Genomic DNA, 71016 nt, shown 5'->3' with positions numbered 1-71016 from the left:
CCAGTTCTGAGAGAACAGAGATGGGCATGGCCCAGTTCTGAGAGAACAGAGATGGGCATGGCCCAGTTCTGAGAGAACAGAGATGGGCATGGCCCAGTTCTGAGAGAACAGCAGATGGGCATGGCCCAGTTCTGAGAGAACAGAGATGGGCATGGCCCAGTTCTGAGAGAACAGCAGATGGGCATGGCCCAGTTCTGAGAGAACAGCAGATGGGCATGGCCCAGTTCTGAGAGAACAGAGATGGGCATGGCCCAGTTCTGAGAGAACAGAGATGGGCATGGCCCAGTTCTGAGAGAACAGCAGATGGGCATGGCCCAGTTCTGAGAGAACAGCAGATGGGCATGGCCCAGTTCTGAGAGAACAGCAGATGGGCATGGCCCAGTTCTGAGAGAACAGCAGATGGGCATGGCCCAGTTCTGAGAGAACAGAGATGGGCATGGCCCAGTTCTGAGAGAACAGAGATGGGCATGGCCCAGTTCTGAGAGAACAGAGATGGGCATGGCCCAGTTCTGAGAGAACAGAGATGGGCATGGCCCAGTTCTGAGAGAACAGAGATGGGCATGGCCCAGTTCTGAGAGAACAGCAGATGGGCATGGCCCAGTTCTGAGAGAACAGCAGATGGGCATGGCCCAGTTCTGAGAGAACCGAGATGGGCATGGCCCAGTTCTGAGAGAACAGCAGATGGGCATGGCCCAGTTCTGAGAGAACAGCAGATGGGCATGGCCCAGTTCTGAGAGAACAGCAGATGGGCATGGCCCAGTTCTGAGAGAACAGCAGATGGGCATGGCCCAGTTCTGAGAGAACAGCAGATGGGCATGGCCCAGTTCTGAGAGAACAGCAGATGGGCATGGCCCAGTTCTGAGAGAACAGAGATGGGCATGGCCCAGTTCTGAGAGAACAGAGATGGGCATGGCCCAGTTCTGAGAGAACAGCAGATGGGCATGGCCCAGTTCTGAGAGAACAGAGATGGGCATGGCCCAGTTCTGAGAGAACAGCAGATGGGCATGGCCCAGTTCTGAGAGAACAGAGATGGGCATGGCCCAGTTCTGAGAGAACAGCAGATGGGCATGGCCCAGTTCTGAGAGAACAGCAGATGCCACAGAAATGTCCCCAGCACCTCAGTGCCAGCCAGGCCACAGGCTCTACATCGCCCCTACTCTACCCCCACACACACAGGTCATCAAGCCTTCGTGGTTGGGTTATATAGTGGATACACGGTCAATGAGCTCAGTGACCAATCACATTTCAGCATATTGCAGCAGGCGTGCCAGTTCCCGAGTGTCTTTTTCTGAGGCTATAGACTGCTATACGGCATGCCAGGTCACATGGGAAGGGGTCTGAGTGGATGGACACAGGTGGTGATGTCACTCTTCATTATTTTTCTGACAAATCTATTTAGTCACTCAATGGATATGCTAGTGGTCTGCTGTGTTTCAATTGGTTTTGGTTGGACATTTTCATATTTGTTAGATTTCCACTATTTGCCAGAATATCTCGTTAACTAATATTAGCAGTCATTACCAAGACTTTAAGTCACATTAACCTTACAGGCATAGACATCCTGTATAAATATTATATTTTAAAATCAAGAAATTGTATCAACTACACAATATTATGACATTAGAAGGGGGTGTCCGTAGTGATGCATAATATTATGACATCAGAAGGGGGTGTCCGTAGTGATGCATAATATTATGACATTAGAAGGGGGTGTCCGTAGTGATGCATAATATTATGACATTAGAAGGGGGTGTCCGTAGTGATGCATAATATTATGACATTAGAAGGGGGTGTCCATAGCGATACATAATATTATGACATTAGAAGGGGGTGTCCATAGCGATACATAATATTATGACATTAGAAGGGGGTGTCCGTAGCGATACTGTCACGGCTGTCTGAAGAATGGGATCAAAGCGCAGTGTGTGTATCATTCACATTTTATTATAACTGTGAAACTACGCAAGACATACAAATAAACTCATAAACAAAACAACAAACCGTGACGAAGAGGTGCAACATACACTTACTCAAAATAATCTCCCACAAAACCTAGTGGGAAAAACAACAACTTAAATATGATCCCAAATTAGAGACAGCGATGACCAGCTGCCTCTAATTGGAGATCATCCCAAAAAACAACATAGAAATACAGAAACTAGAACCCCACATAACAAAACAAAAAAACAAGACAAATAATAACAAGACAAAAGAAACCTGTCACCCCCTGGCCTACTCTATCATAGAAAATAAAAGCTTTCTATGGTCAGGACGTGACAGTACCCCCCCCCCCCCCAAAGGTGCGGACTCCGAACGCACAACCTTAAACAGCAAAAAAGAAAACAGGGAGGGTTAGGGTGGGTGTCTAATGTCGGTGGCGGCTCTGGTGCAGGACGAAGAACCTTCACATCCCGCGGATCCTCCTGCATCAGAGGCGGTTCTGGTGTGGGACGAAGAACCCTCACATCCTGCTTATCCGCCAGCATAGGAGGCGGTTCCGGTTCGGGGTGTAGCCCCCGCTCCGCCAGCTGTCACCGGACCGTGGATCCTCCCCGGAGGCTCTGGACTGCGGACCGCCGCTGGAGGCTCCGGACTGCGGGCCGTCTCAGGAGGCTCCAGACTGCGGGCCGTCTCAGGAGGCTCCGGACTGCGGGCCGTCTCAGGAGGCTCCGGACTGGGAACTGTCGCCGGGAGCTCTGGACTGGGAACTGTTGCCGGAAGCTCTGGACTGGGAATGCGCACTGGAGGCCTGATGCGTGGGGCTGGCACAGGTGGCGCCAGACTGGTAACACGCACTTCAGGGCGAGTGCGAGGAGCAGGAACAGGACACACCAGACTGGGCAGGCGCACTGGAGGCCTGATGCGTGGGGCTGGCACAGGTGGCACCAGACTGGTAACACACACCTCAGGGCGAGTGCGGGGAGCAGGAACAGGGCGTACTGGGCTGTGGAGGCGCGCTGGAGGTCTGGAGCGTAGGGCTGGCACAATCCGTCCTGGCTAGATGCTCACTTTAGCCCGGCAAGTCCGGGGTGCGGGCACAGGACACACTGGGCTGTGAATGCGCACTGGATACACTGTGCGCATCACCACAAAACATGGTGCCTGACCGGTCACACGCTCCCCACAGTGAGTACGGAGAGTTGGCACAGGACGTACTGGGCTGTGAATGCGCACTGGAGACCTGGTGCGTATAGCCGACCTCATTTGTACCGGAACTTTAACACACCTCTCGGGATGAGTACGGGGAGCTGACTCAGGTGGCATCTGACGGCTAACACGCTCCTCAGGGAAAATGCCGTACATACTACGCCAACCCAACAGTTCTCTCTCATCAACCCCCTCAACTATCTCACAGTACTCCTCGCTCAGTCTCTCCCAATATTCCTCTTCGCTCTCAGACTCACCCCTCGGCTTCGCCGACCAACCCGTGTGCCCCCCCCCCCCTCCCAATTGTTTTTTATTGGGGCTGCATCTCGTGCTTCCGTCGTTGCCGTGCTAGTTCCTCGTATCGTCACCGCTCTGCTCTCGCTACTTTAATCTCCTCCTTCGAACGGCGATACTCCCCGGCCTGCCTCCAGGGTCCTTTCCTGTCCAGGATTTCCTCCCATGTCCATTTGTCCTGACCACGCTGCTTGGTCCTTTGGTGGTGGGAGATTCTGTCACGGCTGTCTGAAGAATGGGACCAAAGCGCAGCGTGTGTGTTGTTCCACATTTTATTATAACTGAAACTATGCAAGACATACAAATAAACTCATAAACAAAACAACAAACCGTGACGAAGAGGTGCAACATACACTAGAAGAGGGTGTCCGTAGTGATGCATAATATTATGACATTAGAAAGGGGTGTCCGTAGTGACGCATAATATTATGACATTAGAAGGGGGTGTCCGTAGTGATGCATAATATTATGACATTAGAAGGAGGTGTCCGTAGTGATACATAATATTATGACATTAGAAGGGGGTGTCCATAGTGATACATAATATTATGACATTAATAATGCTCTATTAGTAATGTTCTATTTAATTACAGTCAGGTCCGTAAATATTTTGACATTTACCAAGGTATTATTATTTTAGCTGTGTCACGTCTACTCCTGTTCCTTCTCTCTGGTGCTCGTTGTCGCCAGTTTACTCATCATTACGCACACCTGCCACCATCATTACGTGCACCTGCACTTCATGAGACTCACCTGGACTCCATCACCTTCCTGATTACCTCCCCTATATCTGTCACTCCCCTTGGTTCTTTCCTCAGGCGTTATTGTTTCTGTCTGTATGCTACTCGTGTTTCTTGTTTTGTTCCATTTATTATTAAATTCACTCCCTGTACTTGCTTCCCGACTCCCAGCGTACACGTTACAAGCTGTCTACCACAGCATATGCATTTCACTTGCTGAAGGCAAAACGCCCCAAGAACAAGCAGGAACTGAAGACAGCTGCAGTAAAGGCCTGGCAGAGCATCACCAGGGAAGAAACCCAGCATCTGGTGATGTCTATGGGTTCCAGACTTCAGGCAGTTGTTGACTGCAAAGGATTTGCAACCAAGTATTAAAACTCACACTTTAATTTATGATTGTTAGTTTGTCCAATTACTTTTGAGCCCCTACAATTGGGGGGCTATGTATAAAAATTGTTGTAATTCCTACACGGTTCACACAATAATGTTGACACAACCCTTATATTAAAGATGAAAGTCTACACTTAAAGCACATCTTGATTTTATCCTTTCAAATCCATTGTGGCGTACAGAGCCAAAATGATACAAATTGTGTCACTGTCCAAATACTTATGAACCTGACTGGAAATGGGGCAAAGGTTGCAAAATTACAGTAACTTTTCCAAAATCCCCAGGTATTCCAGAAATCCTGGTTGAAGGACTCCCGGTTTTCCTGCTTATTCATTCCTGTTCCTGGGAACCTTCCAACCGGGATTTCTGGAAAACCAGGGAATTCTGGGAAAGTTATTGGAATTTTGAAACCCTGAAGGGGGGGGGGGGGGGTCTGTGTCAGTCACATAATACAGATGCTAATCCCAACGCTGCCCTGAGCCCCATAGAAAAACATTACTCATACAATACTCTCCATGGCAGATGCTGTGCTCTTCTCTGTCACTTTGGGCTATGGAGACTGGGGTGTGGGGAGGCAATGTTGTATAGTGTTGTAGAGAGAGGGTTTGGTGCTGCTGAAGCTGCTTACCAAGCAAGCTCGTTATTTTGTAGAGTATCGCCCTCTGGTGGGGAGTAGGAGAATGGCATGGAGGTGTGGATTCTGTCATACGCAACAAGGACATTCTGTACATTTTATTTGCCACATACACGTGTTCAGCCAATGTTATTGCAGGTGTAGCGAAATGCTTGTGAAATAATTAACAGATTTTATTGACTGCTCAATAAACAGTCATATAACTGAGATGAATTAGTATATCCAGTGCCTTCAGAAAGTATTCAGACCCCTTGACTTTTTCCACTTTGTTACGTTACAGCCGTATTCTAAAATGGATTAAAAACAAATAAATCCTCAGCAATCTACCCGAAAACAGGTTTATATACATTTTTGCAAATGTATTAAAAATACAAAGTAGAAATACCTTATTTACATAAGTACTCAGACCCTTTGCTATCGTATTCAGACTCGAAATTGAGTCCATCCTGTTTCCATCGTCATCCTTGAGATGTTTCTACAACTTGGAGTCCACCTGTGGTAAATTCAATCGATTGGACATGATTTGGAAAGGCACACACCTGTCAATATAAGGTCCCACACTTGACAGTGCATGTCAGAGCAACAACCAAGCCACGAGGTCAAAGGAGTTCAATCAATAAAATGTATTTATGAAGCCCTTCTTACATCAGCTGATGTCACAAAGTGCTGTACAGAAACCCAGCCTAAAACCCTAAACAGCAAGCAATGCAGGTGTAGAAGCACGGTGGCTACAAAAAACACCCTTTGATAGGCAGGAACCTAGGAGGAAACCTAGAGAGGAACCAGGCTCTGAGGGGTGGCCAGTCCTCTTCTGGCTGTGCCGGGTGGAGATTATAACAGAACATGGCCAAGATGTTCAAATGTTCATAGATGACCAGCAGGGTCAGATAATAATAATCAGCACCTCAGAAGTAAATGTCAGTTAGCTTTTCATAGCCGATCATTCAGAGTATCTCTACCGCACCTGCTGTCTCTAGTGTTGAAAACAGCAGGTCTGGGACAAGATAGCACGTCCAGTGAACAGGTCAGGGTTCCATAGCCGCAACAAATAGTTGAAACTGGAACAGCAGCATGACCAGGTAGACTGGGGACAGCAAGGAGTCATCAGGCCAGGTAGTCCTGAGGCATGGTCCTAGGGATCAGGTCCTCTGAGAGAATGAGAGAGAGAGAGAGATCACACTTAAATTCACACCGGACACCTAGCCCGACAATACCCTCAGACAGGACCAAACAGGCAGGATATAACCTCACCCACTTGGCCAAAAGCACAGCCCTCACACCACTAGAGGGAAATCTTCAACCACCTACTTACTATCCTGAGACAAGGCGAGTATAGCCCACGAAGATCTCCCCCACGGCACGAATTGTCTGTAGACCTCCGGGTTGTGCCGAGGCACAGATCTAGGGAAGGGTACCTAAAAATGTCTGCAGAATTAAAAGGTCCCCAAGAACACAGTGGCCTCCATCATTCCTAAATGGAAGAAGTTTGGAACAACCAAGACTCTTCTTAGAGCTGGCCGCCCGTTCAAACTGAGCAAATGGGGGAGAAGGGCCTTGGTCAGGGAGGTGAACAAGAACCCGATGGTCATTCTGATAGAGCTCCAGACTTCCTCTGTGGAGAAGGGACAACCTTCCAGAAGGACAACCATCTCTGCAGCACTCCACCAATCAGGCCTTTATGGTAGAGTGGCCAGATGGAAGCCACTCCTCAGTAAAAGGCACACAACAGCCCGCTTGGAGTTTGCCAAAAGGCACCTAAAGACTTTCAGACGATGAGAAACAAGATTCTCTGGTCTGATGAAACCAAGATTGAACTCTTTGGACTGAATGCCTAGTGTCACGTCTGGAGGAAACCTGGCTCCATAGCTATGGTGAAGCATGGTGCTGGCAGCATCATGCTGTCGGGATGTTTTTCAGCAGCAGGGACTGGGAGACTACTCAGGATCAGGGGAAAGATGAACAGAGAAAAGTACAGAGATCCTTGATGAAAACCTGCTCCAGAGCGCGTCGGACCTCAAACTGGGGTGAAGGTTCACCTTCCAACAGGACAACGACCCTAAGCACATAGCCAAGACAACACAGGAGTGGATGTCTCTGAATGTCATTGAGTGTCCCAGCCAAAGCCCGGACTTAAATCCAATGGAACATCTCTGGAAAGACCTGAAAATAGATGTGCTGCGATGCTCCCCAGCCAACCTGACAGAGCTTGAGAGGACCTGCAGAGAAGAATAGGAGAAACTCCCCAAATACAGGTGCGCCAGGCTTGTAACATCATATCCAAGACTCAAGGCTGTAATCGCTGCCAAAGGTGCCTCAACAAAGTACTGAGCAAAGGGTCTTGCAAAAATGTCTAAAAACCTGTTTTTGCTTTGTCATTATGGGGTATTGGGTGTAGATTAATGAGGGGAAAAAAACATTTAATCAACTTTAGAATAAGGCTGTAACGTAACAAAATGTGGAAAAAGTCAAGGGGCCTGAATACTTTTCCGAATGCACTGTACGTCACCAGTTGCGCCTAGGCCTACTGTAGAAGCATGCTACAATGAAACATAATAGTCTTGCTATAACTTTAGCTGTATAACAGGGTGAAAAACATGTTCAGAAATGTAGTGTATTTACATAGTAATAAATAATGCACAATGAATACCACCAAACAGAACAAAACCTTTTTTTTATTCAAGTATTAAAATGTTTTCATTATTTTTGAATAAAATACGAATAAACACAAAACTTTAACTTTCGTTTTAACAATCAATTTGCAATGTGCAACTCTTTTCAGTATTTATTCATTCCCCCTTCACCACCCAGTTCACTGCATAGAAATATTTGCACGGTAGCTTGATTTAAACTACTATTCATGTCTCCCAAAGATATTTCAGTTGGTCCCTAAACGAAAAACGGTATACGTCCCAAATTGAACACCATTTCCTACGTAGTGCACTTTTGAGCACCCTATTCTCTATATAGTCCACTATATTTGACCACCCCATCTAGTTGACCAGAGCCCTGTAGTGCAATCTATAGGAAATAGGGTGCCATTTGATAGTTGAAGTCGGAAGTTTACATACACCTTAGCCAAATACATTTCAACTCAGTTTTTCACAATTCCTGACATTTAATCCTAGTAAAAAATTCCCTGTCTTAGGTCAGTTAGGATCACCACTTTATTTTAAGAATGTGAAATGTCAGAATAATAGAGAGAATTATTTATTTCAGCTTTTATTTCTTTCATCACATTCCCAGTGGGTAAGAAGTTTACACACACTCAACTAGTACTTGGTAGCATTGCCTTTAAACTGTTTAACTAGGGTCAAACATTTTGGGTAGCCTTCCACAAGCTTCCCACAATAAGTTGGGTGAATTTTGGCCCATTCCACCTGACAGAGCTGGGGTAACTGAGTCAGGTTTGTAGGCCTCCATGCTCGCACCCGCTTTTTCAGTTCTACCCACAAAGTTTCTGTAGGATTGAGGTCAGGGCTTTGTGATGGCCACTCCAATACCTTGACTTTGTTGTCCTTAAGCCATTTTGCCACAACTTTGGAAGTATGCTTGGGGGTCATTGTGCATTTGGAAGCCCATTTGCGACCAAGCTTTAACTTCCTGACTGATGTCTTGATCTTGCTTCAATATATCCATATAATTTTCCTCCCTCATGATGCCATTTATTTTGTGAAGTGCACCAGTCCCTCCTGCAGTAAAGTACCCCCACAACATGATGCTGCCACCCCCGTGCTTCACGGTTGGGATGGTGTTCTTTGCCTTGCAAGCGTCCCCCTTCTTCCTCCAAACATAACGAAGGTCATTATGGCCAAACAGTTCTATTTCTGTTTCATCAGACCAGAAGACATTTATCCAAAAAGTAGGATCATTGTGCCTATGTGTAGTTGCAAACCGTAGTCTGGCTTTTTAATGGCGGTTTTGGAGCAGTGGTTTCTTCCTTGCTGAGCGGCCTTTCAGGTTATGTCGTTATAGAACTCGTTTTACTGTGGATATAGATACTTTTGTACCCGTTTCCTCCAGCATCTTTACAAGGTCCTTTGCTGTTGTTCTGGGATTGAGTTGCACTTTCCGTACCAAAGTACGTTCATCTCTAGGAGACAGAACGCGTCTACTTCCTGAGCGGTATGACGGCTGCGTGGTCCCATGGTGTTTATACTTGTGTACCATTGTTTGTACATATGAACGTGGTACCTTCAGGCGAAGGATGAACCAGACTTGTGGAGGTCAACAACAAAAAAATCTGAGGTCTTGGCTGATTTCTTTTGATTGATGTCAAGCAAAGAGGCTATGAGTTTGAAGGTAGGCCTTGAAATACATCCACAGGTACACCTCCAATTGACTCAAATGTCAATTAGCTTATCAGAAGCTTCTAAAGCCATGACATAATTTTATAGAATTTTACAAGCTGATTAAAGGCACAGTTAACTAAGTGTATGTTAACTTCTGACCCACTGGAATTGTGAAATAATCTGTCTGTAAACAATTTTTTGAAAAATGACTTGTGTCATGCACAAAGTAGATGTCGGTTAGGACTTGCCAAAACTATATAGTTTGTTAACAACAAATTTGTGGAGTGGTTGAAAAACGAGTTTTAATGACTCCAACCTAAGTGTATGTAAACTTCCGACTTCAACTGTATGTAGCAAAGGAAAGGGATATTTAATGAACGTATGGGCCAGGTAAACTCAGCAAAAAAGATATGTCCCCTTTTCAGGACCTTGTCTTTCAACGATAATTCGTAAAAATCCAAATAATGTCACAGATCTTCATTGTAAAGGGTTTAAACACTGTTTTCCATGCTTGTTCAATGAACCATAAACAATTAATGAACATGCACCTGTGGAACGGTAGTTAAGACACTAACAGCTTATAGACGGTAGGCAATTACGGTCACAGTTATGAAAACTTAGGACACTAAAAAGGTCTTCCTACTGATTCTGAAAAACACCAAAAGAAAGATGCCCAGGGTCCCTGCTCATCTGCGTGAACATGCCATAGGCATGCTGCAAGGAGGCATGAGGACTGCAGATGTGGCCAGGGAAATAAACTGCAATGTCCGCACTGTGAGATGCCTAAGACATTGCTACAGGGAGACAGGACGGAGAGCTGATCATCCTCACAGTGGCAGACCACGTGTTACAACAACTGTACATCCGAACATCACACCTGCGGGACAGGTACAGGATGGCAGCAACAACTGCCCGAGTTACACCAGGAACGCACAATCCCTCCATCAGTGCTCAGACTGTCCACAATAGGCTGAGAGAGGCTGGACTGAGGGCTTGTAGACCTGGTGAAGGCAGGGCCTCACCAGACATCACCGGCAACAACATCGCCTATGGGCACAAACCCACCGTCGTTGGACCAGACAGAACCGGCAAAAAGTGCTCTTCACTGACGAGTCGCGGTTTTGTCTCACCAGGGGTGATGGTCGGATTCGCGTTTATCGTCAAAGGAATGAGCGTTGCACCGAGGCCTGTACTCTGGAGCAGGATCGATTTGGAGGTGAAGGGTCAATCATGATCTGTGGCGGTGTGTCACAGCATCATCAGACAGAGCTTGTCGTCATTGCAGGCAATCTCAACGCTGTATGTTACAGGGAAGACATCATCCTCCCTCATGTGGTACCCTTCCTGCAGGCTCATCCTGACATGACCCTCCAGCATGACAATGCCACCAGCCATAGTGCTCGTTTTGTGCGTGATTTCCTGCAAGACAGGAACTGTCATGGCTAGCGAAGAGCCCGGATCTCAATCCCATTGAGCACGTCTGGGACCTGTTGGATCGGAGGGTGAGGGCTAGGGCCATTCCCCCAAGAAATGTCCAGGAACTTGCAGGTGCCTTGGTGGAAAAATGGGGTAACATCTCACAGCAAGAACTGGCAAATTTGGTGCAGGTCATGATGAGGAGATGCACTGCAGTACTTAATGCAGCTGGTGGCCACACCAGATAGTGACTGTTACTTTTGATTTTGCCCCCCCCCCCCCCCCCCACTCCTTTGTTCAGGGACACATTATTCAATTTATGTTCGTCACGTCTGTGGAACTTGTTCAGTTTATGTCTCAGTGGTTGAATCTTATGTTCACACAAATATTTACAAATGTTAAGTTTGCTGAAAATAAACGCAGTTGACAGTGAGAGGATGTTTCTTTTTTTGCTGAGTTTATATTCTTTTACATCATCTGACTGCAGACAAATGAATAGGAGAAGGTAACGGACTAGAGTCACTAGACCAGGGCTCTCAAACCCTGTTTCTGGAGAGCTACCGTTCTGTACGTTCACTCCAACCCTAATCTAGCTACCGTTCTGTACGTTCACTCCAACCCTAATCTAGCTACCGTTCTGTACGTTCACTCCAACCCTAATCTAGCTACCGTTCTGTACGTTCACTCCAACCCTAATCTAGCACACCGGATTCAAAAAAAAATTGCTAGTTGATGAGCTGAATCAGGTTAGTTACAACTGGGGTTGGAGTGAAAACCTACAGGAGGGAAGCTCTCAGGAACATGGTTGGAGTGAAAACCTACAGGAGGGTAGCTCTCAGGAACATGGTTGGAGTGAAAACCTACAGGGGGGTAGCTCTCAGGAACATGGTTGGAGTGAAAACCTACAGGAGGGTAGCTCTCAGGAACATGGTAGGAGTGAAAACCTACAGGAGGGTAGCTCTCAGGAACATGGTAGGAGTGAAAACCTACAGGGGGTAGCTCTCAGGAACATGGTTGGAGTGAAAACCTACAGGGGGTAGCTCTCAGGAACATGGTTGGAGTGAAAACCTACAGGGGGTAGCTCTCAGGAACATGGTTGGAGTGAAAACCTACAGGAGGGTAGCTCTCCGGGAACAGGGTTGGAGAGCACTGCACTATCTATATGCATAATTTTCTCATGCAAAATGACTTTCACACAGAGCTTGATAATTTGTGAGTGAGGCTACATCGTTGGACTGCGTTCATCTGACATATCACAGAAAAACTCATGCAGATACACATCAGTATATATATATATATATATATATTCTCAAAAACGGTAGAAAGCCAGATAACACAACGCTGCTGAGTCTCACCCTCCAAATAACAATTAAGACAGTCTACTAAAAAGACATGCTTGTCATGAATTAATATCAACATGATCCACTGTCTTCAAACTTGACTAGAATATAGGCACGCTAACAGTTTGATAAATGTATCAAAACAAGGGAACTAAATACAAATCACTGACAATACCGCTGTAAGGGACTGCAGGATTTTCCTCAACATGTTCATATTACAGGTACCTATTTTGTTAATCCTAGATTATTCCTGTAGAAGACAAATGTGAATTACAGCACATAGATACCTCATTATTTATGAGACAATCATCAAACAAACATCTCCTGGTCAGATAGGGCTTGCATCCAAAATGGCACACTATTCCTTACACTACTTTGGACCAGAGTCCTATGTAGTGCCCTACATTTGACCAGAAGCCTATGGGCACTTTTACTCTATATAGGGAATAGGGTGCCATTTCAGCCAGGGTCAGAGGTAATAAATATACAGCCCTATTGTGCATTTGATTTGGTTTAAGTGGTTCGACATCACGCCCTTCTCATTTGACATCATCAAGTAAATCTGGTTATTAGAACATGAGGAGTGCTGACTGACTGGCTGGCTGGAAATCAAACTGAACTTCGTTCAAAACCTGATCTCCTATTCATTAAGCTTGTTAGAGTATGAGTGTTGATCTAGGATCAGGGTCCCTACTCATTCATTATGATTGAAAAGGCCACACTGATCCTACATCAGCCCTACTACTCTGAGACACTTTGTGAATACAGGGCCTGGTCCTGGGAGGGATAACATCTTAAGAGTAGAGAAATAACCGAGGGCCGAGAGGAGAGAGAGAGCAAGGGACGGTCAGGAATGACAATGAATCTCATACTTAGTAGTCAGTCTATCTGGACATTCCTGGTTCATCAGCTACAACCGAACGGTGCAGCAGAGAGAGACATCAAATAGAAAACATTCTTCCTATTTAAGTAAAAAGGAGAAGAAATCAAAGGAGAGGAAGATCAAAAGGGAAATGAAGGGCTCTAAGCAAATTGACATCAACTTATAGCTACCAGGCTATTAGCTTCACGGCTGCTAACGACTAACGTCTGCCTGGCTTTGCTCAGAGCATTCTTCCATCTACCAGTTCCCTGAAGTGGAAGCAGAGAACCACAGAATTAGAATGATCATTCTAATTCAAAAGGATAATTCTTATTCTATGCAGAGAACAACTCCCCCTCTAACAGTGACTGAACTACTGATGGACTCCCTCCCTCCTTGACAAAGTGCCTTCGAGTGCAACTCCTTTCAGAGAAATTGTATTATTTCTTTAGGAGCTTTCTATTGAAAACAGACAGTACTATTCTGCCTGCCACCAACTATCTCGAGTACTGTCTTAATTCAGTGTAAATAACAGGTTATTATTAACATAATTACATAAAGAAAAATATAATTATTCGACGAGCGTACTGGACAGAGCACAAATCATGTGTTTTTAACAGGTAAATAAAGAATGTGTCCCCCAGCGTGGAAATAAACATTAATATAACAGACAAAATAGGACTATTCTTTGAACTTAGGTTTCAAAATAATATTTAAGTAGAATGCACCTCCACATTATAAATCCCTATGTGATAAATACTTGGATGAGTGCAGCCAAAAACAGCTCACACAGAGATTGCACTGCACTCATTTGTATGTTTTCTTCCACACAAAGTGCTGCTGGGTTGAGCCGAACTCGGAAGATAGATAACGAGGATAGGAACATAAGGGTGAATCCTAAATTCCACTTTAGACAAATGTTCACTTCCACTTAAGTCGAATTGTCTCCAATTGACATCAATGCATGATTAGTGAAAATTCGACTGAAGTGGAAGGTAGGAGTCACCCCATCAAGTGGTCTTGTAGGGATAAGTGGGCCTCTACTGGGCTGTACTCCTGTGGCTACTGTGGGGCCCAGTCACATCTCGTATTCATCCGCTGCTCTGCAGGGTCTAGGTCCAGGAGCCTGCAGCCTAGCAACCACCAGCAGCAGCAGGGCAGGATAGCCAGAGGTTCCTAAAATTCCTAAAGTGTTCCTAGAATAATCATTCTAGAATCTGTACGGTCAGTCTGCAGTGATGCCTTTCTCTCTGAGTTCCTCGGTCACTCTCACCAGGTAGGTGGGGTCTGGGTATCCAAAGCTGTCAGGAGGAATGAACAGAAAACGCTCAGCAGGTCAGAGAGTTGTTGTAATCACAGGAACAGCTAGACTTTCTTCTAGGAGCAAATGCACCACAGTAATCACAATTGAACCCCCCACCACATGCTCAAAACATGGATAGGTTTCTATTGATATAAAGTGAAAAAAATATTTCTGTTACATCTCATAAGAACAAACTAAAGTCATATGATTCTATTTGACTTCCATTCAAGCAGTCATCAATAGCTTTCTTCACAAATATGTAAACATGACTTGTCACATCTCACAAACACTTAAATCTCCAATAGCCTTCAGTAAAGACATCTGTTTCCATACCAGTGTGGTCCGCCCCATAAGGAAGTCTTGTGGTGGATGTCGTTCCAGGTAATGACGTTATGCATTCCTGTGGTCATGGAGGTCCCTATGGTGAAGATGAGGCGCTGTTCGAAGGCCCGGCGGAGCAGGCCCAGGACCCGGTTCCCCTCTGGGCTGTCTGGGAGGTAAGCCACGCGGTCCGTCCCAGGGTACCTCACCCCTGGGTTAGGGTGCTCCGGCTGCAGGACCCAGGCATAATTCAGAGGAATGTTAGAAAAGAACATGAACAATTATATCCACAGAAATGAAGTAAAGTGGTATAGACCTTCAACAACATTACTTCAAGCATGGACTGTATTTTATTTAACTAGGCAAGTCAGTTAAGAACAAATCCTTATTTAAAATGACGGCCTACACCGGCCAAACCCGGACGACACTGGGACATTGTGCGCCGCCCTATGGGACTCCCCAATCACGGCCCGGTTGTTATACAGCCTTGATATGAACCATTAAAAGATCCAAGTATAAGAATGGAGAGCTGGGATTAGCAAACATTGCTGTATTCGCCACAAATAAAGATACTAAAGAGAGATGGTTTGCCATGTAAATGTGTCAGATATAGGAAAACCCTGAAAAGGTAATGGGCTAGCCCAAAAATCCTGAAAAGGTAATGGGCTAGCCCAAAAACCCTGAAAAGGTAATGGGCTAGCCCAAAAACCCTGAAAAGGTAATGGGCTAGCCCAAAAACCCTGAAAAGGTAATGGGCTAGCCCAAAAACCCTGAAAAGGTAATGGGCTAGCCCAAAAACCCTGAAAAGGTAATGGGCTAGCCCAAAAACCCTGAAAAGGTAATGGACTAGCCAAAACGTCTTACTAGTTCCCATTTCTATACCCTTCCATGTTTCTTTAGTATACATACATAATTACATTACATTACATACATACTCACTGCCTGTAAACCAGGTGGGAAGCTGTAGATGATGCAGATACACCCATACCCCTCGTGTCCTGGTAACTCCAGATCTGGGTCCCTCTCCACCATCATACACCCGGTAGTAGGCTGGTTCCCTATGAGCTGGCCGTACACCTGACGACACACAGGACACGCTCTCTTCACCTTGAAGGCCTGGTCCAGACACAGCCGGCAGAATGCGTGGCCGCACCTGGGGGAGGGGGTCAAAGAGAAAGACAGAGAGAACACTTTTACTTATAATTTTGAAAACATTACATAGCATCAATAGCAGTAAAGGCTGACACATTTCATCGTTTGGAAAAACCTTAAGAATTACTGAACACAAAAGTGAAATATGTAGCTATACCTCTCTAACGTGGTCCTCTCCACCATGTCTCCCATGCAGATGGAACATGAGGTGTGGTCGTCTGCTTCACTGTGGGAGTGGTTATGAGAAGAGGCCATCATACTGCAGCTGACCTCTATGTTGTCCTGCTTCCTCTGTCCGGATTCGTTGTGGGACGTGGAGTTGGAGAGGACCACACAGGCCTCTTCCTCCGCTGGCTTCTTATATCTCTGTTGCTGCCTCTGAGAGCGTCTGGGCTGGGGAGGCTGAGGTGGTAGCAGACTTCCCTCTCCATCCCCCTCCAGGACCCCCACCCCAACGCAGGGCAGCAGGGACCTCTTCCGTTTAGGACCCCCATCCTGTTTGCTCATCTCTTTGCGGGCGCAGCGGCATAAGTCTATGAAGGCCTTGCGGGTCTCGTTGGAGATGGGTCCTTCCTCCATCATCCCGGGTCCTCCCCCAGAATGGGATCCCTCTATGGGGCGTAGTCGCACTGCGCAGCAGCCTCCCCGCTCCCCTCGGCGGATGATGCCAGCACTCAAGCCCTGCTTGTCCTGAAAGTCTATGAGCCAGGGCTGGCCGGCAGCAGCCAGGTAGTCCCACACCGCCTGGGACACCAGCACCTCGTCACTACCCTGCCCCCCGCGCACACTCATCTCATCCGATGAAACTGCATAGGGAAATACGAGAGAAACCATTAAACACATATTCAAGCCTAACATAAAAGGAAAATATGTCATGCTAAACTTACTGCACCGGAGGAAAATGTACAGGAAACACACAAGACAGAGAGACTAACATATCAAATAATGCAGTGAACGCAATTGTTAACATTAGCATGATAAACATGTTAGAGAATCCCCTGCCGAGTGTGCTGTGGGACTAAGTTCCAGCAAGCAGTGTTGCCATGTTCACTGCAAATTGGCCTACTTTGAAAACTATGTCGCGGGTGAAAATGTATTGTTCACAGGTTGCGGGTTTTTGGGCTAAATTGCACCTCGGGCACCATGGCATTTCTCTTAAAAATAAATAAATATTATATTTGAGATTCTTCAAAGTAACCATCCTTTGCCTTGATGACAGCTTTTTGCACACTCTTGGCATTCTCTCAACCATCTTCACCTGGAATACTTTTCCAAAAGTGTTGAAGGACTTCCCACATATGCTGAGCACTTCTTGGCTGCTTTTCCTTCAATCTGCGGTCCAACTCATCCCAAACCATCTCAATTGGGTTGAGGTCAGTTGACTGTGTAGGCCAGGGCATCTGATGCAGCACTCTATCACTCTCCTGGAGGTATGTTGGGTAATTGTCCTGATGAAAAACAAATGACAGTCCCACTAAGCCCAAACCAGATGGGATGGCGTATCGCTGCAGAATGCTGTGTTAGTCATGCTGGTTAATTGTGCCTTGAATTCTAAATAAATCACTGACAGTGTCACCAGCAAAGCACCCCCACACCATCACACCTCCTCCTCCATGCTTCACGGTGGGAACCACACATGCAGAGATCATCTGTTCCCCTACTCTGCGTCTCACAAATAGACAACAGCTGGTACCAAAAATCTCACATTTGGACTTATCAGACCAAAGGACAGATTTCCACCTGTCTAATTTTATTTATTTTCACCTTTATTTAACCAGGTAGGCAAGTTGAGAACAAGTTCTCATTTACAATTGCGACCTGGCCAAGATAAAGCAAAGCAGTTCGACAACATACAAAAACAGAGTTACACATGGAGTAAAACAACATACAATCAATGATACAGTAGAAAAAAATAAGACTATATACACAATGTGAGCAAATGATGTGAGATAAGGGAGGTAAAGGCAAAAAAGGCCATGGTGGCAAAGTAAATAAAGTATAGCAAGTAAAACACAGGAATGGTAGATTTGTTAATTGAAGAAAGTTCAAAGTTAAAATATAAATAATATGGTGCAAAGGAGCAAAATAAATAAAATAAATAAATACAGTAGGGGAAGAGGTAGTAGTTTGGGCTAAATTATAGATGGGCTATGTACAGGTGCAGTGATCTGGGAGCTGCTCTGATAGCTGGTGTTATTCTTGGCCCAAGCATGGCTCTTCTTATTGCAGTTCTTCCAGGATTCTGTGATACTGCGATCGCATAATTCAAAGCAAAAATCAACCAATCAGTGCATATTATACAAGAGCTCACAATTTTGACCAATCCCCGCACTTTTAGCGCATAAAAGGGTCCAATCAAAAGTGGGTTAGTAATTTTGACCAATTACTGCACGGTTACCGTGGAAAATGGCCCAATCCAACCACACATCAACAAAGTTTTTTCCCCCTGGCCTGTCGGCGTGCAAAGATGATAGCTGATTGATTTCTATTCATTGTTGATGGCTGACAGGCAGTACAATCTCATTTGCCAACAAAAATAACAGTTAAAGACCAATTTCCAAATGTTTTACATGGAAGTGGGGGAAATTGTTTTGCATTCCGTGCAACGTTGTGCTGGAACACAAGAGAAAGTCGACAATCAACAGTCACTTGGAATCAGCAAAGCATATGGAAATGTCAGAACAGTTCCCACAGCAGCAACAGATCTCCATGACTGACATGGTAGCAGGGAAGACTGTGGCAAGCACTGAAAGAATCAAGGTGAGTGGCGTTTTACTCAAACTTCTACTCCGCTAACCTTGGCTTTAGTAGGGTGGTTGGCACTCTGCTCTCCCCAGTCTGTCTATGGAGAGCACGGCTCAAAGCACTGAGTGCAATTTGTCAGCTTTGCCATTTAAAACTCTGTAAAACTTCATACGGATCACAAAAACACAATATTTCTGGATCCCTGGATACCCCCACCTACAGGAAAAGTACTTGGGAGATGTTCTTCCTTCACCTTCAGGTAGACTCAAGCAACATCTCGCAGGGAAGCCAGTGACAGTCATCATTGATAAAACTCCAGATGTTGAAGGAAGATGTGTACTAAACATCCTCGTCGCACCACATGAAAAGGATACCTGGGGATAATGTCTACCTCGCAGAGACAGCGTTTCTGGAGCAGTTTCCATGGTGGTGGGGAAATGTCTACCAGACTACAATATCGCCAATGATGACGTCATTGTCTGACACAGACAACGCTGCGTACATGAAGAAAACCTACAAAGCTGCACTTCAGTCATTGTTCCCCTACTCCCTGCATATAACATGCTTGGCTCACAACATTAATCTGATAGGGAGTGCTTTCTGCAAACCTTTTGATCAGCTGAACGCATTCATGCTAAGTTTTTCACATATGTTTTACCAGTAAGGGGCATGCAAAATAAGATCTCGGCAGTGCAGTTTGGCCTCTACAAGGGGTTCATAGAGATGGTAATACAGGTATGATTTAAATCTACATGCCTTCTACATTTGCTTAAATCATTGTCATTATGTAGAAAAAGGTGGCCTACATTTTTGTAAGCCACGATGTCATTTCACAGTAAGTATAAGTAATATTTCTTATGTTCCTCTTTTATATTCCTTGTCATTCACAGGTGTGTGGCCAAAGTGCACCACAGTCTGTTGAGAAACTCCATGAGATGCTACAAGACAAAGAGCTGGTTCAGTCGCTGCAGATTCAGCTGAACATCATGACAGACAAGTATAAAGTCATCCTGCAGCTTATCAACATCTTCCAGAGCAGACACCCCGTGAAAACAAAGATCTTTCACTATTTAGAGGACTTGCAGATGAACATTGTGGCCAACAAAGAACTACAGTATGAGGCTTGTTCACACTACTTTGATGCAGTTGACGACTTGCCCTTTGCTGTCTGTGAGCACTGTTGAAGAGGCATACAGGAATGCAGAGGAAAAAAAAAAAACTTACATAACGTACATGTCAGATGGACAGCCTGACATGGAGTTCCTCCAAGAAGTTAGGGTGTTTGATCCACGTCACATTGTGTTTATGGATGACAGTGTCCAGCTACAAGGCTGCTTCAGTAAGGTACCACGAGACGAACTGGGTGCCTACTTGACCAATGTAGGACCAGCAGCACTGAGCGCCACAGTGAATGGAGTGGTGGATTTGGATATCTTCTGGGATGGTCTTCAAGAGAGACGTCCTGTGCTGAGCACCCTGGTCAAAGGCTACAAAGATGCAGTCACAAACTCAGCTGATGCTGAGCGAAGCAACAGTATCTACAAGCTTGAGTTGTCCAGCCGTAGGCGATCAACCTCTTAACAACCTACGAGCCTTGGTCTTCATGTACCACAACCAACGACTCCGCAGTGGAGCAGTTGATATGGAGGAGGATGAAATGGATGATTACATTGAGATATAGGCCTAGATGAGCTTGGGCCTTGGTCATCCCCCACCTCTCGTTATGTTCAGAAAAAGAAACAGCCCAAAAGAGCACATTGTCTCTAATTATTTTCATGGAAGATGAACTTGAGATATGACTTCATTTCAGATTGGACCCTAGGTGTTTCTTTTGTCCTAATTTATTATTTTTTTTAGTACCTCCAGATTATGGGGGCAATCCACAAATAAGACATTCAATCTCAAATTATGTTGGAACTCTAAGCTAGCTTCCACCCCTTTTTTTTGTCCAGAAAGAGCTGTTTTTCAGCCGCAGAAATCACAAAACAATGTTGCGAAATCCTGGAGGGACTGTTAGTGTCCTTTTGTAGTGGTTTCTTTGCAGTAATTCAATATGTGGGAACTCCAACACTGGAAAACCACTATATATTTCACTGTGACCTGCTGCTGACTAAGGCAGTGAGCAGGCTGTTACTGAGAGAGTGAGTGGTGGAGAGCCATGGGGATGTGTGTGCGGTGAGAGTGTGCTGCAGCAGGGGCAGCTGAGTCAAAGAGACAGAGCAGCATGCTCGCACATAATGACAACTTTTTACCAGTCGTAGGTAGTCTATGTAGATCAGTTATTATGGAGACACTAGTTTTCCATAAAACATTAACGCGATATAACTGATAAATGGTGACAAAGCATTGGAAAAGGACTTTAGGCACACTAGAGCTCTTTAGATTACTTTAAACCACCTCTGAGTGAAGTTAACTGCATTCTAATGTCCACTTTTCTTATGGATAACCGCATCAAGCGAAGGGTTTTACTCATGCTCAGTTTTAGGGTCTGGAGCGCTGTAAATTTGAAATGGAAGTTATGGAACTCCCTCGCGTGCTTGTGTTATTGGGGGGCGGTAAAAGTCCACAATGACATTCAAATGTGGAGAATGATGGGCTACATCTGCAGGCTATTCATATATTATATATATATATATATATATCATTGCAGGTTACTGTTGCCTACCATTTGATACAATAAATATGTTGAAATGACTCTAGTCATTGCAAATCAATTTGTGCCACTTGTGTAGCTGACAAACATATTTAATAAATAGCCTGTAACTCAGTTTGTTGTTATAGCCTTGTGTTATTATGCAATTATTCAAGGCCATGTTTAGTTAATTAAATTGGAAGTTATCAATTGTGGTCATGGTCAGAGGAAATGTATCATGGTCCACATTGTGGATTTCCCCCTGAAATTAGATGTTGGCCTATCAGGGGCTATAGGCCAGCTGCATCTAGCTCAGCAAACCATGGCAAGGTTGAATTGCAATTATAAACCCAGATTTTAGTCAGAAGCCTATGTCTATTGAAATAAGTCATTCTCACAAACATGCCATTTATAATGGTTTGTAGTCTCAACATCTGGCACAATTGCCAGAAAATAACCTAACATTCGTTTTTTGAAGTGCTTCTTGCACAGAGATAAAGATCCTCTGTCCAACTTGCATCACTCAAACTCGCTTGCGGTATTTATCTATAGTTATGCACATGCGCAAACAGGATTTATTTACAATTATAAACTGGGTGGTTTGAGGCCTAAATGCTGATTGGTTGAAAGCCATCGTATAGCAGACGTGCACCACGGAAATTACAGAAAGGTACTTTTTACATTGGATAACAGTTTATAATAGCAATAAGGGTTTGTGTTATATGGCCAATATACCACAGCTGAGGGCCATGTCACTTAGACATGGTATATTGGTCCTACTGTATACTACAGCTACTGTGGCGTTATTGCTTAGTCATAGCAGTCAAAACAAGTTAAATCGACATCCATTGATGGAATTTTTGGGATTTAACTAGGCATGTCAGTTAAGAACAAATTCTTATTTACAATGACGGCATACCCTGGCCAAACCCGGACGACGCTGGGCCAATGGGACTCCCAATCACGGCCGGTTGTGATACAGCCTGGAATCGAACCATGGTCTGTAGTGACACCTCTAGCACTGAGATGCAGTGCCTTGGACTGCTGCGCCACTCGGGAGAGTTTAATAAGGGTGATTTATCTTTACCCTTGCGACATTTTTAAACTCGCAAGAATTATTATTTGGATGGAAAACCAAATTTTACTTCTTAGCCTACGTCATTAAAAATTACGTCGACATTCCTTCTTAATTCACTCGATAACTTTATGGAAAAAAGGTTTACTGGATAAATGTGGGTTTTCAGAAGTCATCGGGCTAGAAATTTTAGCTAGACCTGTCAACCCTGCCAGCATGTTGTTTACACTGAGAGTACAAAACATTAGGAACACCTGCTCTTTCCATGACAGACTGACCAGGTTAAAACGATTGATGTCACCTGTTAAATCCATTTCAATCAGTGTAGATGAAGGGGAGTAGACCAGTTATAGAAAGATTTTTAAGCCTTTAGACAATTGAGACATGGATTGTGTATGTGTGCCATTCAGAGGGTGAACGGGCTGCTCGGCTTTTCACGGTCAACAGTTCGTATCAAAAGTGGTCCAGCACCTGTGGAACGCTTTCGACACCTTGTAGAGTCTATGCCCGGACAAATTGAGGCTGTTCTGAGGGCAAAAGTTGTTCCTAATGTCAGATGCTCATAGCTAGCCCTGTACTGCTGAGACAGGACCACTGCACGCTCCCCCAGAGGGTACACATACATGGCCCTGAGCCTGACAGTTTTATCATGGGTGGAGTTATGTGCATGGGATGCATGTACACCAAGTTGTAGTAGCTGTTTAACTTGGCTTTGTGTGAGTCATAATATAACAATGTTATGCATGCTGTCTCCTTTAAAAATGTACCTCTGCTTTGGGTTACTCACCTTCATATAAATACAGTACTTTCTTACACTACCATTGTTAATTCCTTGTTAGCAAAAATGTCATTAGCCTACAATGTACAATGTAATATACAGTTGAAGTCAGAAGTTTACATACACTTAGGTTGGAGTCATTAAAACTCGTTTTTCAACCACTCCACAAATATCTTGTTAACAAACTATAGTTTTGGCAAGTCGGTTAGGACATCTACTTTATACATGACACAATACATTTTTACAGATTATTTCACAATTCCAGTGGGTCAGAAGTCTATGTACACTAAGTTGACTGTGCCTTTAAACAGCTTGGAAAATTCCAGAAAATTATGTCATGGCTTTAGAAGCTTCCGATAGGCTAATTGACATAATTTGAGTCCATTGGAGCTGTACCTGTGGATGTATTTCAAGGCCTACCTTCAAACTCAGTGCCTCTTTGCATGACATCATGGGAAAATCAAAAGAAATCAGCCAAGACCTCAGAAAAGCAATTGTAGACCTCCACAAGTCTGGTTCATCCTTGGGAGCAATTTCCAAATACCCGAAGGTTCCACATTCATCTGTATAAACAATAGTACACAAGTATAAACACCATGGGACTACGCAGCCGTCATACCGCTCAGGAAGGAGATGCATTCTCTCCTAGAGATGAACGTACTGTGGTGCGAAAAGTGCAACTCAATCCCAGAACAGCAGCAAAGGACCTTGTGAAGATTCTGGAGGAAACGGGTACAAAAGTATCTATATTCACAGTAAAACGAGTCCTATATCGACATAACCTGAAAGGCCGCTCAGCAAGCAAGAAGCCACTGCTCCAAAACCGCCATAAAAAAGCCAGACTACGGTTTGCAACTGTACATGGGGACAAAGATCGTACTTTTTGGAGAAATGTCCTCTGGTCTGATGAAACAAAAATTGAACTGCTTGGCCATAATGACCATCATTATGTTTGGAGGAAAAAGGGGGAGGCTTGCAAGCCGAAGAACACCATCCCAACCGTGAAGCACAGGGGTGGCAGCATCATGTTGTGGGGGTGCACTTCACAAAATAGATGTCATCATGAGGCAGGGAAATTCTGTGGATATATTGAAGCAACATCTCAAGACATCAGTCAGGAAGTTAAAGCTTGGTCGCAAATGGGTCCTCCAAATGGACAATGACCCCAAGCATACTTCCAAAGTTGTGGCAAAATGGCTTAAGGACAACAAAGTCAAGGTATTGGAGTGTCCATGTTGTGGAAAATTGCAGGACTTATAATGCTTGTATTGCATTATAATGGTTGTTTTATTCGACAGAATAGAGTACGAGATTAGAACCTCGTCTTAGGGACCAAACTGAACGATAACATTTGCTATAAATTATCTGGCTAAGGGATACTCCTTTCTCAAGTAAAAGTCTTTCTTTGTGAACGGTTCCTAAGATCTGTGGTTCGTCATGAACGTTGAGAGGGGTGTATCTTGGCTATAAAATATCTTTGTACTTTTGTGTTGTCACTTCATGGTTTTCAATGGTTCCTTAGAGACAGCACATCATTGAAAGTCATTGCTAATACAAAGCTCTTAATTATTAAAGATGTAGTTTAAGTATAACTGACTGGTGTGTGAAGTTTGTAACTCTCCTCATTTGGTAATGCAGAAATTAACCACCACAGCCATCAAAGGCCTGACCTCAATCCTATAGAAAATTTGTGGGCAGAACTGAAAAAGTGTGTGCGAGCAAGGAGCCCTACAAACCTGACTCAGTTACACCAGCTCTGTCAGGAGGAATGGGCCAAAATTCACCCAACTTATTGTGGGAAGCTTGTGAAAGGCTACCCGAAACGTTTGACCCAAGTTAAACAATTTAAAGGCAATGCTACCAAATACTATTTGAGTGCATGTAAACAAGCTGAAATAAATCATTTTGTCTACTATTATTCTGACATTTCACACTCTTAAAATAAAGTGGTGATCCTAACTGACCTAAGACAGGGAATGTTTACTAGGATTACATGTCAGGAATTGTGAAAAACTGAGTTGAAATGTATTTGGCTAAGGTGTATGTGAACTTCCGACTTCAACTGTATGCATAGTAGATACAGTCCTTGTTATGAGGTATTTCTGTGTAACAACTTACGGTTTATTGCTGCAGTGTATTATCATATAGAGTCCTTCATATTGTGCTATTGGAGTTCTATGCCATGACATGGTTCTAGCTCATTGCGTCCTTTCACTACTCTGCTCTATCCATTGTAGCCTGTATGTGAATATACCTAATTCCTTTCTCTGCACCTTTCAGAACCATCCCCAAGTAAATATTCTGTGTGTGAACACAAATTCCCTGTGTGTCAACTCTTGGGCTGCTTTATTCCCCTCTAACCAGGGGCGGTGCCGGTGAGTCACAACCCAGTAAAATACGTAGAGCCGGGTTGCTCTCTTTCAAACAGTTTCTAATGCGTTTCATCTTCTCATTTCATCCAATCCCAATGTAATCTGTGACCTGTACTAATGTGTTGGAAAAACTGCACAGCAGACACGCAGAGAACAGAGAGACAGTTTCATACATCCCCCTCATAATCAACAGTGGCTTGTGTTCAAGGCAAGCCACTCATGAAAAGAAAACATGTCAAGTGAAATATTGAACTGAACAGCCAACATCAGAAACATAATTTAATGGGATCAGTGAGTTTGGCTACTCTCATATTCTAAATGACACCAACTTCAGTTCATTAAACTTTAAAATGGAAATCATGTAATTGACTCCTCCCTATTCTTTACCCAAATCGGAGCCATAACACTGCAACAATGCAACGCAGTGTGAGTTTACTCGCCTACCACAACAATCGTGACATGATGACAAAGTAATGAGATATGAGAACCCCACACATAGCCTATAGGCAGCTTCCAATCAGTGTGCATATATGGACTGTTAGAGCAAAAATTAAACATGCAGCCAGGTCAAAACATTGAATTGTGGATGTCCTCTGAACTGTTAACTGATGTAATCCTTTATTTCTGCTGGTACATTGCTGCTATTTGGCCTATGCTGCATGGAGAAGGGTGCACTTTGGGGGCGCAATTTGGGGAATTCCTACATCTGTAGGAATCCCTCTAAACTTCTATTGGTCAATTTTTAAGCTAGGACAGACGGGAGGTGGGGCGCTCCAATACAGTAGGTACCATAAAGTTGAATCACAACCGCCGATAAACCCCACAGAAGAAGGGCCGAGGGCGACAACGGTAGACGGTGTCCTTCACCCCCGCCTGTTGGTCACTAACTAGCAAGCATGCTAACTCACTGTGTAGCTACACACCTCTCGCCTAGTGTGTACCGGTCGGAGTAGCTAGCAGGGTCTGTCCGGCACTGTTTTCCCGCAGTTCTGTTAATGAAGGTGAGTGCAGGTGTTCGGCAGGCGGGTGCGAAGGTCACTGTCTACCAGTGTCGCCCCCGCCTCCCGCTAGCTAGTAAGAGGTCCGGTACATAGCAGCCAGGAGGTGGGGGCGAAAAACTCAGATAATACCACAGACAGAAGTGGAAATCCAGAAGGGGAAACCCAGACACTTCACAGGGGCTATAAAGCTGAAGCATCAGTTTAGAATGTGCTCATTACCAATACAGTGCACTAAGTTATATAGACTTGTTGCTTTGCCAAAGTGTTTTTTTTTTGTACGTTTTTTAAAAAAATTTAATGGCGTTGTTAGGAGTGCAAGGTCAAATTGAGTTTGGGAACATATGCACTTCAAAGGAGGCGTTCCCAAACTGAAATATGCAAATATATACTACAATGCACCAACAGGAACTCACAAACTCCTGCTTAGCTTTGCCCACCTCCTTGCTTGTTCTGCCCACTATGCTTCATTGCTCCCACTATAAAACCGATACACATGAACTATCTTGGGTTAATTATAAATATCTTTGATAATACTTTTCTTTCCCTTTAGACACACTATTGTTCGCATGAGAAAATGAGAGCTAGCGCCAAATGATTCGCCAAAGCAAAGTTCATGCACTGCTAGACAACAGACCTGTTAGAAGTAGCAATATCGCTTGTCGCAACCCGTTACAAAGTAACAACTGTGTAGCTAACATGTTTGTTTCCATGTGGAGCGCGTGTGTTCAGTGTCAAGTGGTCGCAGTACACCTCAGAGCTACAACAGGCTGGCAGACAGTAGCTATCGCGACACTGCTGAAAGGAACGGATCCGCTGTTCTGAAATGCAGACTGAGTAAACAAAGGAAACTGCGCCTACCTCAATCCGATCCTCTGTCCATCAACACGTTTGGCTGTTAGCTATGTTTTACCCTCTGACAGTCGTATGAAACAAGTGTGAATAAATATGATTTATTAGATGGTTACCTTGCGATCCCATATATTCCCTTCAATCGAGAAAATATCCCCCTGTTGAACACAGAGAAAAACTGAAGTCGTAAACATTGACACACATCAGATTACATTCGCTTACTTTAGAATTCAGCAGCGAGGAACCAAACGATTCTGCTCAAATTTCTAAGTGGCACGTCCATAATCATTTTACTCAATGAATGCGGCGTGGGGTAAATTGTCTCACCTTTTGCCGTAGCTGTCAGATGAGTTTTACAGATTATGGAACTAGCTACACCATCTTCCATTGGCCGATGCCTGAAAATCGTGTACTGCAGTGGATATGTTGATAAGTATTTTGTAGTCAAGACATACTTGATATCCACTCTAAGATATCCGTAACGTCAGCTAACAATTCACCCGAGTCCCCTTCTCGCTCGCTACTGGAGTTTGTCTTCCTATTTCCACGTCCTTGAGACAGACTACTACAACATCAACCCCTACTTACACACCAGGCTACGATTCCACGTTAGCTGTTTCATTCGGCTTGTGACAGCTGCATACTCAAGACAAATACTTACAGAAATTGTTTGCACTTTCAACCATGTCTTAGCCTTTAAAGTCCATGGCCGTGTTTGAGAGCATCACGTCCATGATGCATTGTGGGTAAATGGTGAACGATTGACTGATCTACAAATAATAATAAGTCGTTTTTATATGAAGCAAGGTGATTTGTAGACCAGTCAGTCGGTAGTCTTCTGCAATGTCGATCGAGCTCAATGTCTGACAGTTTAATGACGAGACAAACATAAGCAGGAAGTTCGTCATAAGAACCCTCTGTGATTGGTAAAAAAACATTTAGGCAAGGATGTGATGGGACTGAATCATCTTCTTGAGCAATTCAGGTGAATTCCACAGACACTTCTAAGCACACATAATGTATCTGTAGCACATGCATTACCTGAGTGAAACGCCCTATTTAACCATGTAAGATTGGGCAAGTCCATAGAGTAGAATTCTCTCTGTCTCTCTCTTACACACACACAACAGGTACACCATGGCATTAAGTTCCAGACCCCCAAGGTAGAGGTTGTGGCATGAACCAACTACTATATCTATAGGCCTTCAGAAAGGTCTCCCTCGCAATTCAATATTGTAAGTCCCTCAAGCAACTCTGGGGCACAGGCACCTATCCCACCAGGCTTTCACCTTAACTTCGGGATGAAACAACGTGAGCAAGGCCTGAAAGCCGAGGCTGATCCCACTAACAGTAATGTAGAATATGAAGGAGGGCAGCTAGTCCCAAAGTGGCGATGCTTTACATTGTGTATAGCATAGCCATTCACATATACACAGAAAAAAATAACACAATGACACTTGTCTGTCACGAATGTTGAATAAAATTATATTTGAACTTACTCTGCCGATTGTCCCTGGGGTTGGTCCTTCAGCTGTTCGAAATTTGAGACAGAATATCTACAGGAAAGTATTATTAAAACAACTTCAAAACCAGTGGTGTAAAGTACTTCTTAAGTCATTTTTGGGGGGGTTCTGTATTTTACTATTTATATTTTAAACAACTTTTCCTTTTACTCCACAACATTCCTAAAGAAAATAATGTGCTTTTTACTCCATACATTTTCCTTGACACCCAAAAGTATTCTTTACATTTGAAATGCTTAAAACGACAGGAAAACGGTCCAATTCACACACTTATCAAGAGAACATCCCTGGTCATCCCCACTGCCTCTGATCTGGTGGACTCAATAAACACAAATACTTCATTTGTAAATTATGTCTGAGTGTTGGAGTGTGCCCTTGGATATCTATAAATTTAAAAAACAAGAAAATTGTGCCATTTGGTTTACCTAATATAAGTAATTTTTAAATATTTATACTTTTACTTTTGATACTTAAGTATATTTTTGGAATTACATTTACTTTTGATACTTAAGTATATTTCAAACCAAATACTTTTAGACTTGACTCAAGTAGTATTTTACTGGGTGACTTTCATATTCTATTAAGGTATCTTTACTTTTACTCAAGTATAACAATTGGGTACTTTTTCCACCACTGTTCAAATCGCAGGTCTCTGTGTGTGTGGCAATCAAGATGTGTTTGCCTTTATTTAACCAGGTAGGCAAGTTGAGAACAAGTTCTCATTTGCAACTGCGACCTGGCCAAGATAAAGCAAAGCAGTTCGACACATACAACAACACAGAGTTTCACATGGAATAAACAAACATACAGTCAATAATACAGTAGAAAAAAAGTCTATATACAGTGTGTGCAAATGAGGTAGGATAAGGGAGGTAAGGCAATAAATAGGCCATGGTGGCGAAGTAATTACAATATAGTAATTAAACACTGGAATGGTAGATGTGCAGAAGATGAATGTGCAAGTAGAGATACTGGGGTGCAAAGGAGCAAGATAATAAATAAATACAGTATGGGGATGAGGAAGTTGGATGGGCTATTTACCGATGGGCTATGTACAGGTGCAGTGATCTGTGAGCTGCTCTGACAGCTGGTGCTTAAAGCTAGTGAGGGAGATATGAGTCTCCAGCTTCAGTAATTCTTGCAGTTCGTTCCAGTCATTGGCAGCAGAGAACTGGAAGGAGAGATGGCCAAAGGAGGAATTGGCTTTGGGGGTGACCAGTGAGATATACCTGCTGGAGTGCGTGCTACGGGTGGGTGCTGCTATGGTGACCAGTGAGCTGAGATAAAGCGGGGCTTTACCTAGCAGAGACTTGTAGATGACCTGGAGCCAGTGGGTTTGGCGACGAGTATGAAGCGAGGGCCAGCCAACGAGAGCGTACAGGTCGCAGTGGTGGGTAGTATATGGGGCTTTGGTGACAAAACGGATGGCACTGTGATAGACTGCATTGTTGAGTAGAGTGTTGGAGGCTATTTTGTAAATGATATCGCCGAAGTCGAGGATCGGTAGGATGGTCAGTTTTACGAGGGTATGTTTGGCAGCATGAGTGAAGGATGCTTTGTTGCGAAATAGGAAGCCGATTCTAGATTTAATTTTGGATTGGAGATGCTTAATGTGAGTCTGGAAGGAGAGTTTACAGTCTAACCAGACACCTAGGTATTTGTAGTTGTCCACATATTCTAAGTCAGAACCGTCCAGAGTAGTGATGCTGGACGGGTGGGCAGGTACGGGCAGCGATCGGTTGAAGAGCATGCATTTAGTTTTACTTGCATTTAAGAGCAGTTGGAGGCCACAGAAGGAGAGTTGTATGACATTGAAGCTCGTTGGGAGGTTAGTTAACACAGTGTCCAAAGAAGGGCCAGAGAATGGTGTCGTCTGCGTAGAGGTGGATCAGAGAATCACCAGCAGCAAGAGCGACATCATTGATGTATACAGAGAAGAGAGTCGGCCTGAGAATTGAACCCTGTGGCACCCCCATAGAGACTGCCAGAGGTCCGGACAACAGGCCCTCCGATTTGACACATTGAACTCTATCAGAGAAGTAGTTGGTGAACCAGGCGAGGCAATCATTTGAGAAACCAAGGCTGTTGAGTCTGCCGATAAGAATGTGGTGATTGACAGAGTCGAAAACCTTGGCCAGGTCGATGAATACGGCTGCATAGTAATGTCTGTTATCGATGGCGGTTATGATATCATTTAGGACCTTGAGTGTGGCTGAGGTGCACCCATGACCAGCTCTGAAACCGGATTGCATAGCGGAGAAGGTACGGTGAGATTCGAAATGGTCGGTAATCTGTTTGTTAACTTGGCTTTCGGAATCCTTAGAAAGGCAGGGTAGAATATATATAGGTCTGTAGCGTCTCTCCCTTTAAAGAGGGGGATGACCACGGCAGCTTTCCAATCTTTGGGAATCTCAGACGATACAAAAGAGAGGTTGAACAGGCTAGCAATAGGGGTTGCAACAATTTCGGCAGATAATTTTAGAAAGAGAAGATCCAGATTGTCTAGCCCGGCTGATTTGTATGGGTCCAGATTTTGCAGCTCTTTCAGAACATCAGTTATCTGGATTTGGGTGAAGAAGAAATGGGGGAGGCTTGGGCGAGTTGCTGTGGGGGGTGGAGGGCTGTTGATCGGGGTAGGGGTAGCCAGGTGGAAAGCATGGCCAGCCGTAGAAAAATGCTTATTGAAATTCTCAATTATAGTGGATTTATCAGTGGTAACAGTGTTTCATAGCCTCAGTGCAGTGGGCAGCTGGGAGGAGGTGCTCTTATTCTCCATGGACTTTACAGTGTCCCAGAACTTTTTTGAGTTTGTGCTACAGGATGCAAATTTCTGCTTGAAAAAGCTAGCCTTAGCTTTCCTAACTGCCTGTGTATATTGGTTCCTCACTTCCATGAAAAGTTGCATATCACGGGGGCTATTCGATGCTAATGCAGAACGCCACAGGATGTTTTTGCGCTGGTCAAGGGCAGTCAGGTCTGGAGAGAACCAAGGGTTATATCTGTTCCTGGTTCTACATTTTTTGAATGGGGCATGCTTATTTAAGATAGTGAGGAAGGCACTTTTAAAGAATAACCAGAAATCCTCTACTGACGGGATGAGGTCAATATCCTTCCAGGATACCCGGGCCAGGTCGATTAGAAAGGCCTGCTCGCTGAAGTGTTTTAGGGAGCGTTTGACAGTGATGAGGGGTGGTCGTTTGACCGCAGACCTATTACGGATGCAGGCAATGAGGCAGTGATCGCTGAGATCTTGGTTGAAAACAGCAGATGTGTATTTGGAGGTCAAGTTGGTTAGGATGATATCTATGAGGATGCCCGTGTTTACGGATTTGGGGTTGTACCTGGTGGGTTCATTGATCATTTGTGTGAGATTGAGGGCATCTAGCTTAGATTGTAGGATGGCTGGGGTGTTAAGCATGTCCCAGTTTAGGTCACCTAACAGCACGAGCTCTGAAGATAGATGGGGGGGGCAATCAATTCATATATGGTGTCCAGGGCACAGCTGGGGGCAGAGGGTGGTCTATAGCAAGCGACAACGGTGAGAGACTTGTTTCTAGAAAGGTGGATTTTTAAAAGTAGAAGCTCGAATTGTTTGGGTACAGACTTGGATAGTAAGACATAATCTCTGCAGTAGATTGCAACACCGCCCCCTTTGGCAGTTCTATCTTGTCGAAAATTTTATAGTTAGGGATGGAAATTTCAGGGTTTTTGGTAGTTTTCCTAAACCAGGATTCAGACATGGCTAGGACATCCGGGTTGGCAGAGTGTGCTAAAGCAGTGAATAAAACAAACTTAGAGAGGAGGCTTCTAATGTTAACATGCATGAAACCAAGGCTTTTACGGTTACAGAAGTCAACAAATGAGAGCACCTGGGGAATAGGAGTGGAGCTAGGCACTGCAGAGCCTGGGCTAACCTCTACATCACCAGAGGAACAGAGGAGGAGTAGGATAAGGGTGGGTACGGCTAAAGGCTATCAGAACTGGTCGTCTAGTACGTTCGGAACAGGGAGTAAAAGGAGCAGGTTTCTGGACACGATAGAATAGATTCAAGGCATAATGTACAGACAAAGGTATGGTAGGATGTGAATACAGTGGAGGTAAACCTAGGCATTGAGTAAGGAGGAGAGAGATATTGTCTCTAGAGACGTTTAACCAGGTGATGTCACCGCATATGTTGGAGGTGGAACTAAGGACCTTGAGTGTGGCTACAGTGAAATAAGACAATAATCACTAACCAGGACAGTAATGGAGAAGGCAAATTGATATTATGGAGAGGCATGCATAGCCAGGTGATCATAGGGGTCCAGTGAGTTGTTGGGCTGGCTGGAGACACGGTGATTCAGACAGCTAGCAGGCCGGGGCAAACAAGCTAGCAGAAGGACCTTAGAGGGACGTCTCGACAGAGGAAAGTCTGTTTTAGCTCATGACCTAAGGCACATGCACAATATGGAAGTATTTGCATGCAATATATGCATACTAACCAATCTTGTAGGCGTTTACATGGTTTTGCCAAATGTCAGGTGATAGAAATTTCAACGGCAGTCCCGGTACTCTAAAAAAGTAGTGTAAATAATACTTAACTGTGTCTATTTTTTCTCAAATTTCGACTAGCTGAAGGATCAAACGCTCAGAAAACTGTTAAGAGTAAGTTAAAATGTAATTTTATTCCACATTTTGGCTTTTCGGGGACTTTCCAAGTTTTTGCAATGCTTTGTTTCAGACATGTATACCAAGAATTGGTATCACAGTCTGATTTAGGCAAGGTGGTAGCCAGCCATGGGGCCCAAAGGTTCCACAACCTGGTGCAGCAAGGGCTCAAGCCCTTTTGACTTTCTTTCAAGGGCCCACCTTGTAATGAATCTTACCAGACAAACGTTATTACAAAAACTTGAATCTAAAGTTAGTTCAAGGTCTTGTGGACAAACTACCACAGGAGGTTGGTGGCACCTTAATTGGTGAGGACGAGCTCGTGGTAATCGCTGGAGCGGAATCTGTGGAATGATATATACTACATTAAACATGGTTTCCAGCCATTATTATGAGCCACCTCTCCTGCTGAAACTATGTAAACAGAAATGGTACTGACCAATTACACAATACTTTAGTTGTGGGATATTAGGGTAGTAGTTTGTGGGTGGGTATAATTTGTGGAACATTCAAATAGGCATCTGTTCCAAAAACTTCATAAAGTACACGGTTGCCAACAGACAACGCATACAAAGTAGCATGATCAATTCAACAAGCTGACGAATAGGCATCAACTCCCACGTAGCTTATTGTTAATGTTTGTCCATAGTGAGGAAAGGCATTTTCCAGAATAAACGTGGTAAGTGAAAAACTTAATGAAATAGCCCACTCCCTACTTGGTATCTTATTCTGCCGCTATACAACTTTATATGCGTTAGTTGTTGACAAACTTGTTATTTACAACGTTTTTGGAACAGATTCCTGTTGGAACGTTCCACAAACTATACCCATCCGAATTTTGTCGCTGTATTCTATTTCCAAGAGGGTTATTTGCATAAATCCGGAAGTTGAGTCAGTTATCTCTCGTTCTGGTACTTGTAGTTCTTTTTTACACCCATCTTAGATCTACACTCCTATCACAGTAAGTATTTCTCGTGACAATCTGTCGACATCTAACTTAGAATTGTGTGCCATTATATGTGTTAGTTATCGTAAGTAGGTATTCTTAAGTTTGGCATTACTGAGGAATTCACATTTTATGGTTATCATCTCGTATGATTTCGCTAGCAAGCTAACTAACAACGCCAGTCTCTTGTCTCTAAACCAACGTGAGCTAGCTGTGTTTCTTTTAGCTAGTTTCCAAATAACATTTGTACGTAATACACTATTAAACATTCCATAGGGTGTGAGATGGCCATCTACTTAAATGTGCAACAAGAGTGTGTGAATAAAGTGAGATAGCAAACAAGTCAACTTGTTAACAAGCCAGTTGGATAGCTAGCTAGCTAGCTAACTAGCTAAATCAGCAGTTTGCCCCATACCTTGTATTGCATCATGAAATTCTAGGTTATATTCCAGGCAGTTCTAACAATTTTCATTTATAAGACCTCAAGTTACTGTAGGTAGCTTTTTTTGAGTTATTACCTCTGCAGTGTTTTATCGTGTTCATGTATGACAGAGTTACGTATACTGTAGCTCAAGTTACACCGTTAAGTTGTTCCATATTTCACAGCTTGTCATGTCTTGGCCCATCCAAACACATCTTAGCCAAACCTGTTACCCATTTCAGTCACATTTAGACATTATTACACTCATTACTCTGACCAGGGGTTTTGCTATTGAATGACTTACGTTACCTGCCAGGCTTTCCACATAGCTGTCTGTGCAAGACTAGCCAATAACCTCTAAATTGCTTATGTCTGTTTAAATTGACCAATAATTTTGTGTGGATGCTAGGTTTTTGTCTTGACTAGAAAGGTTGGTGGTGGTCGACCCACACATTTTACAAGTAGGGGGATTCCTACTGTTGTTCATCAGAGTACAGAATTGACTGGTAATATTTCTGTTGACTCCAAATGTGTTTGTTGACAGACATGCCAGGTGAAACCATCACAGAGACAGTCCCAGCAATGGAGCTGCAACAGTCACAGGCAGAGACTGGTTAGTATCTTATCCATATTTCTCAATGTGTCTGTACAGTCCTCCAGGCTGTCTCTTGACCTGGCATGATATGTTTTTCCACATATGGGGTCCAAGGAACTCAACAGCAAAATTACTAAACAATCGGTTTCTCTTTTCTCAACATGGGATTTCTTTACTCTGATCATACTAGACCAAACCTTGTGTGTGTAATCTCACGTAAACTCTAACATAGAATCCAACAGGGTTTGTTTTGGTTTCCTGGACTCTTAAACATCTACTGTACTCACCTATACTTTATGAGGTTTCTTTCTACTGTACTCACCTGCACTGTATGAGTTTTGTCTTGGGACTGGGGTGTAATGAACAAACTAATACGCCATGATACTTTTTCTTGTGGTGTCTTGCATGGAACGTAATCTGTCTCCAAAAAACAGACTGCAAAATGTCTGTGGCGAAGACCTATTCAAAAAGGCAATGAGAAAGCATAGTGATGTCCTCACGAATTACAGTTTTCAGAATCTCAGCTATTAATTTTATCGGTAAGAAACATTTGCTAAATTACTGGATAATTTTTTATTTTCAATGGACAATATGCTATATGCTTGGATTACCAGTGGTCATTATCCATTCACAATGGTGTAGGCCTAATGTTAAATATAATCTGTAATATTTGTAAAACGGCTTGTGAATCACCAGTCTACTGGAGCATTTTCATTTAGTATGAACAATTCAACGGTTCCTCAACTGCTCTACATTCAGCTACATCTTTCATCAATCTTACTTTCCGTACACTTTCTGGCTGATCTAGCTGAAATTTTACACAAGGTAAAGCATGTTCGTTTAATTTCCTCCTTCACTTTCTTCCCTTATGATGAGTAGTTATCACATCTTTTGAATGAATAGCCTTATTGACCCTATATTTAGTGCTTGTTTCTTCAGTCTGTGTACTGAAAGATGATGGGTCCCAAGGTGTTTCACTTGAATGTGGGGCACTGCATGATTAGACTGGTAGGGGAATACAAATATTCATTATCTCTGTCACAAACACTCTCACAAAGACTCATGGTTTATACTGTCACCGATTAAACTCACATTGGGCTCATCATGCACAACTTGGTGGTCTACATTTTACCGTCCTTCTGTGTGTAGAAACATCACGTGTATTGTAGTTCCATTAGTACATGTTTTAGGAGTTGTTGTTTCTAAACAGGAGTATTGGTTTCTCCAATTTCTTGTTAAGATGAATTTGGACTAAATTCAGCCCCAGTTTTGATTCGCATATGGTTATTCTTAAGGAGAGAGACTCTCTCACTCCATCGTTTGGAACAGTATCCCACTTAAAAAAAAAAATACAAAAATGTTTCCCAACATGGGTTGCAGCTTTTAATGTCGCTGTGACTCCCCCCCTACTCTTTCTACTTCCCCTTTCTACTCCTACTCTTTTCCTGGATTCCCAGTGTTGAGAGTCGATGGGAGTTGTATCGACAAACCAGTTTCACTACTTGAGGTTACCAAGGAAATGGCTGCTCCACACCCCACTGTAGCTGCCGAAGCAGTTGAAGATTACACTGAGAAGGTTAAGGACAAGCTGAATGAAGAAGAGATTGAGAGCCCTGTTAAAGAAGAACCAACAACCCAAGACCAACCTACTGCTGTGCCAGAGGAAGACAGGGGGACCGCTGGGGAAGATGAGCCAACTGTTGAAGTGCCAAAGGTTGCTGTTGAAGCACAAGCTCGGCAAGTAGGGCCAGTTTCTGAAGCCACCACGGAAGAGCAAGAAACTGCTTCAGAATATCTGACGCCACCTGCAGTGGTTGAAGCCCCTGAGGTTGTGAGCGTTGCAGTCCAACAAAACGAAAAGGCCAGTCAGAGCGAGGAACCCAAGGTGAAGGTCCAGACTAATGATGTTAATGGTCATTCCAGGTCATTTGCTATTCATTCAGGTGGGTTACATTTATTACAACTTAATGAAAACTGTCCCTCTAGGTGCTTTTCTTATGCCAATTTGGTTGGTTAAAATGTTTAAGTGGTGTTTCCTCTTAAGCACTAAGGAATCAGCAATGTTCTTTCTGAAAGGGTCACCTTTTTCGGTCTAAACTTGGGACTTTCAATGATCACCAACTACACAATTTCCAAATCTATTGAATGACACCGTCCCCTTTGTAAATCACCTGAACCATCTGTCAGGTTTTTGCCAGTCTGGCACAGGGTAGTTTTGACTACTGTACTGTGGGTCTGTCTTTTAGGAAATGTATAACACTTTTTTAGAAGCAGGTTGTCCTTGCTAGTAGTTTGCTTAGTAGTTTGCGTTGCAGTGCACACTAATCTGTATGTCCCTCCATGTTTTTGCCTGTTGACAGTGTGCTTTTTTTTTTACTGTTGTATGTGAGTTAAGTGCATCTAATATGCGTTGCCACAGAAACCACTCCCTTTGCCACTCCTCCCCCATAAGCCTTTTGTGAACTAACACACACACTTAACTTCCCCCCTTACTTGTTCTGGCTCTACATCTGCTAAATGTGAATATTGTAGTTCTTGAGATTTCACATTCACTTATGATGTTGTCAATCACTGTATAGTGTGACTGTTTTTGCACCGACTAGTCGGATTTTGTCCTTGACATTTGTATTGATTATGGATCCTCATTAGCTGCTGTTAGTCTACTAGGGCAAACATTCAACATTCTCTTATGACATTGTCACTGTCTTCCAAATCCAACTGACATCCTGTCTTCCCTTTAGACTCTGCTTCCAAGTTCCTCTACTCCTTTACCCTGTGCTCTTCTACCAGACCCCCTAGCCCCCTAAACTAACAAGACTTAAAGTGGGACCACACCTCCTCTGTCCTCTTCGCCCAAAGCTGTGCCTTCTTTTGACACCAAGCGCCCATCTCCAACCAACCCTACCTCCTCTCTCTAAGTCTCGCCACTCTTTACTGCTCCTCCACTACCCCCTCTTCACCCTTGGCTTCGCACCCTGTCGGCTCTCATTTTGGTGGCAAGGACCAGGCCACCCCACAACCCAAGGTAATAAAATCTGGGCAGCCAGGGAATAATGAGAGGTTTACTAGGTCTAATGTTCTACTAAACCTGTCCCTCTGGCTGACGCTGCCAACTGAATCTAACAATATTGTGCTGTTACCTGACGCTCTACTACCAGCCAACTCTAACCACGCTGCCCCAGTTAATGCCAGACCAATTCTCTCCCACCGTGTCTGAGAGGGCCCCAGTTAATGCCAGACCAATTCCTCCCACCGTGTCTGAGAGGGCCCCAGTTAATGCCAGACCAATTCCTCCCACCGTGTCTGAGAGGGCCCCAGACACCACTGGTGCAGCTTCACACATTCATAAACCCCTTTCCATTCCTATCCTCACCGGAACTATCCTCTGCCTCGTACGTTCAGCAAGTGGATGTCACTGCCGCCAGCCTCCTAACTGAAGACGCTGTCCTCTTTTCCCCAGCACCTCCTGCCATAGCTGTAATAGCCTCCAAGGCTGAAGTTGTCCATCCAGAGAATTCCACAACCACTAAACCTACTGCCTTTCCAGTTCAGGTCTCATTGTCAGAAGTGACGGCTGTTCCATTGGCTACGTCACCTGTTAAAGCCTGCCCTTCCTCTTTTCAAAGTGTTTTGCGAACATGCTGCTCCTGCACCTATGTCATTCTCCACTGCTTTGCCCCCCCCCCCCCCCCGTGAGAGCTACAGAAGGTCAAGCGAAGGACCAGGTGCATAAGGCTACAGCTGTATCTGCTGAGGCTTCTGTTTTGAAGGCTGAACTGCCCTGTGAGTCTGCAGCAGTTGACAACAGAGCTGAAGAGGTGTCTGTAGACGTGGCTGCTGAATAACCAGCTGAGAAGCAGGTTGATATGCCTGCTGCTGCCTCTGTTGCCTCTCTCCAAGCTTCTGCTACTGAGCCTCCTGCTGTTGAAAATATTCCCACCACTGTACTCCAGTTTCCTCCATCTCCATTTGATAAGGAAACTCCTTACTGGCCCCACTGGTGTGGAGGTGTTTGTCCCTCCTAAACCACCAGCACCTTGAGCGTCTTCTCCCAGGCTATCCCCTGTCCATGTCACCCCTCTGATTCCACTAGACGAACCCGGCGGTGGCTCACCCGTATTCCGCCATCGACCCACACCAGTGGAGTCCCCCTCCTTCCGTCACCTCCATCTTTATCACTGAACCCTAGGGCTGGGCGGTATGCCGTACTTTATGATATACTTACCTTCTATACCGGTATTTGAATGTTTTGGTTTGTTCAATGTGATACGTCATGTGTAATGTCAATTTTTATAGTTTACTTCACTACTTGAGTCGTCTCTCTCCGCTCTTTCTCTCCGTGCTACTTTCCACATAGACCAAGCCACGCCCCTGTCAATTCAAGGGGCGCGTTTGATGTTCCTCAACCACGGGACACTTGTGTTTAGTCTGCATGGTCGATGCAGCACATGCAAATAGAAAACAGCATTGTTGCTTCTTAATATAAATCCACTAGAGTTCTATAATAACACTAATAGTTTGTGTTTCTTACATCAGCAAGTTTATTTTCTTAGCGAGTTGCTCTAAATCTTGAGACCCTAATTGTTAGACATTAATAGCTAGCTTGCTAATAAATGTACTGAGTAAGAGCAAACGTAGCTAGCTAATACAGTCTGATAATACCAGTGATGGTGTAGACCTGAATCAGCATGTTTGTGCAACAGTATCTTCTAAATCAAAGAGGAAAATGCAAAGCAAGAATATGTTAGCTACATGAAGTAGCTAAGAGAGAACATGCAATGTAGCCAAAGCTTATAGGGTCCCCTAGGAAACACTTATCAAACTTTAGTTCCTACCCTGTCACAATAACTCCTCCCTGGCATTTTAATTAATTGTCATCTCAAACAACACTGTATTGAAAGTTCCCACTATTATATTCTAACTATAGAATTAGAATAGTTATTCTATTTCCATGATTCCAACAGTTTTGCTCTAATTCGCAAAGTGAAATCACAATTGCAACATTTGGTTTAAAAATAAGTCCTAGATTATTTGCCCATGTCTTGCAGCCCTACGTGGTAGTGTGGACATTCTCAATTGAGCAGAGGTGTAAAGAAGTTAAGTAACAATACTTTAAAGTACTACTTAAGTCATTTTTGGTAACTTTACAAAAAAAAATGGACAACTTTTGCTTCACTACATTCCTAAAGAAACTGTACATTTTACTCCATACATTTTCCCTGACACCTAAAAGTACTCGTTACATTTTGAATGCGTAGCAGGACAGGAAAATAGTCCAATTCACGCACTTAACCAGGGATGTTCTCTTGACATCTATTGCCCCTGATCTGGAGGACTCACTAAACACATTATTTGTGTGTAAGTTGTGTTGGAGTGTGCCCCTGGCTACCCATGAATAAACAAGAAAAGGGTGCCATCTGATTTGCTTAATATAAGGAATTTGAAATTAAGTGAATTTTTATCAATTTTACTTTTGATACTTAAGTATATTTTTAACCATACTTTTTAGACTTTCTCAAGTAGTATTTTACTGGGTGAATTTCACTTGAGTAATTTTCTGTTAACGTTTCTTTACTTTTACTCAAGTATGACAATTGGGTATTTTTTCCACCGCTGCAATTGAGTGCAGGAAGTGCTGAAATTTGTTTTGGTTGAATTGAACAGTATAAAATAATCAGAATGGAGAAAGACTCATCGAAATCACTTAGAATGTATGTGTTGCCACTCTAGGATCACTCACTACTCAGAAAGCAAATGTACAACTTATTTTATTATTCAGAAACTAAAAATACTTTTTTTTTTTTAATGAATACTGTGATATAATATTTTGGCCATATCGCCCAGCCCTACTGATCCCCCACCAGATCCAGAGCCCATTGTGGTAAAGCCAGTGGTCAACAACAAGAAGGGTCAACAACAAGAAGGGTATTATGAATCCGCATTGGCCTGCTTCGCATGGCAATTTTAAAGTGTCACTAACAATATTAGTATGCATCATTTAGAAGTTTCTTCATTGAATACATTGGGGTAAAATGTAAGACTTTGTTCAGTCACCGACATTGTACTAACAGGATTTTGTTGATTTTTTTTTTTTTTTTACAGCAGGTAAAATATAGACCATTGTGAGGGTCTCTTATGCTGAATTAAATCAAATAAAAAAAATATATATTTCCCCTCAGACCACACTTTCTGTTGTAGTGGGATGTATTAATGCTTATGTGAATGGTTGTCTTAACTACCTTTATACCTACAGTCTATGTTTGGTTCATCCTCACTCTAGAAAATCCACCCTTTGCTTGGCTTCTGTAGTAGCAACCATTTAGTGCTGACCAAAACCTGACCAAAACCTGACCAAAACCTGACCAAAACCTGACCAAAACCTGACCAATGGCAAAATGTGTATTTGACTTGTTTTCCTACACCCAGGGGCCAACCTCAAACTTTTTTTTTTGTCCAGCAACCCCATTTTTATATAATTTCATTTTATTGGGGCTATGACCGTTTATTACAAATCAGTCTGATTGAAGTACTGCCAAAAATTATATCTGAAGGAAGTATGGTTTGAAGTGAAATGCATCAGAAAGGAAATGGGAAGTTTTGTATGATTGGTGTAGAAAATGTGATTGATGGTCTTTTCCCCCAAGTCTGATTAAGTGCCTGGTCTTGTCCACTCTGTTCTGTGTCCTGCCGCTTTTGGGCATTGTAGAAGGAAACCGAAGACGCGTCCGTGTTCCTGAGAGTCTTATCTTTCATTGATGGGGTCATAATATTTTCTAGCTTAAACCGTTCAAAACGGAGACATATTTTTTTGGAAGAAAACAGGAAACGCTCTGTTTATTACAACCATGTCTAGTGGCTATAACGGGTTACTGACGTAACCGCGGTTCTATGAACCAAGCGCAAAGTATTTTATTTCCGTTTCTCTCACAATCTCATTTTCAAATCAGAGACCTCTGTATTTGTGCAGCATTTCCCAAACGAATGTCCTGCAACTGTCCCAGGGAAGTGTATGAATGTGTTTGTAACCAAGTTGACTCCTTATATCACCACATAATTACATTCCCTTATAGATGCCTTTTCTGCTTACGTAAATTATTTTGTTTATGTTATACTAAAAAACTGATTTTGTGATATGTTGTGACATGTTCCATGTTCTAATTGAATGCATCTGGTGGTGTCTAGGGTCTGGCACAGATTCCGACAGTGATGAGTCCGTACCAGACTTGGAGGAGCAGGACTCAACACAGACACAGCAGGCACAGGTACAGTGTGGCCATTGGCCAGCAGGGGGTGCTGCTCCCCTACACCCAGGCGGTCAAGTCGAGGGGGGGAATCCCTCTTGTAAATAGATTGGTTATCCCCTTTTTTATTAACTTGATTTTGACCATAATATACTTAACACAACCACCTGTTAACTTTTGACAATTTGGCCCCTGTCTCAATCAGTTGTTTATTAGTTGTACAGTTGATAAATGGCAGGTTTGTCATGAATCTTGCCCTGGAGGCAGAACTAGAGCGACGAGTGGCTAATCTGCCCTTGCTTTCCGTCCTGCTAGCTGATGTTCAATCGCTGGAAAATAAATGGGATGAGCTGAAAGCACGTATATCCTACCAATGGGACATTAACTGTAATATCTTATGTTTTACTGAGTCTTGGCTGAACGACGACATTAAGAACATACAGCCGGCAGGTTATACACTCTCTCGGCAGGACAGAACAGCAGCCTTTGGTAAGACACGGGGCGGGGGCCTATGCATATACAGTTGACGTCAGAAGTTTACATACAACTTAGCCAAGTACATTTAAACTCAGTTTTTCACAATTCCTGACATTTAATCCTAGTAAAAATTCCCTGTCTTAGGTCAGTTAGGATCACCACATTATTTTAAGACTGAAATGTCAGGATAATAGTAGACAAAATGATTTATTTCAGCTTTTATTTCTTTCATCACATTCCCAGTGGGTCAGAAGTTTACATACACTCAATTAGTATTTGGTAGCATTGCCTTTAAATTGTTTAACTTGGGTCAAATGTTTTCGTGTAGCCTTCCACAAGCTTCCCACAATAAGTTGGGTGAATTTTGGCCCATTCCTCCCGACACAGCTGGTGTAACTGAGTATGTAGGCCTCCTTGCTCGCACACGCTTTTTCTATAGGATTGAGGTCAGGGCTTTGTGATGGCCACTCCAATACCTTGACTTTGTCCTTAAGCCATTTTGCCACAACTTTAGAAGTTTGCTTGGTCATTGTCCATTTGGAAGACCCATTTGCGACTAAGCTTTAACTTCCTGACTGATGTTGCTTCAATATAGCCACCTAATTTCTCTTCCTCATGATGCCTTCTATTTTGTGAAGTGCACCAGCCCCTCCTGCAGCAAAGCACCCGCACAACATGATGCTGCCACCCCCGTGCTTCACGGTTGGGATGGTGTTCTTTGGCTTGCAAGCCTCCCCCTTTTTCCTCCAAACATAACGATGGTCATTATGGCCAAACAGTTCTATTTTTGTTTCATCAGACCAGAGGACATTTCTCCAAAAAGTACGATCTTTGTCCCCATGTGCAGTTGCAAACCGTAGTCTGGCTTTTTCATGGTGGGTTTGGAGCAATGGCTTCTTCCTTGCTGAGCAGCCTTTCAGGTTATGTCGATATAGGACTTGTTTTACTGTGGATATAGGTACCTGTTTCCTCCAGCATCTTCATGAGGTCCTTTGCTGTTGTTCTGGGATTGATTTGCACTTTTCGCACCAATGTGCATTCATCTCTAGGAGACAGAACGCGTCTCCTTCCTGAGCGGTATGATGGCTGTGTGGTCCCATGGTGTTTATACTTGCATACTATTGTTTGTACATATGAACGTGGTACCTTCAGGCGTTTGGAAATTGCTCCCAAGGATGAACCATACTTGTGGAGGTCTACAATTTTCCAAGCTGTTTAAAGGCACTTTCAACTTAGTGTATGTGAACTTCTGACCCACTGGAATTGTGATAATGAAGTAATGTCTGTGAACAATTGTTCGGAAAAATGAGTTGTCATGCACAAAGTAGATGTCCTAACCGACTTGTCAAAACTATAGTTTAACAAGAAATTAGTGAAGTGGTTGAAAAACGAGTTTTAATGTCTCCAACCTATGTGTATGTAAACTTCCGACTTCAACTGTATGTGAACAACAGCTGGTGCGCCATATTTAAGGAAGTCTTGAGGTTTTGCTCGCCGGAGGTAGAGGATCTCAGGATAAGCTGTAGACCACACTATCTACCTAGAGTGTTCATCTGTATTTTTCATAGCTGTCTACATACCACCACAGACCGATGCTGGCACTGAAAAGATTTGGCATGGGTCCTCAGATCCTCAAAGGGTTTTACAGCTGCACCATCGAACATCCTGATCGGTTGCATCACTGCCTGTTATGGCAACTGCCCAGCCTCCGACCGCAAGGCACTATGGAGGGCAGTGTGTACGGCCCAGGCTGTGTCAGAGGAAGGCGCCAAAAATGTATTCGACTCCAGCCACCCTAATCATAGACTGTTCTCTCTGCTACCAAATGGCAAGTGGTACCGGAGCGCCAAGTCTAGGTCCAAGAGGCTCCTAAGCTTCTACACCCCCAAGCCATAAGACTCCTGAACAGCTAATCAAATGCCTACCCAGACTATTTTCATTGCCCCTCCCCCCCGGGACGCTGCTGCTTCTCTCTGTTATTATGTATGCATAGTCACTTTTTAATTACTCTACCTACATGTACATATTACCTTGACACCGGTGCCCCCGCACATTGACTCTGTACCGGTACCCCCTGTATATAGCCTCCACATTGACTCTGTACCGGTAAGCCCTGTATATAGCCTCCACATTGACTCTGTACCGGTACCCCCTGTATATCGTAAAAGTAATGTTTTGCTTTTTGGTCTTAATTTAGACTTAGGCATTAGGGTATGGTTATGGTTAGGCATTAGGGTTAGCAGTGTGGTTAGGGTTAGGCATTAGGGTTTAGTGTGGTTAAGGTTAGGTTTAACATCAGATTTTCTGACTTTGTGGTTGTGCCAGCTAGTGACCCCTCTGCAGAGGTGCCTCTAGTACATGAGTCATGATGATAAATGACAACCTACTGATGAATGTGTCCAACTTACAGAATAAGTGATTTTTACAAACCTGTTGTTCTCTCCTCAGCTTGCTGCAGCAGCTGAGATCGACGAGGAGCCAGTCAGCAAAGCCAAACAAAGTAGAAGTGAAAAGAAAGCTAGAAAGGTCAGTTATGTTCATTCACATGTTCCTAGAGTACATTGAATTGGCCACAAGCACAACAACCACTTTCTTTCCCAAAACCCATTTGAATACCTCCAAAAGCCCTGTTTTCAACTTTTGCTCTGGACCAGCTGCCATGGACCAGCTACTTCTAAGGATTTTATTAATCAGATGACTTTTTTTACTCTGAGGTGCTGAAAATGAGCTGCTATACGACACATTGTTTTGAAGTACCATCATAATGAAAGCATCATTCCCCAAACATGAAGTTATTAGGGCATTATTTCTTAAGTCTATGGGAAATAATTTTTTTAGAAAATAAAGGAAAGCCGCACACTCTAAGAGCTCAGATGCAACAATTTAATAACCAACGTTTCGACAGCTAAGCTGTCTTCATCAGGGTATCATCACAAACACTGAGAGATGAGTCATTTATATAGTGTCAAGAGACACACAGGTGTTTGTAATCATGGCCAAGTATGGCCTAATATCATTGGTTAACTGAAATATTTAAAAAAATGGTATACAAGGAACATACAAATGGATAACATATGATCATAGCATTTGTAGTCTAAAAAGTATCTAACAAACAATTACAATGGCAAAATCACAATAATCACAAGAATGGCTTCAGATCAAAGTCTATGTTGAGACCGAAGGGAGCAAGTGTCTTTAAATTAAAGATCCAGGCAGCCTCTCGTTTTAACAATAAATTATCAAGGTCACCCCCTCTCCTCGGGAGGGTGACATGTTCGATGCCAATATAACGCAGAGACGAAGTCGAATGGGCTGCCTCCAAAAAGTGGGCCGCAACTGGGTAAGTCAGGTTTTTGCACCTAATGGTGCTACGGTGCTCTGAGATACGTACTTTTAATTCACGCTTTGTTTTACCCACATAATTTTTACCACAGGGACAAGTTATAAGGTAAATAACTGCCTTAGTGGAACACGTAATAACACCTTTAATTGGGATAGATTTCCCTGTTTGGGGGTGTTTGAAGGATCTACATTTGTAAGTGCCATTGCATTGAGCACAGGCATTACACTTGTAATTTCCATCCAGTATGGGCGCGAATAGGCGTTGTTCAGGAATATCTTGGGGTGGTAAATCAGTGTACCAATTGGTCTCTGAGATTTCTGCCCCGCGAACATCCTCGCAAAAAGACGCATTCATGCGTTCTTACTACCCGCTATTCAAAGTGCTCTGAACAAATTAAAGGAATCGTTCACAAACATTGGCACATTCTGAAATATGATGATAGTCTTGGTAATGTGTTTTCTGATCTTCCCCTGGTCGTATTCTCGCGGGGCAGAAATCTCAGAGACCAATTGGTACACTCTGATTTACCACCCCAAGATATTCCTGAACAACGCCTATTCGCGCCCATACTGGATGGAAATTACAAGTGTAATGCCTGTGCTCAATGCAATGGCACTTACAAATGTAGATCCTTCAAACACCCCCAAACAGGGAAATCTATCCCAATTAAAGGTGTTATTACGTGTTCCACTAAGGCAGTTATTTACCTTATAACTTGTCCCTGTGGTAAAAATGATGTGGGTAAAACAAAGCGTGAATTAAAAGTACGTATCTCAGAGCACCGTAGCACCATTAGGTGCAAAAACCTGACTTACCCAGTTGCGGCCCACTTTTTGGAGGCAGGCCATTCGATTTCGTCTCTGCGTTATATTGGCATCGAACATGTCACCCTCCCGAGGAGAGGGGGTGACCTTGATAATTTATTGTTAAAACGAGAGGCTGCCTGGATCTTTAATTTAAAGACACTTGCTCCCTTCGGTCTCAACATAGACTTTGATCTGAAGCCATTCTTGTGATTATTGTGATTTTGCCATTGTAATTGTTTGTTAGATACTTTTTAGACTACAAATGCTATGATCATATGTTATCCATTTGTATGTTCCTTGTATACCATTTTTTTTAAATATTTCAGTTAACCAATGATATTAGGCCATACTTGGCCATGATTACAAACACCTGTGTGTCTCTTGACACTATATAAATGACTCATCTCTCAGTGTTTGTGATGATACCCTGATGAAGACAGCTTAGCTGTCGAAACGTTGGTTATTAAATTGTTGCATCTGAGCTCTTAGAGTGTGCGGCTTTCCTTTATTTTCTAGTGTTCTACTCCGCTAGCCAGCACCTCGCCTTTATAGGTGTGCGTTTCTTTTTTCTAAATAATTTTTTTACCCAGTGTAAAAACCTATTTTTTCAGTTGTAATGACTTTCAGTTCAGTTTCCTTTGGACAGTGTTTCCTACAGACAATATGTTGATTAGCTACTATAGTTTTCTGTGGACAAAAATGTAGTGATCTTCTCTGTCAACACCAGGCCATGTCCAAGCTGGGCCTCCGTCAGGTGACGGGCATAACCAGGGTTACCATCAGGAAGTCCAAGAACATCCTGTTTGTCATCCCCAAGCCAGACGTCTACAAGAGCTCTGCCTCCGACACATACATCGTTTTCGGAGAGGCTAAGGTTGGAATCGATGCCATTTTATATCAGATATGTGCATTGTCTTTGGGGAAGCCAAGGCACATAATGCTATTTTAAGTGGTAACCAGAAATGCTAGAAGAATCATTCATCAATTTCATCTTGGTTGGCTTTGACAGTACAGCTTTTCATTTCAGATGGGACATGCTATACTTTCTAATAGTTTATAAATGCCTTTTTAAAGCTGTTATAAGCCATTTATTTCACAAGTATGTTAAGTTCTCTATGAATTATACCAAGATATGCTTAAAATATTCTTGCAGTTCTGTTTTCTGAAAGTGAATTTCCGTTTGTTCCAGATTGAGGACCTGTCCCAACAAGCTCAACTGGCAGCAGCAGAGAAGTTCAAGGTCCAGGGAGAAGACAGAATGTCTAGCATCCAGGAGAACACACAGACGCCCACAGTACAGGAGGAGAGTGAAGAGGAAGAGGTGAGGGTCAAGGAAAGCATTTACTTACAATGACTGTGATGTGTGATTGTCTCACCTAGCTACTTATATACATACACACTCAAGTATGTGGATTTGGCTATTTCAGCTACACCTGCTGCTGACAAGTGTATAAAATCAAGCACACTGTCATGCAATCTCCATAGACAAACATTGGCAGTAGAATGGCTTTACTGAAGAGCTCAGTGACTTTCAATGTGGCACATAGGATAGCACCTTTCCAACAAGTCAGTTGGTCAAATGTCTGCCCTGCTAGGGCTGCCCTGGTCAACTTTAAGTGCTGTTAATGTGAAGTGGAAATGTCTAGGTGCGCTGCATTGTGTGTGTCGCGGAGTGATCTTCATCAAAACTGCAGAAAAAGGATTGGCTCAGCTGCGAAGTGGTAGGCCACACAAGCTCACAGAATGGGAGTGCTGATGTGCGTAGCTTGTAAAAATCGGCTGTCCTCGGTTGCAACACTCAATACCGAGTTCCAAACTGCCTCTGGAAGCAACATCAGCACAAGAACTGTTTGTCGGGAGCTTCATAAAATGTGTTTCCATGGCCAAGCAGCCGCACACAAGGCTAAGATCACCATGCCAAGCGTCGGCTGGAGTGGTGCAACGCTTGCTGCCATTTGACTCTGGAGCAGTGGAAACGTGTTCTCTGGCGTGATGAATCACGCTTCACCATCTGGCAGTATGACAGACGAATCTGGGTTTGGTGGATGCCAGGAGACCGCTACCTGCCTGAATGCATTGTGCCAACTGTTTGGTGGAGTAGGAATAATGGTCTGGGGCTGTTTTTCATGGTTCAGGCTAGGCCCCTTAGTTCCAGTGAAGGGAAATCTTAACACTACAGCATACAATGACATTCTAGACAATTCTGTGCTTCCAACTTTGTGGCAGCAGTTTGGGGAAGGCCCTTTCCTGTTTCAGCATGACAATGCCTCTGTGCACAAAGCAAGGTCCATACAGAAATGGTTTGTTAATCGGTGTGGAAGAACTTGACTGGCCTGCACAGGGCCCTGACCTCAACTCAATCAAACATCTTTGGGATGAATTTGAACGCCGTCAGCGAGCCAGGCATAATCGCCCAACATCAGTGCCCGACCTCACTAATGCTCTTGTGGCTGAATGGAAGCAGTGGAGGCTGTTGTAGCAGGAAAGGGGGGGACCATCTCCATATTGGAATGAGGTGTGTGACGAGCAGGTGTCCACATACTTTTCCAACCTATCTAATGGTGAGGTCTTCGCACTGGTTCCAACCAAGCCTGATCCCAGATTGGTTAGCGCTGTTCTGTCAGAACTGGGACCTACATTCTGTGATGTTTACTCAACTTTTTATCATGAAACATTTAAGTAATTAATACATTTATGGCGTCAGAAGTTCTCTTCCTCATCGTGCTCAAACCATATAATGATAATCCATTCTAAATGATTGATTTATTACAACTTCCTCCCAATTCACTTCTGTGTTCCATCATGCTTTGCAGGTTGATGAGACTGGCGTAGAGGTGAAGGACATTGAGCTGGTGATGTCACAAGCCAACGTATCTCGTGTGAAGGCTATACGAGCGCTCAAGAACAACAACAATGACATTGTTAATGCCATCATGGTAAGAATATTTCATTGGTTGTCACTTGTGTTGTGAATGTAATATCAATTGTAATTTACATTTTACCTTTGATTGCTATGTTCTGAGGTGACGACAGGCACATTTCCATCAGTACAGTAAAGTTGTAGATTCTATTCAATGTTGACACCTAAGATAAAGTGGTTTGTTTACTTTTTGCAGGAGCTAACCATGTAGATGCCCAAGAACCATGAGGACCAGATCCTGTCAGCATTAAACACTAGTAGATGTGGTCTATTCAATTAATTCCAAGGATAAAAATACAAGTTGTGGATTAAAGGGAATGGAATATTTCTTCTTCTGTTTACCGTGTATATTTATGTTTTCCCATTTGTTGGTAAATAAAATGTTTTCCTCACATTATTTCTGTTTGTAAGGTTGTGCTTACACTAATATACAGCAGTGGGTGTAGTGTCATTATAGTCAAGGGAACACAAAATAAAAAGTTTGTATCAACAGATGTAGCCTGTTGAATACATCATTCTAGACAATATAATTCTATATCGTTATAAATATGCATAATGCATCCTCCAATTGAATGCATCATCCTTGAATTTAAAATGGACCCTCCGTCTGCCACTATACCCACACACATTTTCTCAATGTTATATTTTTAATACCTTCAATCACAAAGTTAGACATACTTAATTACAAAATAGGCCATCATCACTGTCAATCTTGAATGATCATTATTTGTTATACCAGTGAAACGTCCAAATTGCCTCTGCATGCCAATTATTTGACTGATCTAGTAATTATGTTATTTATGTATCTAGGCAAGTGAGTTAAGAACAAATTCTTATTTACAATGACTGCCTACCCCGGCCAAACCCTCACCTAACTCGGACAACGCTGGGCCAATTGTGCGCTGCCCTATGGGACTCACAATCACGGGCCGGTTGTGATACAGCCCGGAATCGAACCAGGGTCTGTAGTGACGCCTCTAGCACTGAGATGCGGTGCCTTAGACGGCTGCGCCTCTCGGGAGTTTCATGGGAATATGAATTCAGATGTCCTTGAATTACTGTTCTGTGAGTGAATTACAGCAGATGGCGTTAAACTATTAGCCTTGTATTTTGTTTCAATTAAAGTACATATCCAGCTATGGTGCATGAGAAGAAGGGGAAAAAAGAAGCTACAATTCAGCTTCAACTAACCATCCTAAAATCTCATAAATTAGGTGTTTTTTGTGTAATAGTAAAGTTATAGGCCTACTGTGCTATGCTGTTGTGTTTATGTAAAATGAAAATGATTAGTTAGGTGATCTTGCATGACATTGATTCAGCTTTGGTGTAACTTTACTAAACGAGCACCATTGTGAGAATTTGCTATTTACACTTAAGAAGTGATGAGTAGGACTATCATGCGTAGGCAACAGATATTCAAGTGTTTTAAGCGATTGGCGCGCACTTCCTGGTGCTGAAAGGACGGCGCCAGTGTCGTGCAATGATGTTAAAAATTGTTGAACCAGTTTATCATTGCACGAGGAGAGCTTTAGTTGCGAGTAGGCATTTCATTGTAGCTTACACTACGCTGTATTATTCAACTTCCATTTGATTAGCTTGAACACATGGTTACAATAAACCCTATTACAGAATAAAATAAAACCGAGAGGTGAACTATCAATTCAGATTTATTTGCATATAAACTCAGCAAAAAAAGAAACGTCCTCTCACTGTCAACTGCGTTTATTTTCAGCAAACTTAACGTGTAAATATTTGTATTAAAGTAAGATTCAACAACTGAGACATAAACTGAACAAGTTCCACAGACATGTGACTAACTGAAATGGAATAATGTGTCCCTGAACAAAGGGGGGGGGGGGTCAAAATCAAAAGTAACAGTCAATATCTGGTGTGGCCACCAGCTGCATTAAGTACTGCAGTGCATCTCCTCCTCATGGACTGCACCAGATTTGCCAGTTCTTGCTGTGAGTTGTTACCCCACTCTTTCACCAAGGCACCTGCAAGTTCCTGGACATGTCTGGGGGGAATGGCCCTAGCCCTCACCCTCCAATCCAACAGGTCCCAGACGTGCCCAATGAGATTGAGATCCGGGCTCTTCGCTGGCCATGGCAGAACACTGACGTTCCTGTCTTGCAGGAAATCACGCACAGAACGAGCACTATGGCTAGTGGCATTGTCATGCTAAAGGATCATTTCAGGATGAGCCTGCAGGAAGGGTACCACATGAGGGAGGAGGATGTCTTCCCTGTAATGCACAGCGTGAGATTTCCTGCAATGACAAGCTCAGTCTGATGATGCTGTGACACACCGCCCCAGACCATGACGGACCCTCCACCTCCAAATCGATCCCGCTCCAGAGTACAGGCCTCGGTGTAACGCTCATTCCTTCGACGTTAAACGCGAATCCGACCATCACTCCTGGTGAGACAAAACCACGACTCGTCAGTGAAGAGCACTTTTTGCCAGTCCTGTCTGGTCCAGCGACGGTGGGTTTTTGCCCATAGGCGACGTTGTTGCCGGTGATGTCTGGTGAGGACCTGCCTTACAACAGGCCTACAAGCCCTCAGTCCAGCTTCTCTCAGCCTATTGTGGACAGTCTGAGCACTGACGGAGGGATTGTGCGTTCCTGGTGTAACTCGGGCAGTTGTTGTTGCCATCCTGTACCTGTCCCGCAGGTGTGATGTTCGGATGTACCAATCCTGTACAGGTGTTGTTACACGTGGTCTGCCACTGCGAGGATGATCAGCTGTCCGTCCTGTCTCCCTGTAGCTCTGTCTTAGGCGTCTCACAATACGGACATTGCAATTTATTGCCCTGGCCACATCTGCAGTCCTCATGTTTCCTTGCAGCATGTCTAAGGCATGCTCACGCTGATGAGCAGGGACCCTGGGCATCTTTCTTTTGGTGTTTTTCAGAGACAGTAGAAAGGCCTCTTTAGTGTCCTAAGTTTTCATAACTGTGACCTTAATTGCCTACTGTCTGTAAGCTGTTAGTGTCTTAACGACCGTTCCACAGGTGCATATTCATTAATTGCCACTCTGGTTTGGGTTAATCGGCAGAACGGTGTCGCCTTAACCAACTGGTCACATATCGTTCTAGGTTCCACTGCTCAAGGGGGGGTCCGTGGAGTTTTGGGAACATCAAGGCAGACACACTGCCTCTTACCCTAAGATGCTGTGCCTTAGACCGCTGCGCCACCCGTGAGCCCGACTATATGTAAGGTTCCTCAGTCGAGAAGTGAATTTCTAACACAGATTCAACCACAAAAAACAGGGAGGTTTTCCAATACCTCACAAAGAAAGGCACCTATTGGTAGATGGGTAAAAAAAAAAAAAAAAAAGCAGATATTGAATATCCATTTGAGCATGGTGAAGTTATTAATTCAACTTTGGATGGTGTATTAGTACACTACAAAGATACAGGTGTCCTTCCTAACAGTTGCCAGAGAGGAAGGAAACCCCTCAGGGATTTCACCAAGAGGCCAATGGTGACTTTAAAACAGTTACAGAGTTTAATGGCTGTGATAGGAGAAAACTGAAGATGGATCAACAATATTGGAGTTACTCCACAATATTAACCAAATTGACAGAGTGAAAAGAAGGAAGCATGTACAGAATAAAACATATTCCAAAACATACATCCTGTTTGCATCAAGGCATTACTGCAAAAAATGTGGCAAAGCAATTAACTGTTTGTCCTGAATAAAAATAATGTATGGGGCAAATTTAATACAACACATTACTGAGTACCACTTTCCATATTTTCAAGCATAGTCTTATGGGTTGCTTGTAATCGTTAAGGACTAGGGAGTTTCCTAGAGGAAAACCTGATTCAGTCTGCTCTCCACCAGACACTGGGAGATGAATTCACTTTTCAACAGGACAATAACCTAAAACACAAGGCCAAATCTACACAGGAGTTGCTTACCAAGAAGACAGTGAATATTCCTGAGTGGCCGACTTACAGTTTTGACTGAAATCTACTTAAACATCTATGGCAAGATCTGAAAATGGTTGTCTAGCAATGATCAACAACCATGTTAACAGAGTTTGAAGAATTTAAAAAAGAATAATGGGCAAACGTTCCAGGTGCGTAAAACTCGTAAAGACTTACCCAGAAAGACTCACAACTGTAATAGCTGCCAAAGGTGCCTCTACAAAGTTTTGACTCAGGGGTCGTGAATACCTATGTAAATGAGACATTTCTGTATTTCATTTTCAATAGATTTGTCATTATGGGGTATTGTGTGTAGATGGGTGAGCTTTTTTATTTTATTTAATCAATTTTGAATTCAGGCTGTAACACAACAACGTGTGGAATAAGTCAAGGGGTATGAATACTTTCTGAAGTTACTGTACCTCTAGGCTGCTATACATACTTATTTGGTTTGTCATTCTATCGTTTTTCATGGGATTTTAGTTGTAATTACATTTATTTAGAATTATTTATCAGAATGAATTTTCCAGAAATAGTTTTACCAGCTCAGTGTACTCCCTGCACTCTGAAATAGTTGACATTATGTGATACAGATCAACTCTTTTTAATTGTTATTATACAGATCAACTCTTTCTCTCTGTGTGTGTGTGTGTGTGTGTGTGTGTGTGTGTGTGTATGTGTGTGTATGTGTGTGTGTTGCCACGGTAACAGCGTAGCTTGCGTCAGGTAAAGCGCGTGCAAGAGACTGGTCCCTGCACGAGCGAAAGATCCAGAAACTTCTTTCGGACAGCGCGAGCGAGGCCACGGTGACTTAGATTCTAGATGCGTCATTGCGCACAACAACAACAACGAGGAAAAGCAGTTGCTGGGCTAGGATTGATATTTACATTTTGCCCCGTCGTTTTTCGCTACAGAAGAGAATATCCAACAACACATCGTGGCTAATACTGCGGTCTGGAGTGGGAAGAAATAGATAGCAAGAGATGTACGTGTGGAACGGAGGGTAGGAGGGCGACAACGTTAGCGTGCAATGCATGGGATGCATATTCTTGCAAATGCGAGGTAGCTTGCTAGCTAGCTTCAAGCTTAATCGGCGTTTAAGCAGGGCTGGTTGTGTCTGGCATTCCCAAACCTTTATACGCGTATAGCAACGCTGCAATGATAGTTTCCATATTGTCCATGGGACACAAATGCAACGTTAATGTTATAGCTTGCTAGCGGGTGCCAAATGTATCTAGCTAACTAACTAGCTAGCTAACTAACTAGCTAGGCCTGCTCTATGCTCCTTCATGCATGGGGACGATTAGTGGGAATGAATGGTGCGCTTGTCAGTTTACACTAGTCGAAATGTCGGCTTTACACTCGCGCAATGGTACTCGTCCATATCATCACGAGCCATGGTGATATTTTAATAATAATACAAGACTGAGCCTTGGTTTCATAGCTAGCTAGTTATTCAAGTTATTCCTTTGTTCACATGGACTAGCTAGTTTTAGCTAGAGCCATATAAACTGCTATTAGCGAGACACTTCGTTGCAAAGTTTCTCTCTTAGCTACTAGCTTGCTAGTTGGAGTTTCATGACAATCCATGTGGCCTGCTAGCAAGCTCATGAATGAATATATGGCAGGGTGTCAGAGCTGTTTAGCCAATAATACCTATTAGGCTTGGCCATCAAACCAGTGAATTCAAGGAAGCCTTATCCCTTGAAACCAGTGACAGTGAGCCACCTGACGAAGTATGACCTTGGATTAAATACAGTTGATGGGTGGAGCTAGACTCCAGCTAATAAGTTAATGTTCCTCATGTATAGTGTCTGAATGAACCAAACAATGTATTATTCTAGCTAGCTAAAAAATGCTTAAAGCAAATGTGCACGCTTTTCTGTTTCACCATGCATGTAGCAGATGAGTAGACAGCTTTCTAAGTGGCACATTATTCAGTTTTGCGTCTAAAATGAATAGATGGAACCAGCCCCCTATTCTTCCCACATTTGATCCTTTCATAGGTTTATCCCCTATTCCCTAATGATGGTAGTCATGGAAACTATCATTCACCCTCCTTGCCACTCCGTCATGCGAAACAGTTGGCATAATGACATGGAGTACACAGAGTGGAATGTTACCTAAACAGACTGGTACCCAGGCTATAATGATGGGGTGCACTTTCCCAAATATGTATGGATGGATTTCATAACCAAAAACTAGAAGACATTGATGACTGCTTTGTATCGGACTAATCAGTCTTCTCTATCGTCCAATAGGCAGCCAGCAACAGCGAAGTGGTATGACAGAAAGGACTCTGTCTTTATTGAGTTCCTGGTAGAAGACAGCAAAGATCTACAAGTGAAGTTTGAAAAATCAAAACTTGATTTCCGGTAAGCTGCTTCACGTTCACCCCGGGACACACTGCAGTTTAAGTGAGACTGATTTAAGGCTAAATTGTGAGCTGTTTATAAATTAGGCCTGCTGCAGAGACACTTTTGGGGGGCAGTTTCCTGGACACAGATTTAAACCTAATCCTGGACTAAAAACCATCTTCATCTTCCTTTTAGCCCAGGAATAAGATCAATCTTATTGGCCCTTACTGTCTGAATGAACAAAACCATCTATTTTACTTTGTCTTTTCAGTTGTGTTGGTGGGATTGAAACCATCAAACACCATAATGAATTGGACCTTTTCGACTCAATTGATCCCAATGTAAGTATGTTTTTCATTTAGCTGCAGAATCACTATCTGCAATGACCCAGAAAAACCGCTGCAATGACCTGGATGTTAAATATGCTGACAAAGATCCCTCATACAAAATCACTTGTAATATACCGATTATCTCTCTTCCTCTCGTTACAGGCATCCAAGCACAAACGTACAGACAGATCAGTGTTGTGTTGTCTAAAGAAAGCAGAGGCAGGAAGAGCATGGCCACGGTTAACAAAAGACAAGGCAAAAGTAGGAACTGTTTCAATGTGCAATACTATGTATTCTACCTTACTTTTTCTGCCCTGTATTTCTGGGCCTCCCGCCCATGTATCTTATTCCTAAAAGGCCAAACTGATTAGCACCCCTACCCTGAGACACTTTGAATAGTCTTTTTTTTTGGTCTTGAATGTTGGTTCAAATAATTTTTACGTTTTGGGATGTCTGTTTTCTTTCCCACAGTTTCAATGGCTGGGTGTCGACTTCAACAACTGGAAAGACTGGGAAGATGATTCTGATGAGGATCTGTCCAGTTTCGACAAGTTCTCAGAGGCAAGCATGTCACGTTGCACAAAGTGTGTAATGTGTTAAATTCTATATATTTTTATGTTCAAACAATGATTGTTGCTTATTTTCAGATGATGAATACGATGGGAGGAGAAGATGGCATGCCAGATCTGGGCATGGGTGGTATGGAAGGTCTCGAAGAGGTCTGTGTTTATTTTCTGTCAACTCTAAATACATTTTACAGCAAATGTATCAAGGCAAATGCTATATACGGTGGCTGCAAGAGAAACTACTTGCTTTCTTGCTCTGTTCAGTTTTCCAGTTTTGACACTGAATCTCATATTGTTTTTATTTCCAGCACGACAGCGATGATGAAAGTAAGTTGTGATATCATTTTAGCACTTGGTTAAAAGCAAGCAGACAAGTTCTAGAGCATTTTCATGGTACATTTCATTTGAAAGTTGTTCATAAGTCTCATACCATCCACACATGAGCCATGTTGTAGACTTGGTATATTAGCTTTTTACCTTTTTAATCTATTTTTTAATTTTTTACATTTTAATATTTGTAATTTTTTCAGAGATGCCAGATCTGGAGTAATGGTGCATATAAAGTCTTGTAACCGATGACGACAAGAAATGAAAGCCTCAAAGGTCGGTTGAAGAGAGACGAGTTGAGTTGGTAGCCATATTTGAAAAAGGAGGAAATATCACCAGTTTTCCAAACACGTCAGAGGAACCTCACTGAGGAGAGACTGTATCTGTCGTAATGGCATCACAGCAGAGCAAACTCCAGCCAATGTCTTAGTGCTGTGCTTTGCTGTTCTAATTCTGCATGGACAATTCAGTTGTTTCCATGTTGTGTTGTGGGGTTCAGTTATACCGTGCTTTAACTTAACAACCAGGGGTGCCTTCAGCAGGGAACAGCGTTATGGAACGTTCAGATAGAATTACGTCATGTAGAACAAAGGTGCCACTGACATGTAGAATGAAGGAATCGTGTCGGTTCATCGTATTTCAATCTGCAACGTTTGACAATGTTTTCCTACTGAATGTGGCCCTGCTCTGATGGGATAGTCTGAAAGTTACACCCCACCTCTCCACCTTTTTATTTAATAACGTCAGTGAGGTTACGAATTGAATATCAACATAATTGTAAATTCTAACTGAAGAAAAAACATGTTTTAAAACAACTGCCTATTTTCAATAAAGTTGTTTCTTTTTTTGTAATGAAAAATGTCCTCTTTTGTTCGTACTGTACATTTTGTTTTATTTTTGTTACTATATTGAAACAAGTTTTAGCTCGGAACAAATATTTTCTCAATGTGCGTTAACATGTGGAAATATTACCTGTAATAGTTAATTGGTTTTTAAAGAATGAGGTATTAGAAATTAATCAATGAATTATGTATGTTAAACTTATTTTACAGTATAGCATAAATTGTAAGTTATAATGGAAAAACCTTTCAATCACATTTTGCAAGGATGCTTTTGCTTTAGTTAACATTGTACATACAGAACATTTAAAAAATATATCCTGTTAGTTTACTCTGTATTTATTGCACATTTTGTATGAAACAAGCAGCAAATTATTTCTTCCATATTCAAAGGGGTGCAGCAACGTAACAAAAATAACTTGTCATTAAATGACAATATAGAATTTGCACTCGCAGTACAAAATATAAATGCAAGTGTTAAATCAAATCAAATGTATTTATATAGCCCTTCTTAGATCAGCTGATATCTCAAAGTGCTGTACAGAAACCCAGCCTAAAACCCCAAACAGCAAGCAATGCAGGTGTAGAAGCACGGTGGCTAGGAAAAACTCCCTAGGAAAAACTCCCTAGAAAGGCAGATGTACTACTAGGTTTCGCCAACCTGTTTCGTAGACCAGGTTGATGAAATTTCAGTTTGTTAAATGCGGTGGGAATTTGTCCACATATTTCTAATAAACTGTCTCCGACTAAGTAGATTATTTGTTGTCTGGTTTAAAAGTGTCTTGGCATGTAGTGAGAATAATGTCTTTGACCTAAACAGATTAAATGCATATAAAGAGCATGGCAACATGAACAAAGGTCATCTGTTAATTCAGCATGTGAAAATGAGTCTGTTGAATGCTAGTACATGTTATGACCACCAGGTGGTGTTGATGGTCTATATACCATGGCTACATACCCAGATATAACCATTGATGGTGTCATTGGATATTACACAGGAGTAGGGTACTGAGAGCATCTATACAGATTAGGAACCAACATAGCAATATGTGCTGCCAGAGAATGTACCTTTTTGACAGTCCCACTTGAACTTTTCATTTCCTCTAAACAAAATGATTGTTGGTTCAGTTTAGGAGCATGCTAAATGTCAACACTGTGTGCACCATTCACAGACAAATGAGTAAACACTCGATTCTGCTGATTGAGGCTCTTGTGTTGTGTTTGTAATAGATGGCAATATTCTCCTTTTCAAAGAATTATGCACAAACCATTCATTCCAAATCTTTTTTGAATTTGTTTATATACATAAATGTAATTTCCCTGTCCATGGAGTTATATCACATTTATATTTGGGTTAGATTTTACAATTGAATAAGAAATAATGTATATTATACAGGTGCAAGGAATGGGAGCCAAGTAGCCTACGTGAATTCAGGCCCGTTAATATTGCGTACTGAAAATCAATAAATCAGTCCAATTATGATGGACAACCAGTAGCCAAGATACCATGTCATCATGCAGTAAGTAGGCAGTCTGACCACGCCAGTGGAATTGAAGAGAAAACCCCAGAGAGACCAGTCGTTATTGTGGCTGTGCCCATCGTTTTCCAACAGAAATACCGGTGTGAGCATCTTAATGAAAATATCTTTGGTATTGGTGCAATAAAAAGAATAACTCCAAGTTTTGTGAAGGAAAAAATCTGTAAAACCCAAGTGAATATATGTTGTGACTGAATGGCACTCCTGTCACCTCATTGGTAATAATGAACCTAAAACTGTTCCAGTGTTCTTTTCTACAGTCTAGAAGAAAACAGACAAACACAGAAAAATCTGAATTTTAGGAAGTTTTTAACATAAAAATGATAAATCCAGGATTCTCTGATTATTAAAGTATATAATATGTTCTTGATAGGATCCAAGCGTATTGTTATTACATATTTTCCCCATACCCATAAATGGTCAAAGAGGAGAAATTGTATAGCTTTGAAATTATATTGTCTATCTATCCAGTTTCAACAATCATGGTAAATTAAAAACAAAATGGAATTGTACACTGTACATCACAAAGCTTTTCAATGGAATACAAGCATCATTATTTAAATAAATAAAAAAATCATAAGTCCTTAACAGAAATAAGGAAGGAAAACTATTATATCCATCGCTGGGGGAATCAAGCGGAATTAAAATGAATGTAAAAGTAAAAGTAAAATCAGCTTACATGTCTGGTTCAGTTTAATTCTCTACCAAGCAGTGGAAATGGAAAGGGGGTGTAATAGCACAATGAGCTGGTTCAACAATGCAGTACCCCTCCCTCCATCCCATCAACTGTCCTGTCATCATTAGATCAGAACACAAAATGTCCGCCTTGTAAACAGAGGGAGGAGGTATGGGGGTAAAGCAGGAATGGAGGGGAAAGGGGGGGCAAGGAGTCAAGGGGGAGGGGGGTCATACAAGTGCATGTTTAGTTTACCTCACATCCTCACCCAGTAACACAAGGCTAAAGCATTTAGTCGCCTCAGTTAACATGATCCTCTTCTCTCTTTTTCTCCTGTTATTACACCCCAGGTATAAGAACCATAGCCTGGTTTCAGATCTATTTGTGTTGTCTTGCTAACTTAATGGCAACATAGCACAAACAGATCTGCAACCAGGCTACAAGAACCTGAGTTTGGAGGGAAAAACAGACCCTAAACCGACCCCTCTCCCCCTAGAGAGAGACGATAATCTCCCCTCCTAGAGAGAGAAGAGAAACTCTCCCCCTAGAGAGAGAAGAGAAACTCTCCCCCTAGAGAGAGAAGAGAACCTCTCCTCCTAGAGAGAGACGAGAAGCTCTCCCCCTAGAAAGAGAAGAGAACCTCTCCACCTAGAGAGAGACGAGAACCTCTCCCCCTAGAGAGAGACGAGAAACTCTCCCCCTAGAGAGAGACGAGAACCTCTCCACCTAGAGAGAGAAGAGAACCTCTCCACCTAGAGTGACACGAGAATCTCTCCCCCTAGAGAGAGAAGAGAACCTCTCCACCTAGAGAGAGAAGAGAAACTCTCCCCCTAGAGAGAGAAGAGAACCTCTCCACCTAGAGTGACACGAGAATCTCTCCCCCTAGAGAGAGAAGAGAATCTCTCCCCCTAGAGAGAGATGAGAACCTCTCCACCTAGAGAGAGAAGAGAACCTCTCCCCCTAGAGAGAGAAGAGAACCTCTCCCCCTAGAGAGAGATGAGAACCTCTCCACCTAGAGAGAGAAGAGAACCTCTCCCCCTAGAGAGAGACGAGAACCTCTCCCCCTATAGAGAGAAGAGAACCTCTCCTCCTAGAGTGACACGAGAATCTCTCCCCCTAGAGAGAGACGAGAATCTCTCCCCCTAGAGAGAGAAGAGAACCTCTCCCCCTAGAGAGAGAAGAGAACCTCTCCTACTGGAGAGAGACGAGAACCTCTCCTCCTGGAGAGAGACGAGAATCTCTCCTCCTAGAGAGAGACGAGAATCTCTCCCCCTAGAGAGAGACGAGAATCTCTCCCCCTAGAGAGAGAAGAGAACCTCTCCCCCTAGAGAGAGAAGAGAACCTCTCCTCCTGGAGAGAGACGAGAACCTCTCCTCCTGGAGAGAGACGAGAATCTCTCCTCCTAGAGAGAGAAGAGAACCTCTCCTCCTGGAGAGAGATGAGAACCTCTCCCCCTAGAGAGAGATGAGAATCTGTCCTCCTGGAGAGAGACGAGAACCTCTCCACCTGGAGAAAGAAGAGATCCTCTCCACCTAGAGAGAGACGAGATCCTCTCCCCGGCCTAGGCAGAAGAGAGATTTAAAGGATATGTATAAAAAATAACTACAATCAACTAATAAAATGAGCTTGATCCACACGACAAAGCCAGTCAGGGTTTGATTTTTTTGTTATTAAGTAAAATGACACAAAATAAAAGCCAATCCAGCTATCACACGCCTGTACATGAAACCGCTGTAACAGCAAAATCTTTAATGAAAAAAAAACAGCATTCCAGAAACTGAGTAAAACGTAACAGTCTGGCACAGATAATACTGGTACTGAACTGCATACAGTAGAAACCCTTTTATGTCCTCAGATAATACTGGTACTGAACTGCATACATACCCTTTTATGTCCTCAGGCACTTAACATGGCTGTAAAAAGTCAAAGTTGACGAGAGACATCAGGTCAAAGAAGTGGAATTTTGTAATACTAAATTAAAAATAATATACAATTTCAAGATTGTGTTTAAATAGGAATGGAGATTGAGTTTTTATTTATTTATGTGTTGGGTGTTTATTTTCATATAAATCTGACTGTTTGTGCTCCCCTAGAAGAGACAGTCTACAATTAGACAGAACCATTTTTAAAAAGACGGCAAAAATGTAAGGGCTTTTGAACAAAAGGGGAGCACTCTAAATATGTTGCTAGTAATGAATCAGAACTTTCATTGAAGGAAGAGGGGGACAAAAGATGCTTCTTTCCCTTAGAATAGGCTGCAGTCTAACAAGGTAAAAATCTGTTGTTCTGTCACTGAACAAGGCAGTTAACCCACTGTTCCCTGGTAGGCTGTCATTGTAAATAATTTGTTCTTAAAACTGACTTGCCTAGTTAAATAAAGGTAAACTACATACTGTAAAACAGCATGATGATGAACAAAGGAATTGTTAATGAAAAAAATAAAATAAAAATAACAATGGTCTTCTAAAACACGCACAAACAACACAATGCATGACTTGAAAATATAACTAGAGTTGAAAAAAATCCTCATAAATTCTTCAAGGGCATAATAATAACATACACATTAGGTACCAGAAATTTCATAAAAAATGGATAAAGCATGAAGTTCACTGCTCTACTGTAGCTTCACTCCTAGCAGACTACAAAATATAGAGAGAAAAGAAGAGAGAGAGATGCCCCTGTCCTGAGCAGTTACAGCCACCTGGTCAGCCAGGAGTGACCCACTCCCTACACAACAGGCCGCAGCAGGGTGCTTTCTTCAGTGGCAACTAAGTCCTCTTCTTACCCTCCATCTTTGTTCTGCAGTCCAAGGGGGGGAGGGGGTCATAGTTCACAGGTCGGAGGAGGGTTAGGGCTTTGGCTTCCCAGTAATTCAGCATGTACTGTTTCTGGATCAGCAGAGTAAGGATGAGGAGGGTGAGATCAGCAGAGTAAGGATGAGGAGGGTGGAGTTGTCGTGGTGGTCTGTGTGTACTATGTGGGTGTGTGGGTTAGAGAGGAAGAGTAATGTGTGTGTATGTGTTGGGTAGGGTTGAAGGTTTGGAGGAGGTTTGGGTACGGAATAGGGGAATGTGGGGTTCAGAAAGCCAACCTTCTTCACCAGGCTTATAGGGCCTGAGTCTTGAGCTCGATGGGCTCTCCTCTGGCGTCTTGCTGGCTCTCAGCCTCTGGGGGCCTGGTACCCTTCAGGATGGCCATCCTCTCAGAGAGGCTGCGCATGCGGGGGAACAGCATGAAATCATAGATAATAGCTCCCATAGCACCGCCAATCATCGGACCCACCCAGTACACCTGCCACAGGACCAGAACAAAGAGAGGAAGACAGAGAGAGAGAGAGAGAGAGAGAGAGAGAGAGAGAGAGAGAGAGAGAGAGAGAGAGAGAGAGAGAGAGAGAGAGAGAAAGACAGTGACACAGAGAGAGAGAGAGATAGGGAGGGCGGGAGAGAGAGAGGGGAAGACAAACACAGAGAGAGAGTGAGAGATAGAGACATAGGGAGGGAGAGGGAGAGGGAGAGAGAGAGGGGGAGGGAGAGAGAGAGAGAAAGGGGGAGAAAGGGGGAGAGAGAGGGGGGATGTGTTGATGAGTTCATCTAGCTATATGTCACATTACACAATTCTAAACTCCAAACAACACATTGTAACTTGTCTTAAATTGCTGTAAATTGGTGTAAAATCTTTAATTTGCTGTAAATGTTGTGGCTTTATAAGGTGTGAACCAAGGGTCTTACCCAGTGGTTGACAAATTTTCTGACCAGCACAGCGGGGGCGAAGGACCTGGCAGGGTTCATTCCAGTACCAGTATAGTACATCTACAAGAATGACAGTGGACCAGGGTTATGTTTAAGTAGCAGTGTGTAGAGTATGCAGTGGTCAAAAACCTCCCTGCATCATACAATGGTGCTTTCTAATGCACTCTTATTGCTCTCTGTAGTGTCCTGACCAACCCCATCAAAACAATGGATTACACACCCCTTCTCTCTTGTAGTCACAGGGATGGATTAATCAGGTTTTATTGCTTCTGAAATCATCTTCTAATCATTCATCATTTAAATTGACCGAATCCTAAATTCCCAGCTTTTGTCTATTGTATATTCTATTGTGATCATATTGTTGAGTCATAATGGCCTCTCGCTCCAAGACTATGTCTCTTACCCCATCTTCATCCCAGCTGACCCTAAGACCATTTTCATCCCAATACAATTCCCTATATATTCCATGGTCTTTAAATATATATTTGATATATTTTGTATTATGTCTTACCCCCAACAGATGTCCTATGAGGACAGAGAAGCCGATGGCCAGGGCGGCAGAACCCAGGCGTCCGTTACGCCTCTCGTCGGTCACAGCGAAGATGCAGACAACCAGCTGCAGGGTAAGGAACACCTCCATGGTGGTGGCCATGCCCAGGCTGATACCTGGCTGCAGCTGGAGAAAGAGGAAGAGATAGAACACAGCTTAGTGAATGGATCCAGTTCACTTTTTGAAGTCATATCGGCTCCACTGGCCGATATGAAAACTTCAGCAGTCAGTCAGTCAATCAATCAATCAATCAATCAATCAATCAATCAATCAATCAATCAACCAATCAATCAATCAATCAACCAATCAATCAACCAATAAATCAATAAATCAATCAACCAATCAATCAATCAACAGGTTGAACGTTAAACACATCAACATGGCTCACTGAGAAAAGATAATTAGCTAATCTTACATTGTCCATGCATTCTAAAGAGTAGTGTTTTTGTATTATTACCTATTCATAACGTTTAACATTGTCAAAGAAAATACAAAATGTATCCACAACACTGGCCATGTTTTATTAAAGACTGTTGTACAGATTCAACTGCTGTATAGCCAACACATCTGCAGCAGGTCTTCTATTAGGAACTTTAAACTGAGTTGCTAAATTGTCTGATACTCACAGTGTTAGAAAGACTGAATTGGAGATTCTAATAGACCACCTAATTGTGGTTACAGACACAGATGTTCTTTATCCCTTGTCAAGTTCATTTCATTCATTCAAATGGCAGATGAAAATATAACTCTGAAATGTGTGATAAATACTTTCCTATCAGGGTTGTGATCAATTCCATTTCAATTCAACTGAATTGACTGAATTCACCTGTCATTGGTCAAGTAGTCCAAAGATTGTCTATTATATTGACAAGATAGTCAACTCTAACAATCGAAATACTGTCCTCAAAGATGGAAGGCAGGTGGGAGGAGGCGAGATAAGGTGGGCCAATTCTAGCCAATGAGAGAGCAGATACGCGTGTGAACAACAGGCCATAGAGATAGAGGACTCATCTTTGTATCTGTGCCATCATAGCGTCAGCATGGGCTCATCTCCATTTTCTTCTTCTTTGACTGATTGCTCCCAACTCATAGAAATCCCCACCCAGTTGACTACTTTAAAATGGTGGAATCCCTTAATGGAAAAGCCCTCTATCTGTCTCTATGACAACTCTGATATAGTCATTTTTTAAAAAGTTGCCGAAATGCCTCGTGCGTCCAGTTATATATCAGTGCATTCGTAACAACCTAACCATTACCACTGTCACCTAGCAAATTAGCAATGCATTTTTGTGTTGACCAAATTCGACACTCTCATTTACCTCACTTCGTGGGCATATTTTCGTGGATACATTTTGGGCGGAGTAAAACCTCTCCCTTCGTCTCTTTCTCTCTGGCTAATCTTACCATGTTGAGTGCCAGGTTGCCCCTCATGTTGTTGGGGGTGACCCCGTAGAGCACAGCGGCCCCAGCCAGCGCCCCCAGACACTGGGCCACGATGTAGAAGACAGCGCGGAACAGGGACATCTGGGAGCCAATCAAGTAGGCAAAGGTGACAGCCGGGTTGATGTGTCCACCACTGATGTGACCGATGGACTGGATGAGGGTGGCAGCGGCCAGGCCGAAGCAGAAAGCCACGTGGAGAACGTTGTGGGACCCGGTGGTCCAGCGCATAGCCGCCCCCAGACCGAAGAACACAAAGAACATGGTGCCATAGAACTCAGCGAACACCGCCCGCCAGAACGACATGGAACGGAACTCCCACATGGTGGCCAAAAAGTCAAGAGGCTAGCCCAAATGGCTACCCCAAATGTATATTCTCCTTTAGAGTGAGCTAGCTCTGCTCAGCGTATCAATAATCACTATCTCAGTGATGCCTTCAAGGTAGGATAAAAAAACAAGAGAGCAAACTTCAAAGCAAAATGGGCCTCTAAACCTAAAGATGCTTCCGCATGTAAACAACAGTTCCACATGCAACTCTCTACGAGTCACTAACTTTACTGACTTCCAATGATCTGCAATGTCGCTTTCTGTAAGCTGTTTTCAGTCCAGTCATAGAAAACCGCGTCCTGTCTGTGTAGAGCGGAGCATGGGTCTCTGTGCGTCTATATGCCAACCCTGCTGGTCCTGTCTGTGTAGAGCGGAGCATGGGTCTCTGTGCGTCTATATGCCAACCCTGCTGGTCCTGTCTGTGTAGAGCGGAGCATGGGTCTCTGTGCGTCTATATGCCAACCCTGCTGGTCCTGTCTGTGTAGAGCGGAGCATGGGTCTCTGTGCGTCTATATGCCAACCCTGCTGGTCCTGTCTGTGTAGAGCGGAGCATGGGTCTCTGTGCGTCTATATGCCAACCCTGCTGGTCCTGTCTGTGTGGAGCGGAGTGTGGGTCTCTGTGCGTCTATATGCCAACCCTGCTGGTCCTGTCTGTGTGGAGCGGAGTGTTGGTATGCCAACCCTGCTGGTGGTTAGTAGAGAAAAGGATGTCCTGCAGACATTCAGCCTCTCTGTCAGAGCAGGGGGAGCCCACGGGACTATTTATAACAGCCCAGGGCCACGGGCCCCCGGGGAAGGGGCTAGGAGGGTTCACCGTACAACACAAGAGATCAACACAACAAAAATACTTAACCCTTCTCTCACCCTGACCTCTCGCTGCCCAGTGCCCATGCCAGGGATCATCATCCTAACCCTAAACCTGAACTATGAGGTTCATGTAGTCCATATAGTTCATATAGTTCATATAGTCCAGGACACAGATAAAAGGTTGAAGGAGGAGATTTTTGAAAGGTTATAGGTTTGAATAGACATATTTTACTTTGATCATGTGTAAACTCAGGAAATTCCTATTGAACAGGTACCAGTAGTTTGGGTGATATTCCTAACTGTTAATATTGGTAATGTTAGACGTTGAGGTTGGTAAGGCCAGATACTTGTCATTCTGTTACTACCAGCAGTGGATCGCTTTAGACAAATAGCAAATCACATTTTATTCGTCACATGCTTCGCAAATAACAGTGAAATGCTTACTTATGGGTCCTTTTCCAACAAGAAAAAAAAAAAAAAAATATATATATATATATGTATGCATGTATGTATGCATGCATGTATGTATGTATGTATGTATGTATGTATGTATGTATGTATGTATGTATGTATGTATGTATGTATGTATGTATGTATGTATGTATGTATGCATGCATGTATGTATGTATGTATGTATGTATGTATGTATGTATGTATGTATGTATGTATGTATGTATGTATGTATGTATGTATGTATGTATATATATACACATATATATATGTATATATATATAATATATATGTATGTATATATATATATATATATATATATATATATATATATATATATATATATATATAAATAGTGAATAAATACACAGTGAAAAACAATAACGAATAAAAATGACTTGCCTATATACAGGGAGTACCAGTACTGAGTCGATATATAAGACCTAGCCTTTCCAGAGTCCTATTGGGCCCATCTCATCTCTCCAGTGGGGTAAAAAGGGTCTGTCCTCCTCTCTCAACATGCTTCAAGTGCTGACAGACACCAGAGAACAATCCCAGTATTCATAACACCATAGAGCAAGGGAGGCCCCATAACAGAAACCAGCCTGAACTCACAACCTGCTGCCAATAGAAAGACTGAAATAATGTGTGGTTATGCATGAAGTATTCTCATCTCACTATGACCTGAAAGATAGGATGAGTTAAGGAGATTGATTGACTTACTGTCTGTTATGACAACATCAATGTAACTCTGACAATATTCTTTGATTATTGAGGGTTTATAATATGTGTTGCTTTATATCAATGCAAATCAGTGATATGAACTATATCCATATTAAGAAGCCGGTTTGCCTCTACAATGGTGTTCGCAACTGTTAGTATTTTCCAAAGTTCATCTCTAACACTGCCTTGAATATGTAACTGGGTTTTGAACCTTCAACCTTACCCTAAACCTTTAACCCCCTCAGTTGGCAACATGCAGAGCAGCACACTGCATCCAGAGGGATGCCTCACGATCAACCTCTTTCTCAATAGTCTTCTGATTGTCTCCTTTTGTCCCACACGCTAAGCTATTCTCATTCTCACACATCCACTCAATGGAAACTCCTAGTGAACAATCATTACACTGATTGCAATACATGTATTACTTTATTCTCCACAGGTAGCTCTCTCCCTAGTATTCTGGATGGGTGCAATGCAATTCAAGTTGGTTCTGCTCAGCCCCATATTTGATTAGGCATACTTTTACATTGTATGTGGCGGCTGAGCGGAGAGGCTCGGGCTCAGGGCAGATAAAGCAACAGAGAGGAGGAGGAGAGGGGTGGGGGGGAGTGAGCGCACTACAGGGGGTTTGTTATTGAGCTTCTGCACTGGAGCGTCCAGCATCGCGCTGATCAGGCTAGCCCGCTAGAGAGGACAGACGGACGGAGCGGTGAAAGGATAGTGCTGTGCTCAGGGACATTTTCCTCCCTTCTTTTCATACACTAGAAACAAAAGGCTCGCAGTCACAGATTCTGTTGCTTTCTATGATCTGTTTGTCTTGATGTCGAATGTATAAGAGCTGCCCTTATCCATGGTAGAGCAGTAGTTACTCATAGAGCTGCCCTTATCCGTGGTAGAGCAGTAGCTACTCATAGAGCCGCCCTTATCCATGGTAGAGCAGTAGCTACTCATAGAGCTGCCCTTATCCATGGTGGAGCAGTAGTTACTCATAGAGCTGTCCTTATCCATGGTGGAGCAGTAGTTACTCATAGAGCTGCCCTTATCCATGGTGGAGCAGTAGTTACTCATAGAGCCGCCCTTATCCATGGTAGAGCAGTAGCTACTCATAGAGCCTCCCTTATCCATGGTGGAGCAGTAGTTACTCATAGAGCTGCCCGTATCCATGGTAGAGCAGTAGCTACTCATAGAGCTGTCCTTATCCATGGTGGAGCAGTAGTTACTCATAGAGCTGCCCTTATCCATGGTGGAGCAGTAGTTACTCATAGAGCCGCCCTTATCCATGGTAGAGCAGTAGCTACTCATAGAGCCGCCCTTATCCATGGTGGAGCAGTAGTTACTCATAGAGCTGCCCTTATCCATGGTAGAGCAGTAGCTACTCATAGAGCTGTCCTTATCCGTGGTAGAGCAGTAGCTACTCATAGAGCCGCCCTTATCCATGGTGGAGCAGTAGCTACTCATAGAGCTGTCGTTATCCATGGTGGAGCAGTAGTTACTCATATAACTGCCCTTATCCGTGGTAGAGCAGTAGCTACTCATATAACTGCCCTTATCCATGGTGGAGCAGTATCTACTCATATAACTGCCCTTATCCATGGTGGAGCAGTATCTACTCATATAACTGCCCTTATCCATGGTGGAGCAGTAGCTACTCATATAGCCTACTCTTTCCCACCCCATCTCTATATGCACTCACTGTGTAGCATACCCTTTACCAGAGTGCTTATACTATAGTACCATGGAACAGAAATTCCATAAGAATACATTGATTTTGGGGTGAGCCATGTCTGTTATCAATCACATTCATTTAAATCAATCAAATGTATCTATAAAGCCCTTTTTACATCAGCAGATGTCACAAAGTTCTTATACAGATAACCAGCCTAAAACCCCAAACAGCAAGCAATGCAGATGTAGAAGCACAGTGGCTAGGAAAAACTCCCTTTGAAGGGCTGGAACCTAGGAGGAAACCTAGAGGAACCTAGGCTGGAACCTAGGCTGGAACCTAAGAGGAAACCAGGCTCTGTGACGTGGCTAGTCCTATTCTGGCTGTGCCGGGTGGAGATTATAAGAGTACATGGCAATAAGGCCAGATCATTCTTCAAGATGTTCAAACTTTCATAGATGACCAGCAGGGTCAAATAAT

At 43.1% G+C, this 71016-nt stretch overlaps 4 protein-coding genes and 1 long non-coding RNA gene across 9 annotated transcripts; 2 read left to right on the top strand and 3 right to left on the bottom strand.

The window, feature by feature from the left end:
- Positions 1-12202: 12202 nt before the first annotated feature.
- Positions 12203-28194, bottom strand: dtx3 (deltex E3 ubiquitin ligase 3). Of its 2 annotated transcripts, XM_029718589.1 has the most exons (6): positions 27668-28194; positions 27457-27498; positions 16046-16694; positions 15676-15889; positions 14749-14966; positions 12203-14413 (listed from the first exon to the last, which is right to left on the bottom strand). In XM_029718589.1, exons 2-6 carry the CDS (start codon positions 27467-27469, stop codon positions 14338-14340), a joined length of 1170 nt encoding a protein of 389 aa, XP_029574449.1. In that variant the 5' UTR covers positions 27470-27498; positions 27668-28194; the 3' UTR covers positions 12203-14337. The 2 variants fall into 2 exon arrangements, with proteins under 2 accessions (XP_029574449.1, XP_029574448.1); XM_029718588.1 differs by lacking the exon at positions 27457-27498 and having other exon boundaries at positions 28002-28194.
- A 6186-nt stretch (positions 28195-34380) lies between these two features.
- LOC115165455 (nascent polypeptide-associated complex subunit alpha) lies at positions 34381-50656 on the top strand. Of its 2 annotated transcripts, XM_029718586.1 has the most exons (9): positions 34381-34471; positions 35422-35490; positions 36930-37415; positions 42655-42734; positions 45639-45716; positions 48067-48213; positions 48529-48660; positions 50153-50275; positions 50456-50656. In XM_029718586.1, the coding sequence occupies exons 2-9, from the start codon at positions 35424-35426 to the stop codon at positions 50468-50470; spliced, it is 1128 nt and encodes a 375-aa protein (XP_029574446.1). In that variant the 5' UTR covers positions 34381-34471; positions 35422-35423; the 3' UTR covers positions 50471-50656. The 2 variants fall into 2 exon arrangements, with proteins under 2 accessions (XP_029574446.1, XP_029574447.1); XM_029718587.1 differs by lacking the exon at positions 36930-37415 and having other exon boundaries at positions 34387-34471.
- Positions 41555-41901, bottom strand: LOC115165456 (uncharacterized). Its single transcript, XR_003870173.1, has 2 exons — positions 41853-41901; positions 41555-41808 (listed from the first exon to the last, which is right to left on the bottom strand). It is a non-coding gene; the product is annotated as an uncharacterized LOC115165456 (long non-coding RNA).
- A 4312-nt stretch (positions 50657-54968) lies between the features above and the next one.
- ptges3a (prostaglandin E synthase 3a (cytosolic)) lies at positions 54969-58646 on the top strand. Of its 3 annotated transcripts, none has more exons than XM_029718583.1 (8): positions 54969-55257; positions 56457-56570; positions 56824-56893; positions 57044-57142; positions 57353-57442; positions 57529-57600; positions 57756-57774; positions 57978-58646. In XM_029718583.1, the coding sequence occupies exons 1-8, from the start codon at positions 55226-55228 to the stop codon at positions 57995-57997; spliced, it is 516 nt and encodes a 171-aa protein (XP_029574443.1). In that variant the 5' UTR covers positions 54969-55225; the 3' UTR covers positions 57998-58646. The 3 variants fall into 3 exon arrangements, with proteins under 3 accessions (XP_029574443.1, XP_029574444.1, XP_029574445.1); XM_029718584.1 differs by having other exon boundaries at positions 54970-55198; XM_029718585.1 differs by having other exon boundaries at positions 54972-55180.
- Positions 58647-63163: 4517 nt separating this feature from the next.
- On the bottom strand, positions 63164-67658 carry mipa (major intrinsic protein of lens fiber a). The gene is made up of 4 exons (XM_029718582.1): positions 66531-67658; positions 65088-65252; positions 64556-64636; positions 63164-64118 (listed from the first exon to the last, which is right to left on the bottom strand). Exons 1-4 carry the CDS (start codon positions 66888-66890, stop codon positions 63933-63935), a joined length of 792 nt encoding a protein of 263 aa, XP_029574442.1. The 5' UTR covers positions 66891-67658; the 3' UTR covers positions 63164-63932.
- Positions 67659-71016: the final 3358 nt, after the last annotated feature.

Source organism: Salmo trutta, chromosome 28 (genome assembly GCF_901001165.1).
Source record: "Salmo trutta chromosome 28, fSalTru1.1, whole genome shotgun sequence".
NCBI lineage: Eukaryota > Metazoa > Chordata > Actinopteri > Salmoniformes > Salmonidae > Salmo > Salmo trutta.
Note: the sequence above shows the minus strand (reverse complement) of the source record. Positions and strands in the feature narration are given on the sequence as shown.

Coding starts and splice junctions, on each gene's coding strand:
- dtx3 (XM_029718588.1), bottom strand. CDS start 28,026: ATGGTTGAAAGTGCAAACAATTTCT. Junction 15,890..16,045: donor GAGAGGACCACGTTAGAGAG/GTATAGCTACAT, acceptor CCCCTCCCCCAG/GTGCGGCCACGCATTCTGCC. Junction 14,414..14,748: donor TTATGGGGCGGACCACACTG/GTATGGAAACAG, acceptor TCCTCCTGACAG/CTTTGGATACCCAGACCCCA.
- mipa (XM_029718582.1), bottom strand. CDS start 66,890: ATGTGGGAGTTCCGTTCCATGTCGTTCTGGCGGGCGGTGTTCGCTGAG. Junction 65,253..66,530: donor GCAACCTGGCACTCAACATG/GTAAGATTAGCC, acceptor CTCTTTCTCCAG/CTGCAGCCAGGTATCAGCCT. Junction 64,119..64,555: donor GAAAATTTGTCAACCACTGG/GTAAGACCCTTG, acceptor GTCCTGTGGCAG/GTGTACTGGGTGGGTCCGAT.
- ptges3a (XM_029718583.1), top strand. CDS start 55,226: ATGCATGGGATGCATATTCTTGCAAATGCGAG. Junction 55,258..56,456: donor CATATTCTTGCAAATGCGAG/GTAGCTTGCTAG, acceptor ATCGTCCAATAG/GCAGCCAGCAACAGCGAAGT. Junction 57,443..57,528: donor GTTTCGACAAGTTCTCAGAG/GCAAGCATGTCA, acceptor GCTTATTTTCAG/ATGATGAATACGATGGGAGG.
- LOC115165455 (XM_029718586.1), top strand. CDS start 35,424: ATGCCAGGTGAAACCATCACAGAGACAGTCCCAGCAATGGAGCTGCAA. Junction 45,717..48,066: donor GTGAAAAGAAAGCTAGAAAG/GTCAGTTATGTT, acceptor TGTCAACACCAG/GCCATGTCCAAGCTGGGCCT. Junction 48,214..48,528: donor TCGTTTTCGGAGAGGCTAAG/GTTGGAATCGAT, acceptor CGTTTGTTCCAG/ATTGAGGACCTGTCCCAACA.